Source organism: Notolepis coatsorum, assembly GCF_963971535.1.
Source record: "Notolepis coatsorum genome assembly, chromosome: 8".
Lineage (NCBI taxonomy): Eukaryota > Metazoa > Chordata > Actinopteri > Aulopiformes > Paralepididae > Notolepis > Notolepis coatsorum.
In genome coordinates, this window is record NC_140172.1 from 11521046 (window position 1) to 11593134 (window position 72089).

General features: G+C 41.8%; 1 long non-coding RNA gene across 1 annotated transcript; it reads left to right on the forward strand.

Annotated features, from left to right (window-relative positions):
* The first annotated feature begins 15058 nt into the window (after window positions 1-15058).
* Window positions 15059-22273, forward strand: LOC311232832. Its single transcript, XR_014619982.1, has 3 exons — window positions 15059-15128; window positions 18401-18493; window positions 22179-22273. It is a non-coding gene; the product is annotated as an uncharacterized lncRNA (long non-coding RNA).
* Window positions 22274-72089: the final 49816 nt, after the last annotated feature.

The window sequence follows — 72089 nt, forward strand, 5'->3', positions numbered from 1 at the left end:
TTTAATTCAAAGCTTCAAAAAAAAATTTTTTTTTAATTTTTTTTTTATTTTTTAATTTTTTTTTATCTTATGTTGTGGGACTTGTACAGCACTTTCGTAAACTTTGTTGTTTTTAAATGTGCTCTATAAATAAAGTGGGTTGGATTAATTAATTAAGTAGCCCCTTTCGTGACTGTGACGCATCCAACAAGGTTTCACTCGGCTGTGTGATTTAATTCAAGGTGGATCGCTGTTGTCGTTTGAACAACTTCAGATTTCATGGGAACTACCAATCCCCCAAATCAAGAATGTTTAAGATGAATGAAGTAAGATTTTGATTATTTGAAATATGGCCTGTGTAGACTAAACTATGCACAGAATTATGTCAGTCTACAAGGTCCGGATTCTACATGGTCCGGCAATGTAGACCTTGTAGACTCCACTACAGACCAATTATCAGTGAATGTTCATGCATTTTTAAGAAGGGCAACTTCCACAAAAAACAAAGAACTCACCAAAACATCTCAGTAGCACCTTATCTAAATGTTATATTTCATATATGGAGATTCATATTTATTTATTGCATGCATTTCTACATTTTATTTCCTATTTTGTTTATTCATCCCAGTATCTTTCTTTCTTATGTGTGGAATTCTACAAGGCGCGCGCACACACACACACACTTACATTTAGTCATTTAGCTGACGCTTTTATCCAAAGCGACTTACAAGTTCTGTACGACAAGACAGCAAGAAGGGTACAACTCTATCAGCTGAGTAACAATGTTCATCAAAGTGTTGCGTGTTACAGTGTAGGTTAGTTTATTAGGACAAGTGCATGACAGTAAGGTTAGTCACGGTTAGATTTTTTTAGAAGTAAAAAAAAAAATTGAAATTTCTTTTTTGAAAAAAAAAATTAATATATATATATTTTTTTTTAAACTTCGATTTTTTTTTATGTTCGAAGCTTGTGCCATCGAACGAAGCTTCGAAGCTTCGAAGTATTTAAGACAGCCCTAGTTAGACCTACAGTATAATACTGCCAGCTGCTATAAGAAAACCAAAAGCGATCGGTATCTGCAGTGTATTGGCCGATATGACTCATAGACGATCGGTATCGGTGGCAAAAAACGTGATCGGGGCATCCCTAATTATTTCTGTCAAGTTTAAAGGCTATTTTTGCTGCTGAATGAAAGCTGAAGAAACCAGAAGGCTAATTGTGGTTCGGAATATTCTTTATTGTCAGAACATGACAAACTAGGCCTACTTGCCAAACCACAAATCTGAGGTAGAACTTGAACACGAACTGTATAACAATAACACTTTTATAACTGGCATTAACAATGAAAATAAATTGGTAAAATCTCAAGTCTGATTAGCACACATAGCCTACTGTGTACAGACGGTTTCAAACTCTATTTTAAATTAGAAAGCAAACAAAATAAATGGACAAGAGAAAAAGAAATCTCCATTTGGTTCGTATTGTCATTTGGACAAGCAAAGCCATTACTTTAAGTTGCGGGCAAGAAAGACAAGTCTGTCCACTCTGGTTTTAATGCTGCCCTGTTGCAGGCCACAATAATTTTTTTTTAATTTAAATATATATATTTTTATTATTGACCACGTTTCATATTTATATCGAGGGAAAATATATCGCGATAATTATCTTTTATCGCCCAGACCTAGACTGGGAAGTTCGTTCCACCATTGTGGGGCAAGGTCCGAGAATAGGCGGCTGCTCTTTGATGACTCTCCCGGAGCTCGGATAGGAGTAGGTTTGAGGCGGCCAAAAGATGCAGAGCGTAGGGGTCTTGAGGGTGTGTAGTTAGAGACCATTGACCGGAGGTAGGCGGGAGCGGTTCCCTTCACCGCATTATATGCCAGCTCGAGGGCCATGAAGTGGATTCGTGCGGCAATGGGGAGCCAGTGCAGGTCCCTGAGAAGTGGGGTGACGTGGGCTGACTTCGGTATGTTTGAGATCAGGCGGGCCGCTGCGTTCTGAATGAGTTGAAGAGGCTTTGAAACATGAAACAAATAAACAAGTGCAACTAAGGCTACAAACCCAATTAAAAAAAAAGCGTCTTAGCAGACCCTTTTATCCATAGCAACGTACAGTACACAAGTGCATAGATTTTCAGTATATGTAGTCCCATGGGATCGAACCCACAACCTCAGCCTTGTTAGTGCCATGCTTTACCAAGTGAGCTACAGAGAACTACAGAAGGCAGATGTATCTTAATATTGTATATTAACACCAGTGCAAAAAAAGACACAACCCTCCCAGGTGCGATACCCATGGTCAAACATTTCAGATGCTTGGGTGTGGAAATATTTCCCACCATAAGACAAACGGTGAAGCACAATTACACAAAAATACAGAACAAAATCAAAGACGACCTGGACAGGTGGGCAAAACTTAAAAACTCAGTACAGGCAAGGGTATCAATAGTTAAGATGGATGTATTACCAAGAATCAATTTCTTCAGCTCAATGCTTCCGTTACCTCCTCCAGAGGGCTACTGGAAAAGATTACAAACCTCCACATACAAATTTATTTGGAATAACAAACCACCTCGCATAAAAAGATCCACCGCACAGAGAAATAAAGCAGACGGTGGCATGGCAGTCCCAGATTTTTTACAATATTTTAAGGCCTTCACATTAAGACCATTGAAGATATGGTTTGACCCCCAGGCTTTGGTATCTTGGAGAGAATTAGAAGAAAACATAGTAGCCCCACAGAGACTGAAAGACATAGCACACACTAAACTTTCAATCAAGCATTGTGAGCGAGAATTTGGCCCAATAATTACCCATGCAATCAGAACATGGCGGGAAACACAAAAGAAATATCCTAACCCTCAAGAATGGCATAATCACACTCCCATATTCAATAACAATGCACTCTTAATGGGAAAACGACCTATAAGATTCCCTATATGGGAAGAGAAAGGCATACACTCATTAGGGGATATTTTTAATAACAAGGGCCTCTGTAGTTATGTCGAAATATGCATAAAGTTTAACCTCACCGAGTCCACATGGCTTTTTTACATACAGTTACGACTTTGTATGAGATCTCACGGTGTTCCATTACTCATACCAATTGAACACCACAGATACCACAAATTTTTCTATGAAAGAGATACATTGGGAGGTTTTGTATCAGGTTTTTATTATCAATTACTAACGTCCTCGTATGAAACCCTTCAACTAGACACTGTCTGGAGGAGGGATATACCAGACCTGGAATATGACTTTGATTGGCAAGGAGCCTGGGCAAATGTCCGACTTACATCAAGGAACCCGGATCATCAACAAATCAATCTGAACTATATTCACAGGACATACTTGACTCCTATAAGGCTGTGCAAAATGGGGCTTATACAAGACTCCAAATGCTCCCAATGTACAAATGGGGACGAAGGAACATTTATGCACATGTATTGGGACTGCCCACCAGTTAAGGCATTCTGGAAAGATGTGTCCCAACAATTATCAATACTCGTATTTTGGAATATACCTGTACACCCTGCGGTATTACTATTGAATGATGTTTTTGAGTTTGCAGTGAATCCACAACTAAAAAGATTGGTTTTATCGGGTATCACAGTAGCTAAAAAAACTGATCGCATCACGTTGGTTTCAACCGGAAAAAATGTGCCGAAAAGTGTGGTTTCTTACATATCTCGATGTGATATATCAAGAAATATCTACAGCAAGAATTCTGGGGCTCAATGAATCCAAAATGTCAATGTGGTTAGAAGTGGTGGAGAGAATAAAAGCTAGCTTATAATGGTAGTGTCTGGTTAGGAGTGAGGGATAATGGAGGTACTATCCAAGAGTCAAGTCAAGTCAAGAGTTTTAATTGTCACGGCATACAGGTATACAATGAAATGCGGGTGGTCTTGCCCGCAACGATGTGCAATACAGTGGTACATATAATAGAATCAAAAGAAGAAACAACATTGTGCAGTAACAGGTAGCAGGTAACATGGAGTGACATCTCGGTATCTGTACATAGTTATTTACAGAGCATGTGTGACATGCTAGTTAGCTTTGGTAGTGCAATACACTGTTCCTGTTATTCTAATTTAAAGTGTCCTTTCCTTTGGCCATAAGTGTGCGTGTGTGCGACATGAGTGTGTGCCCGCTCATGTTAAAGTGTTAAGTGGCTGCTCGTGTGTGAGCGTGCACAGTGTGCGTGTCGTGTGTGTGTTCATGTGTGCTTGTGTGTGGACAGTTCAATGTTCTGAGCACTCAATGTTCATTGTTCATGGCTCTGATGGCCTGGGGGAAGAAGCTGAGCCTAAGCCGCTCTGTCCTAGTAGCTGGGGTTCGCAGGCGTCTGCCTGACCTCAGCAGCTGAAACAGGCTGTTATTGGGGTGGTGAGGGTCTTTCATTATCCTGCAGGCTCTGGATTTGCACCTCTTGTTGTATAGAACCTGCAGGGGGGGTAGTGCAATACCCGTGGTACGCTCGGCTGAGCGCACCACTTTCTGTAGGGCCTTCTTGTCCTGTGCCGTGCTGTTTCCATACCAGGCAGTGATGTTTCCGGTCAGGATGCTCTCTACAGCTCCTGAGTAGAAGGACTGGAGTATCTTCCCCGATACTCTGAACTTCCTTAACTGTCTCAGGTGGTAGAGACGCTGTTTCGCCTTCTTTACTACTGTGTCTATGTGTGTTGACCATGTCAGGTCCTCTGAGATGTGGACCCCCAGGTACTTGAAGCCTGTCCACGGTAGCCCCGTTTATCATCAGTGGGGGTCCGGGAGGGGGGGGTTTGAGCTGGAGCATATGTGTGTAGGGTTTTAGAAAATAGGTATTAGGGGTATATTATATACTAACATTTATATAATTGTAATTTCGCTGGATATACACTGTATACGGTTAAAATGTTATTATAGACTATTTTTGTTTTATCCTGTTTCTGTACTTGCATATATTTTAACCACCTTTACTGAAAGTTTCATTATGCATTGTGTGTTGAGTACTGACTTTTAATAATTTTTTGTTTTGCAATAATAAAAAAAATATAAAAAAAAAAGAAGGCAGATGTATCTTGAATTACAGGTATATGTTTAAACTGGTGATGCTCATCATGATTCAAGAATCTAAATTGAACTGTATGAAACAGGGAACAAACTTAACTTTTTGACTTACCAGCCATTTGGCTGGTAGATTTTAAAAACCACCAGCCATCCAGATTTTTTACCAGCTAAAAATTATAAATAGCTTTTTAGTATATCGCCATGTGTTATTATTACTATATAATAAAAACAACACTATACCAAGAGGGAAATGTGGTCAACCTGTCCTGGTCTGAAGTGAACAGGCTCCACAAAGACCTGTGCCCTGATGTGCTCCATATTAAGATACAAATGTACATACATTGGCCTTTATTGAATATTCAAATTATAGTTAATTGTAACATTTTCATATCAAGTTTGAATTACCATTCTAAATTAATTCTCTGATCATTTAATTGAGAAATGTTTTTGTCTTGGTGATCATGCATTGTTATGTAAACAATTCCACTGGGTAGGCTTTACAACCATAATTAGCTGAAAGTGAAAGCCGACACCTATATGAACATGCTGGACTAACGTTATAAAAAAAACACAATAAACTTACTCGCACATCCAGGCGAAGTCCCTGTATGGAACAGGCCGTCATCCCCACCTGTCTGAAGAAGTCCACCATCATCCCTGTACCCAAAAAATCTACGCCCGCTTGCCTCAACGACTACCGCCCTGTAGCCCTCACCTCCATAGCCATGAAGTGCTTTGAGAAGCTAGTGAAGGGCTACATCTGTTCCTCCCTCCCCATCAACCTGGACCCTCTGCAATTTGCATATCGCCCCAACAGGTCCACGGAGGACGCCATAGCCCATGTGCTGCACACAGCAGCATCACATCTGGACAAGAGGAAGGGGAACTATGTGAGAATGCTGTTCATCGACTACAGCTCAGCATTCAATACCATAGTCCCCTCCAAACTCATAGCCAAGCTCAGGGACCTGGGCTTGAACTATGACCTGTGCCAGTGGGTCCTGGACTTCCTGACGGGCAGACCCCAGGTGGTAAGAGCCGGCAACTGCACCTCCTCATCCATCACGCTCAACATAGGGGCCCCCCAGGGCTGTGTTCTGAGCCCCCTCCTCTACTCCCTGTACACACATGACTGCGTAGCACAGCGGAACAACAACACCATCATCAAATTTGCTGATGACACAGTAGTGGTGGGCCTGATCTCTGCCAACGACGAAAGGGCCTACCTGGAAGAGGTAGAGAACCTGTCACAGTGGTGTCAGGAGAACTGCCTCTCCCTGAACGTCAGCAAAACAAAAGAGATGATTGTGGACTTCAGGAGGTCGGGGGTCAAGGACTACAGCCCCCTCAGCATCGACGGGGCACCAGTTGAGAGAGTGAACAGTTTCAAGTACCTCGGAGCCCACATATCCGAGGACTTGACATGGACCACACACATTGACAGTGTTGTGAAGAAGGCACGACAACGCCTCTACTTCCTCAGGCGCCTAAGGAAGTTCCAAGTCAGTCAGAAGATCCTTAGGAACTTCTACTCATGTACAATAGAGAGCATCCTGACCGGCAACATCACCTCCTGGTTTGGGAATAGCACTGCACAAGACCGTAACAGACTACAAAGAGTGACACGTTCAGCCGAACGCACAATTAGAGGGGGGCTTCCCACCCTCCAGAACATTTACAACAAGCGGTGCAAGGGGAAGGCTAAGAGAATTATTAAGGACTCGAGCCACCCGAACAACTGCCTCTTTGAACTGCTGCCGTCAGGCAAGCGATACCGGAGTCTTATGGCGAGCACAGAAAGACTCAGAAGGAGCTTCTATCCCCAGGCCATCAGGCTGCTAAACGAACAATAATCGCTAAACGAACAATAATCACTATGCAACAACCATCAAATGCACACAGCACACACACCCACACGCACACACACACTCACTCAAACAAACAACACACTGCAGCACCCACTCTCCACACTTTAGATCACACAAACACACTTACACTTTATATTTATTGATAAAGGATTTGCACTACAACTCGTACACCTACTGTGAATTGTACCTAAACTGCACCTCGTCCATTTATGCCTTGCACTATATAGTATTGTATATTAGTACACTGCACAGTATTGTATATTGTATGGTAACTACGTCTACGAACATTGTACATATGTCTAAACTGAACACTGTGACCTATTTTTTTTTCTTCTAATTTTTACTATGTTTTTATTTCATACTTATCTTGTCATGCACAGTCTCTGGAGCGCAACAGTAAGAAGCATTTTGTACAAAAGTATTCTGTACTTCTGTATGACAACTATTAAAGAAACTTGAAACTTGAACTTGTATGGTCTTGATTTTTTCGCTATAGCGTGGGCGTTACGGAATAGTATCCGCATTTTAGCCAGAGTCGACTCTGACAGCTTGGTCAACAGTCGTACAGTCGGATCAGCCAGGAGCGGAGTAGACTGTGCTTTGTATCTAACAGAGCAGTCCCTGTGACAGCGTGACGTCTCGTGGCTTTTGATGGCTTCCAGTTTCATCACCGACGTCCCGATGACAAATGAATTTCGTTTTCTTTTATCCGTTGCTTTGGCACGACATGGTATACAAAACATTACCCCCCCTCAAATTTAAGCCATTCTCGTGGTTTCCCGGAATCAGATGTGTACCATTTCTGGCTAAATTTCCTAACTACACCGACGCTAGTAGCAGGTGCAGTGTTATCGGTGGTGCTGGTGGTAGCAACGGACTCGTCAACGTTAATGTTGTCGCCTGTTTTTCTTAATTTTGAGGGGGGACCCGGGGGAGCTACTCCGGGAATATGCCTCCACATATTTGGTCAAATCAAATGCAAAATTAAATATCAGAGCACAATCAAAAACGCGATTGCAGGGTTTTTTTGTAGGCTAAAGAACGGATGAAGACCGACCTCATGTGCGTGCGTCTCATGTTGATCTCGTGAGCAGAGCGCATCTCATTTACATTTAAAGGTTCATTGTTTGTAAACATTAGAACGGACACGTGACACACACACACACACACACACAGTTTCACTTTCGTTTCAACTCACCACGCCCGCATCCAATAGGGTCCAGCTGCAGCCCCGGAGATTGTTCCAGATTGGGCAACTTCCACCCGCTCCCACGACATTTCTCCCGCTCAGCTGGAGGCTACTCCCTGCATCATATTAATGCCGACCCATGCAGTGGATTTTGTTGGCCGCCAGATGGCGCCCAGGCCTTAATTTATGACGGCCAAACATTAAATCTACACGCCTGTGGCGCTGGGCGTGTAACTATTTTGTACCCTGGTATGAAATAAAAAGGCAGCCTTATCTTGAATTACAGGCATATATGCCTTTTAAACAAGTTTAAACTGGTGATGCTCATCAAGTTTCAAGAATCTGAATTGAACTGTAGCAGAGATGACCCGATCAGGGGATACTGAACAGCATTGTATTATGAAGAATTATAAGTGTGTTTTGTTTCTAAATGGCGTTTCATTCTTCATGGCTTCATGCTTTCATGTGCCAACACTTCACTGCACACAACATACTGAGTTTTTTTTTTTTTTTTTTTTTCTTTCAGATAATGGTTGAAGAAGTGCGTCTTTAGTCGACGGCGCAAAAAGATTGGACGGGTTTCGGCTGTCCTAACTCGGGTGGGTAGTAGGGCTGGGCGATATGGCCTAAATATGATATCACGATATTTTCTGACCTTTCGGCGATACACGATACACATCACGATGTTTTTCTTTTTTACCCCAAACAATTCATTATGAGGCTTACCAAGACAGTATTTGATTTTGCAAGCTAACATTAAAGACAAAATAAAATACCCATGCATTTAGCATTTTTATATTATATATTAGATTTAGATTATTAGATTATATATTGCATATATTTAGCAATGAGATATTATATGATTTAGATATGAAATATGATGAATTGAAAATGGGGGACCCTGATGTAAACAAGACTAAAGTCTTTCTCTGGTCTGCATCCCCTTAACAATTGTATGTATTGAGCTGTACTGTACCCATTCTGCAATATGTTAATAAAGTTTTAAATCAATCAATCAATCAATAGCATTTTAGCATTTTTATGAAACTACTGTATATATGTATGTCTCTAAATGTTTTGATGAATTGAAAATGGAGGACCCTTAAAAAAGTCGAAAGTCTTTTTCTGGTCTTCATCCTCCTGTACTGTATTGCAGGGGTTCCCAAACTTTTCAGGCCAGGACCCAGAAAATAAGGCGTCAGAGAGCCGCGGCCCAATGCACATCGTCAGGCTTTTTTTTTCTTTTCTTTTTTTGCCAGGCGACCGATTTTTTAAGCCAAATATCACTTTATTAAGTTAGTTCAAGTTAGTTATTCATTTATATGTGCTATTTATGAGAGGGCTAACTTGTTGCAAAATAATAATGATAATAATAATAATTATCTATATAATAACTAACCTAAAGTTAGTTTAGGTTCGTGTTAACGTTAGATAATGTACAAAATAAACGTTTTCCGCTGCTATAGACGTCGCTCTTTTATTTTGAAACCCCCCAGAAAGGAAGTCATTGCTCTCGTATTCTGCTTGAGTGTCCGGTTGCTGGTTAGCTCCGAGCGTTAGTAGTAATATTATCAATACCAGCCATTGGATTACTGTTTTCTAAATTGGGGAGGCTTTTATTCGTCAAGGTAAGAGGATTTCAAGTCATGGTATCCATAAACTTCAATCGGTTCGGATCTTTTGAATGAATGAGAATGTAAACAAACACGCCGTCACGTTGAAATCACTGGCTGCGCTCATACAGTAGTGGTTGGGCAAGTATATTTGCTTATAAAACGTAATTGTCTAATTCAATTATTTTTTATTTCTCCACGTGGTGAATACACAGGTCACAACATGTTTACATGAACGTTTTGGAGTTGTATTTGGAGTGTATTCTGCAATCTGTTAATAAACTTTTCAATCAATCAATCAAACTATACACTGTGTGGGAACGCCAGGCTCCGGCCCCTACTCACTTCCAGTGATGAAGCTAAGCTATGCTAACGGAGCGACTGTTCCCTAAGCCTAATGCATGCACAGAGACAAAAAAGGTATATATCTTCTTGTCTAACTCCAGGGAAGATGTTAAATAAGCTAATTTCCCAAAATGTTGGAGTTTTCCTTTAACAAAGTCTTCACTCATTCATTCTGACGGAAACATAATAATTTTGATTGACAGTCGAGTCTGCCAATTACGTCACAGCGCTTGCATCCGCCCTGCTGTTCTTAGCACCAATCGGCAAGCGCTACTAGTTTTTGACTTCCTGAATGTCCTGTGTGCTGAACAACGTCAACAAAGCTACTAACGTTAGCTCCCCGCGGCCGTCGAGTAGGAGACCAGTGCTGCACAGGATGACTAAATGAGGCATAATGATTTTACTACAACGAATGTTATAATAAAAGCCTTTCCATACATCTGTCTGATTGAAAACTTTATTAACAGACCGCGGAATGGGCATATCTCAGCACGGGCTGAGATATGAACGAGTAACGCGTGGACAGATTGACGCGACACAATCCTCTTGGGCAAAACATCACGATATCCACGATACGTTGAAAAAGTGTATCGTTAATGAACTGTACCCGATATTTATATAATATCGTCATATCGCCCAGCCCTAGTGGGTAGTTTATTCCACCATTGTGGGGCAACGACTGAGAATAGGCAACTTCTCTTTGATGACCCTCCGGGAGCTTGGATAGGAGTAGGTCTGAGGCGGCCAGAAGATGCAGATCGTAGGGGTCTTGAGGGTGTGTAGTTAGAGACCATTGAGGGAGCGGTTCCCTTTGTCGCACGGTATGCTAGGTCGAGGGCCTTGAAGCGGATACGTGCAGCAATGGGGAGCCAGTGCAGGTCCCTAAGAAGTGGGGTGACATGGGCCGACTTCGGTAGGTTTAAGATCAGGCGGGCCGCTGCGTTCTGAATGAGTTGAAGAGGCTTGGTGGCAGTGGTCGGGAGGCCAGCGAGCAGTGCGTTGCAGTAGTCGAGGCGGGAGATGACTGTTGATTGGAGTTGGGTGGCTTCTTTTGTCAGGAAGGGGCGGATCCTTCTGACGTTGCTCAGGAGGAATCAGCAGGTTCTGGTTGTCGCTGCGATGTGAGCAGATAAGTTCAACTGGTCGTCGAGGACAACACCAAGGTTCTTGGCGATCGGGGACGCGGTCACAGCTGCATTCTCGACTGTGATGGATAGGTCGGTCAGGGGGGAGGATTTGGCCGGCAGGTGGAGTAATTCTGTTTAGCTTAGGTTCAGTTTGAGGTGGTTGGTCATCATCCAGGCGGAGATGTCGGACAGACAGGCCGAGATCCGCTCAGAGACGTGGATATCTGAGGGAGGGAAGGAGAGGAAGAGTTGAGTATCATCGGCATAACAATGATACGAGGTACCCGATGCTACCTCTGATAGCTTTATGTAGCAGCTTTATGTAGCTGTAAAGACATTCATTGTCCATAGACCACCGCAACACTTCCGGTATTCTGAAATCATGGGAGAGAGTGTAGGGGGAGAAAATGAATGAATGTGGATTAGGGGTGGACGGTATGGTCTAAAATGTATATCACGGTATAATTTGAAGCATATACGGTAACGGTATATATCACGGTATCAGTGTTTCTGTTAGAATAATTTGTTTTGCCTGATAGGCAGGCTATGTAAAGAATGACATCCTCAAGGCATGTAGATTTATAATATTTTAACTTAAAACTAGGCTACTTTTGCGTATAAAGTCATTATATTCCAAATAAAATAAGTCCTGAGTCGAGACTCCTGCTCCCATTGCAAACAGCGGGGCTGGATTTTGCTAGAAGCATAGGTAGCTGCAGAGCCGCAGAGCCAGGGGCTCTTTCAGGTCATTCATTTCAGCCATTGGCAATTCAGCCGTTGGGTGGGGGGGCGCTGTTTGGCGGGCCTGTGACCAGACCTGAAAGAGCCCCTGGCTCTGCGGCTCTGCAGCTGCATGCTATTCGCAAATCCACTGCTGCAGCCGTCCTCCCGGCTCCCGCTGCTGCCGTCGTTATCATAACACTACACACATATCGTAATGTTTACAGCAAACTGTAGTTGATCACCAGGTATGTTTTATTAACGTAGAATAATTCATATAGAAAAACGATAGGGAAATATCTTACCTTTCTCCACTGGTTAAAAATGCCAGGAACTGAAATTGAAACTTGCTGTGCGCCGCGGTGATATGTGTTTATTATGAAATGACAATTGCGTGTTGACTGCGCGAAGCCTCCTAAATAACTTTTTCCAGTTTGCACATATCTATTATCTATGACTAATTCTATCTATTTTAGGGGCAAATGCGATTGAAATAGTCGCGCTGTGGTTACATGACGTCATTGCTATTTTAGAGCTGCTCTACCGGTTACACGGTATAGTCAAAATCCATACCGTAGAGCAAATTAATACCGTTTATACCGTATACCGTAGTAGTATTTCCAAAAAAATTTGAATGCCTGAAAAAACTCCTTGGGTCCATAGCCTGAAGTCTTGTGTAGTACATAAACATCTGTTAAGAAATTTGTTATTTAGCTGACTCTTTTATCCAAAGCGACTTACAAGTTTTGTACAACAAGTCAGCAGGAAGGGTACAACTCTATCAGCTGAGTAACAATGTTCAAGTGTTGAGTGCTACAGTGTAGGTTATTATATTAGGACAAGTGCATGACAGTAAGGTTAGAGATGACATCAGGTTGGATGGATGAAAATGAATGGATATCGCTAATAAAAGAAATAACGATTAAAACCCGACTATAGTCGTGATTGGCGCTCAAGCGCCGGCGAGCTAACCCGACTATCATCGTGACTGGCGCTGAATGTGTTAACAATGAAAATAAATAAATAAAATCTCAAGTCTGATTAGCACACATAGCCTACTGTGTACAGACGGTTTCAAACTGTATTTTAAATTAGAAAGCAAACAAAACTAGACAATTCGGCGGGGGAAATTGTGAAAGTGTGGGTGATGCCTGTGCACCGCCGGCCAACGGGAGAGGGTCTCTATTGTCTCTATGACTAACGGTTCGAAAGATACAAAAGAGGTGGTTGCTAGGGTGTTATAGCTGGTTGCTAGGGTGTTATAGCTGGTTGCTAGGGTGTTTTTAGGTGGTTGCTAGGGTCTTATAGGTGGTTGCTAGGGTGTTATAGCTGGTTGCTAGGGTGTTTCTAGGTGGTTGCTAGGGTGTTTCTAGGTGGTTGCCTTATTAATGTTTTGTGTGGTGTCGCCGTCGTGTACAACGATACTTAAGTTTTTAGGTGATTTGACAAAGTTGTTGTAGAGTTGTGATATGACATTTTCTTCGGGCATATCTGGCACTCGGCATTTTGGGCATTGTCTTGTGGGTAACCACACGTCTGACTTCTTCGTCGACATGTCTGCTGCACATGTCCTTGTTGTTTTCAACACAGATCATCTCCACGTGCTTGTTGTAGAGAGGTGGAGTTGAGGCGCCGCTTACTTTCATTTCATTTTAAATTTAAATTAAAAAATTTTAACTTCGATTTTTTTTTGTTTTTGTTCGAAGCTTGTGCCATCGAACGAAGCTTCGAAGTATTTAAGACAGCCCTAGTTGCTAGGGTGTTTAATGTAAGTGGTATAGTTAAAGGGTTAACCCATTGTATAGAGGTCATGGCTAACATCCACCAATGAATGTAGAAGTCGGTACTGAGTTGATTGACACCTCCCTTAAGTGTCATGCACATGCAGGTGTCAATCAACTCAGTACACCTGCAAGCCTTAATTGATTCACATAGACCAATGAAAGAGGATATCCTTACTGAGTACAATGGCACAACCCGCAAGTCTCTACGACAAACGGTTCAAAAGATACAAAAAGGGGGCGCGCCCTAAGGATCAAGGATTAATCCCCTGAAGGGGGAGGAGCCGAACCATGGGTGCGTGGTCAACATAGACCAATGAAAGAGGATATCCCTACTGAGTACAATGGCACAACCCGCAAGTCTCTACGACAAACTGTTCAAAATATATAAAAATGGGGCGTGGCCTAATGATCAATGGTTAATCCCCTGAGAGGTCATGGCTAGGTCATGGCAGTACTGAGTTGATTGACACCTCCCTCTTAGTCTCATGCACACCGGCAAGCCTTAATTGATTCAAAGCCTTAATTTATTCAAATCCTAACTGACAAATCTATCCCCAATGCATTTCAATGAGGCTGCACTTCCTTCACTCTCACAATGATTAAAGCAAAACGATAAGAGATGAAGCTTAGTATTTTTAATATGAGCACTTGAGGAACTTCATGAAGGGTTATGTGCGATATTGTGTAATTCCGTATAGGGATGCACCAATATGAACATTTGCCACCGATACCGATTGTTCAACTAACACAATCGGCCGATACCGATACCGATATTTGTGTTAGTTGAACAGATAGGTAGGGATGGGTACCGACTAGGGATGGGCGTGAGTAATCGATTCCTCGATTACTTGTGTATCTATGAAAAAATAAAATATTATTATTTAAAAAAAATTACATATCTTTTCACATGTATGTGTAAGATTATAACTGTTTGTTGGTTTCCTTAAACATATATACGTGAATGAACAAATAAGTATATAAAAAAAAATCGAATATATATATATATATTTTTTTTATTGATTTCGAGTCATTCGCGATCCCTCGAGTATAGCATGCGATCAATCGATCTGGATTCTTCTTAAAAATGCCCATCCATAGTACCGACCGAATCACGTCTGTACTACCGATTCAAGTGAGAACCGCCGGTGCCAAATAATTTTTTTTAAACTCCGATGACGTTGGACTTTAAAGCTATTGCGCTTTGTAGCACCTTATATCTCGAATCACGCGCCAAATGTCCTGAATCAGTCACATGGTACGACCGGCACGTGAGGTTCACCGTCACCACACACGTCATCAACACGAGCCTCGATACACTCCACATAAATTCCTGGATTATTCAACAAACGCTTTGTGTGTTTACAGTGTGAAGTCTCTCTGTGGCAGAACTCTACTGGACCAAGACTTTCTTCTTGTGGAAACAGACACCAGACTGTGGACACCACAACATCTGTAAGTACAATTATGTTTACTTTGTTTTCCTCTTATTGCTCCTTCCTTGCAGCAGTGGCGCTCAAAAGGAGCCTTGGAGTTGTACAATCTGAGTCTCCTGAACATGGAGAGACCAATCCCAAATTGATCGGAACTTTCTCAGCCGAGCTATAGTAACTTTTTCAGCACCTACTCCCCATGCGCAGATTGCCCACGGAGTTTCGGGATTGTCCAGATGTCTAGGTTTATCAATCTGCGCATGCAGAGTTTTGGGAGTAGGTGCGGAAAGAATTACTATAGCTCGGTCGAGAAAGTGCTGATCGATTTGCGATTTGTCTCCATGTTCAGTGCCCAGTAGTTCAAAATCTTTAATCTCAATCAGATCCGATCCGATTTTAACCTCTTAACCTCTGAAAATCCGCCTAAAAATACACACCTAAAGCAAAGGCGGTCGGGTGGCGTAGCGGAGATTGCGCTCGTCACCAATGCAAGAGGCTGCGGTCTCGACTCCTGGAGTCAGCATTGCCCTGCGGCTTGGGCCGGTCGTCATACTAACTCGTTTGGCTGAGTTAGGGGGAGGGAAGTCGTGGGTGGTAATCTGGCGTTGTGGACAGCTACAGGTCAGGTCTGGGCGCCTGCTCAGCGAAAGGCAGGAAATGGTGAAGGCAGCGTGACCTCCCACGCGTTTCGCTTCACCAATGAGAGTCCTCGCTGCCAGGTGAGAAGAGAGCCACTGGCTGTCTCCACATGTGTCGGAGGAAGCATGTGGTGGACTTCAGGGTTCCCTTGTACCGACCAGTAGGAGGAACATGCGCACAACAACCAGGTAGGGGAGGGGGTATAACGAATTGGCATAACGACTAAATTGGGATGGGGAGAATAATAGAAAAATCTGGCAAAAATTGTTATGAAACACTGCAAATGTTTCTAAGGAAACTGAGGATAGGGCTACATATGGGATGATGACTCCGATGACAGTGGTGAGGATGATTAACATCAGTGTTGCCTGGGAAGTGTGGTGGTGGATGAGGGGTTTGGTGGTGGATGAGGGTGTGGACTGGGGTTTGGATGTATAGGGCGAGGGGATTAGGGTTATACAGTAGGTAGTGTGATTTGTTTGTATTTTTGTACCTGCATTCTATTTAGTTTTTAAATGGAAAATAAAAAGGTTAATGAGTAACTTATTGATTTGTCCATTTTTTGACATTATTCCAAATTAAGGGGATGGTGTAGTGTTTTGATTTAACTATCTTGATATAAAGTGTGTGGGTCTATTCTTTTTCTCATTATACTATCCACTGAACTGTTTTATGTGTACAACCTCAATCTTTAGAATATCTACATCCTGATCTGCACTGCACACCTTTTTAGAACTGTATGGTATTCTTTATTCTAGCCATCTTATTTTATTCTAAGCTAAAATTATCGTATTGCACTCCACACTTTTTAGAACTCTATATAGTCATCTTTATTTTAGTAATCTTGTTACAAAGGGTCAGATTAAACCGAATATATATATTTATTACTTGAGATATATTGTATAATATTTGTATATCGTCTGATATCCCTTGTATATTCTTTGTATATATACACGGAATATCCCTTTACCTAGGTACAGGCCAGACCATAATATTTGTTCTCCTATTGGACAGCGACCCCTAGGCGCCAACGGCCATACCCCCAATGGCAAGTTCAAAGCCACCGTCAAGACATGTCTCAACATGTCCAGGTTTGCGCAGTAATACGAGACAGAACTGAGGTTGGCACTAGATTATTCACCTTACGTATAAATACGTCGCAGGTGGATACAGAAGCACTTAGACCAAAACGTTGAAGCCTTCACCACGATACAACGTGCCGTGAAGTGGGCCTCTTTGCCCCTAAATAGAGCCTTGAGAACCGCGTGCGAATAGATAGCTAAAGTGTCAGAGTTTAACGCTGTATCGTCGAGTTCGACTTATTCTATTGTAAAGTAATAGTCTATTATTTATAGTGTATCGTGCGGCTACCGTTCTACAGTGACCAGCATTACCACCGGTTCGTCGTACTCTAGCTAGTGCACTTATCCAGGCTGGGCGGCCTAAACTCGTGCCGCCATCCGAGGAGTCCTAGACGAGAACCGTTGGATATGTACACCGGAGAACCTACACCGACGAATGCAGAGCCTTTTCCGGCTGGATTATATTGCTTTGGTACTGTGGCTGCTGGAGCAGAGAACCGTCTACCCCACTGCTGTGTGGGATCTACCCTGTGAGGAGCACCATCGAGCCCGCCTCTAGGACCCACAGAGGCTGGCTAGCTTTCATCCATGCTGACGTGCATACTGGAGTATAGCTGTTGCTTTGTCTACGGACCAAGGGATTATTGCACTGGCTCCTGTATCTGGAGCCTCTTTATTCCGCGTTGATCCAGACTTTGCTCCCGAACATTCCTCTCCCCTGCTGGCTTACAACCGGAGGGAACCCCTTAGTATCTCCAGCTGACTACGAGTGTGCCTTATGTAATTCTTATGCTACAGGTGGCGTCAGTTATACCCATCTTATTATGCTCATGGACTTACGCTCTTGACCTACTTAAGTGTTCTTCGCCTTACAAGCGCGACCAATAATTCTCATTCTGTAACCTATCGTTGCTGCTCTAATAATAAATACCTCTAAATAGAACTTTCTTTGTCGAGCCGTATTCTTGTGTGGGTGTTCACCAGATATACCGTGTACTGTATGGCCAGTAATTAAAGTACATAACTAAGTAGTGGTTTAATGATACCATACTCTCAATACAGTCAGGGAATTGTACCCCTCAGTTACACATCTTATTTTTTTTCTATACTAAATTTATTGTATTTTATTATTGGAAGCTGCTATGGTCGAGGGACCACGATAAATAGATTTTCACTCTACTTGCTGTAAAGCACTGTGATCAATACATAGAACTATACTACCTGTCTGTGATCAGTACATACTTTATGTTGCATGGTTTAGCGAGCTAGGAGGCTACCTTACGCTCTAGCCTAAAGCTAACATTTCCTTTTTCCGTTTCAAACCTTTATTTCAACTTGTTAGGAAGTGGAGGTTCCCCTCATTTAGATTAGATTAGCTGTCATTATACAGCACAAGTACAGTACAAGAAGAAAGTTTGGCAGATGTAGGCCATTGTCGGTACATTATGAACCATGACACGACGGTATCTTTTTCTCTTAACCTGCTGTAAATTAGCCTTTCGTTTTTTTGGCAAATAATCCACTGTGCCCACCATGATGAATTTGTTTTGGGCATCTTTGTGTCAACGTCTAGAGAAACCCCTAATGGATTGTCCAGACGTCCACACGCTTTCCATCACCCGTGGCAACAAGGATGGTCTGCTGGACATAGACGAGCTTGCCAGAGGTGATCATTTTACCACTTAATTTACATTCCTTACATTCTTTAAAGTAATTTTGTTCTTAATTTCTATCATTCCTAAACACCTCGTGGATATCAATCAATCTACATTTTATTACGGACTCAGGGTCCATATAAAAGACGATACATAGAATAAATTACATATAAAAGCACCATAAAAAACATAGTTTAAAAGATAAGAAAAGAAAATGCAGAGTCTTACATAAAGACAACTGTCTCAGTGTTTCCTGGGATTGAAGGACAAAACCAAGATGATCTCATTTACAGTAATTTACCCGGCAAATACATTTCTACATAAGATTTCTTAAGACAGTTTGGGATGGAAGTCCTGCAGCCACAAACATCTTACTTGCACTACACCATCTAGCCCTCTTAAGTAATATTATCATGACATCATTATAAGATACTTGTTTCTGTAAGCTTGCTTTTTTGTAGTTTGAGTGCAGTATAGAGTGGTGTACAATATTCTCTGAACAGATATATCTTCACTACATATGTACACATAGTAAACTAACTGAGAGAACAGAGACATCTTCACTACATCTGTACACATAGTAAACTAACTGAGAGAACAGATATATCTTCACTACATCTGTACACATTCTGTACTAATCTTACTGAAGGAACATAGAATCAGTATTTTCCTCAACATGGATATAGTATTTTCCCCAACATATAGTATTTTCCTCAACATAGATTTGTCCTCAACATAGATTTCCAAGATGTTAGAAGACAAAGTGTATTACAATGGCAGCATGTCTAACTGCAAAGGGCTAGATTGTGGCTTGCCACAGGCCAGCTGTCTTGGACCACTCCTGTATTATATATTCACAAATGACTTACCATCTACTTTGTGTAAAGCAAGTATACAAATGTACGTGGACGATTCCACACTGTATTATGTTGCAACACTAGTGGTGATCTACACAAAGTTTTATCTTCAGAGTTATATGCAGTAACTAATTGGATACAACTAAATAAGCTGGTATTAAACATCTCAAAGCCCAAATCAATTATCATAGTAACCAGTCACAAACTATTAGCCAATCCTACACTGAGTCTGCACTTGTCTGGTGAACCCATACAACAGGTTGATAAGGTTAAATGACTGGGAGTCATAATAGATAGTCGACTGACATGGGTAGAGCAAATTGACACAGTGGCTAAGAAAATGCGTAATGGCATTTATATGGCAAGAAAATGCCGTCCTTATGTTCCAGCACATATTCTGGGACAGGTCGTTAAGTCCTTAGTTTTAAGCCACCTGGACTACTGCTCACCTGTTTGGTCCTCTGCATCTGACAGTGCACAGAGGAAACTACTAATGATCCAGAACAGAGCTGCCAGACTAGTCTTACATTGCCCCATAACAACGGACATAAACAGTATGCATAGGGAACTCTTATGGTTAGGGCTGGGCGATACGGCCTCTAAATGATATCACGATATTTTTTGGCTATGTCACGATACACGATGTACATCACGATATTTTGACATTTCCTCTAAAGCCCTTAAAAATGCTTGATTTAACCGTTTGAAGCCTACAGTCATGCCAACATGACAATTAAAATAGTCCCTGCAACATATGTCTGCATTAAACCATGAAGATGCTTTCAAAAATAATTTTATTAAACATTTCTAAAAATCTAAAAGAGTAGTCTACTGACACACTAATACAGAAAAATGTTTAAAGACCATTTATATAAATACTTTCTTGGGTGCCTAAGACTTTTGCACAGTACTGTTTTCTATCCACTTCAGCCAAAAATACACGCACACTACTGTGAGAAAATAATAATCTTGTAACCAAGGAATGGTCCGCCTATACTTTTAATATATAGTAATATAAAATCATGGGAGACTTGATGGCTTAGACTTATGATTTTTATTATCAGCAATGTTATAACATCCTACTGGTAAACAAAACACTGTAAACGTGTGTGCATCATCATCATATATATATATATATATATATTTTTTTTAATTGCATGAAACATTATGAAGTATTCTCTAAGGCTATGTGTCCACTCAAAGCCTTTTTTTCAAGGCGGACTGCTTTGAAAAAAGAAAAAAAAAACTCTGAGTTTTTTTCTGAGGCTCGCGCCAGCCGCGGCTCCGCCCCTTCCTCGATGAGTTACATTGATGAGCGCGCTCCTTTTCCAAAAGTTGAACTAGTTTCAACTTTATGAGCTGGGAACGCTCCGCCAAAAACGCTGCCGCCCAGAGCTCATAAAACGCGAGGCGCGTCGCTGGGAAGAGGAGCGCGTCTGTCGCTTCTCCAGCATAGAAATGAATGACAGAAAGGAGCTGACAACTCATAAAACGTCGGCTATGGACACAAGCCCTTATGCCGCTTTTCCACGGTCTGCATGGTGCCCTACTACCTACTCGACTCGGTAGTACCCCCATAGATTAGATGGATATAAAGACGGTACCCCCCCCCCGTCAGTGTAGCTGGGGCGCCGTGACGTCATCGTCAACGCGACACACGGATTTAGACGCTAGCTAACGAGCTACTGTATGAATTCAGTGCCTTATTAGCTCATTTGAGCTAGCCGCAATGCTAACGGTTAGAACACGAGGCTACTACCAGTTCATCCACCTCGGCGCCTCCATATTCCATTGCCGTTTCTGAATAAAACACGCATGGCTAACGGTTAAACTCGCGAAGCTCTGTCCACTTCTCTCACACTGTCGTTTCCCTGTTCCCTCGAGTAGAGTCCTCCAAACAAACCTGTAGCACCGCCGCTCTGGGTGTGCGCGTGTGTGTATGGGCGTGTACATGACGTAGGTTGGGGCGAGTCTGTGTGTATTTTTTTCTTTGAGAGGGAGAGACGAGAGAGTAGAGCGCTGCGCCAAAGTAAGTCATCTCAACCGCGGCGGCTTATAAACTGATGTGAGGGATTGTGAGGAACATCACGATGTCCACGATACGTTTAAAAAGTGTATAGTTTATGAACTGTACCCGATATTTATATAATATCGTCATATCGCCCAGCCCTACTTATGGTTATCAGTAGATAAAAGTCTTAAATACAGTCACATTCTACAATAACAGCATCCACGCCTCTAAGCCTGAGTTTTTATATAGTAAAATGATCAGATGTAGTCACTTACACAATCATTTAACTAGAATGGCAGGAGAAGGTAAAATCATGTTACCTCGCCCAAAATTTAATGCCATAAGAAAATCTGTAATTTATCTAGCCATTGGAATAGCTGCCCAGAACACATACGTCAATTAAATAGCAAATCATCATTTAAACATAAATTCTGAATGTATTACTTAGCTAGTGAGTCCAGTGGTTATTTATTTTAGTTTTTAATTATTTGTTCTTATAATTTTCTTAGCTGTGACAAGCTGAAGATGGTAATGCTGCCCTTTACAGGCAAGCATTACCTCTTCATCTTTCATGTGCAATATTGTTTTTTTTGTACGTCTTTTTTTGTATGATTGTAATAAGTTAGGTTGTTGTTTTGTTTATATACTGAATATGTGTGTGTATATGTATGTATGTATGTATATATGTGTGTGCGTATGTATGTATATTTGTATGTGTATATATTGATATGTGGGACTTCGGACCCCAGGAAGACTAGCTGGTGCCATTGGCATCAGCTAATGGGGATCCTTTTTAATAAACAAATACAAATATGATGGTTCTCTCAGTTTCAGAAAAGGACACAGCCTGGTTTGTAATCCAAGGTTATGAGGAGCTTGGAGAGAAGAGTGGAGCTAAACTACAGACAAGACTCTTGGAAATCCCGCTCAAGAGATTGCCAGCGGTAAGATGGGGAAGAAAATTACATTAAGAGTTGTTTTGCATAATCCATGCTTAACTAGGCTTGCCATGTCTTGTTCTCTGCTGGGTCTGGCTTAACTAGGCTTGCCATGTCTTGTTCCTGGCTGAGTTGGGCTTGGCTGGGTGTCTGTCTGTAGCCTACTGTCTCTTGGTGAGAGAGAGGTGTGGAGAGAGAGACACTCTAACCAAACACACTCAGTTTAGTTTGTGCAGCAGACTTTGATAGTGGGATGTACAATGTACCCCTGTTGTGTACCCTTTTTAACAAATCTCAGACCAAAAACCATGCTCAAAGAGATTGGTGTTGGATTATTCCTGATTCTTGGGACGATTAGTCAGTTAGCTAAGATACATCCAAATAAATCAAGCAAATCAATACAAAATGTAGATTGTGGTTGAGGCATCATCTAGCCATAATCAAGTCAAGTCAAGAGATTTATTTGTCACGGCATACAAGTATACAATGAAAAGCGGGTGGTCTTGCCCACAACGATGTGCAAATAACATATAATAGAATCAACATTGTGCAATAAACAAGTAACATTGAGCAATAAACAAGTAACATGTTAGGGCATATCGGTATATGTACATAAGTTATTTACAGAGCATGGAGGACATACTAGGTCCTTTGGTAGTGTCTTTCTGTACATGGTAATTTATACAATCCGGTTATACTATACTATTTTTAAAGTGGCCCTTCCTTAGTGGCCATAAGTGTGGGCGTGTGCAGCATGAGTGTGTGCCTGCTCATGTTAAAGTGGCTGCTAGTGTGTGAGCGTGTACAGTGAGTGTGTTGTGCGTGTGCTCATGTGTGCTTGTGTGTGGAGAGTTCAGTGTTCAGGGCTCTGATGGCCTGGGGGAAGAAGCTGAGCCGAAGTCTCTCTGTCCTAGCAGCTGGTGTTGGCAGGCATCTGCCTGACCTGAGCAGCATGAAGAGGCTGTTGTTGGGGTGGTGTGGGTCTTTCATTATTCTGCAGGCTCTGTATTTGCACCTCTTGTTGTATAGAACCTGCAGGGGTGGTAGTGCAATACCTGTGATACGCTCGGCTGAGCGCACCACTCTCTGTAGGGCCTTCTTGTCCTGTGCCGTGCTGTTTCCATACCAGGCAGTGATGTTTCCAGTCAAGATGCTCTCTACAGCTCCGGAGTAGAAGGACTTGAGTATCTTCCCAGATACTCTGAACTTCCTTAACTGTCTCAGGTGGTAGAGGCGTTGCTTCGCCTTTTTTACGACTGAGTCTATGTGTGTTGTCCATGTCAGACCCTCTGCGATGTGGACCCCCAGGTACTTAAAGCTGCTCACCCTGTCCACGGTAGCCCCGTTAATCCTTAGTGGTGTGTGTGTCTCCTGCTGTCCTCTCCTATAATCCACGATCAGCTCCTTGGTTTTACCAATGTTCAGGAGCAGGCTGTTGTCCTGGCACCAGCGTTCCAGTACCTCAACCTCCTCCCGGTAGGCCTTCTCGTCGTTGTCCGAGATCAGCCCCACCACCACTGTGTCGTCCGCAAACTTCACTATGGAGTTGGAGCTGAACTTGGCCACACAGTCATGTGTGTATAGTGAGTACAGCAGGGGGCTCAGAACATAGCCCTGGGGGGACCCGATGCTCAGGGTGATGGTGTTGGAGGTCTGACCCCCCACCCTGACCGCCTGGGGCCTTTCACTCAGAAAGTCCAGTATCCAGGCGCTCAGAGCGGAGCTCAGACCTAGCTCGATCAGCTTGTCCACCAGTCTGGTGGGGACTATGGTGTTGAACGCTGAGCTGTAGTCAATGAACAACAGTCTCACATAGCCCCCCTTCTGACGGTCCAGGTGAGAGAGGGTGCTGTGCAGTACTTGGGAGACCGCATCGTCCGTGGACCTGTTTAGCCTGTATGCAAATTGCATAGGGTCCATATCACTGGGGAGGGAGGCACAAATGTGATCCTTGACCAGCCTCTCGAAACATTTCATGGCCACAGAGGTGAGTGCCACCGGTCTGTAGTCATTGAGACCTGCTGGGGAGGGTTACTTTGGTACCGGGATAATGGTAGACATCTTGAAGCAGGCAGGGACCACTGACTCCTTCAGGGATCGATTAAATATGGTGGTGAACACAGGGGCTAGCTGGTTAGCACAGGACTTAAGTATGCGTCCTGTTATTCCATCTGGGCCAGCCGCCTTTCTGGTGTTCACCTGCATAAATGCTCTTCTCACACTGTGTATCGTCAATGAGAGAGCGTCCCCGCCCCCCCGCGGATGCCCTCCCCCCTCCACAACAGCCGGCGCGCCAGTGACGTCACTAGCCGTTGAGCTAGCAGCGCCACTGTTTGCACCAAACCGCGCGTAGAAGGTGTTGATGTGGTCCGCGAGGGAGGCGTCGTCGCTCCCCATTGAGGGGGTGCTGACTTTGTAGTCAGTTATCGTCCTCAGTCCCTGCCATAAGCCTCTTCATTCTGTGCCATTTGTGCCTCCATCTTGTCAGCATACGTCCTCTTAGCAAGTTTAACAGCCTTGCGCAGAGTGTAGACTGTTGTCTTGTACTCTTCCATGTTTCCTGACTCTCTGCCAAGGTTATAAGCAGTGGTGCGAGAGTTCAGAGCTGCTCTGATAGTACTGTCCACCCATGGTTTCTGGTTCGGGAACACCCTCGCCTTCTTTGTGGGGACAATACTGTCAGTGAGTGTTGTTATGAAGCTCACAACGGTGTCTGTGAACTCGCTGACGTCACTGGTGCTTCCCTCGAACATTCCCCAGTCAACGTCATCGAGTGCGTCCTGAAGCGTGGCCTCTGATTGGTCGGTCCATCTTTTTACCTCACGTGACACGACGGCATCACGTGATCTTTGTTTGTAAGCAGGGACCAACAAGATGGCGGCATGATCCGACATGTTCGTCGCTCCCGCTAATGGTGGAGCCGGTACAGCCTTGTATCCGGCTCTGAACGGGGTGTAGCAGTGATCGAGTGTATTTCCTCCCCTTGTGGAGCAGACGATGTGTTGAAAGAGATATATCTATAATATCTGTTCTAGTGAGTGTAAACACTTCTACTTTTAACAATACAAGTCAGGGTTCTGAAGTGGTGTTTTGACTTTTGTGTCGGAGAGAATTAGAACATCAGAGCGGTTTTATCTTTAAAGCCCAACGGTCAAATCTGGGTCGGATAAGAGTGCATGTTAAATGTGTTGTGTTATGTGTGTGTGTTAAATGGTAAATGGTGCATTTATATAGCTCTTTTATCCAAAGTGCTTTACGATTTTGTTCCTCACATTCACCCATTCATTCACACACCGACGGTGCAAGGTGCCAACCTGCTCATTGGGAGCAATTAGGGGTTACGTTTTCTTGCTCAAGGACACTTCGACATGCTGCCAGGAGTGGGAATCGAACCGGGAACCTTCCGATTACCAGACGACCGCTCTACCTCCTGAGCCACTGTCTCCTCATGTTAGGAGTTGAGTTGGAATTCAGAATCAATACATGCATGTAATTCACGGTCATGACCTGAAACTATGAATGAATTATCATTGTATTTATATAGTGCTTTTCTAGACACTCCTAGCACTTTACAGTGTAGACCAGTGGTCACCAACCCGTCGATCGCGATCGACTGGTCGATCTTTGAGACCTTCCCTGTAGATCTTTCCCTGAAAAAATGTGTTTTTTGGTCTTTCCCTGAGAGTCCACATTACAGTTCTACTTTTGTTTTGATGTGAAAAGTGATGCTCCATAAGATTACTGCACTTGGCACTGACTGAGAAAGTACATATTACAGTTCTACTTTGACAAACATATTTATAATTAGCATTTTCTAATGTTAATAATATGAGAGTCCACATTACAGTTCTACTTTTGTTTTGATGTGAAAAGTGATGCTGCATAAGAGGACTGCACTTAGCACTGACTGAGAAAGTACATATTACAGTTCTACTTTATAAAATGCTAATTGTAAATATGTTTGTCAATGTTAATAGGAGAAGGTCCACATTACAGTTCTACTTTTGTTTTGATGTGAAAAGTGATGCTGCATAAGATGACTGCACTTAGCACTGACTGAGAAAGTACACATTACAGTTCTACCTTATAAAATGCTAATTGTAAATATGTTTGGCAATTTTAATAATACGAGAGTCCACATTACAGTTCTACTTTTGTTTTGATGTGAAAAATGATGCTGCATACGATGACTGCACTTAGCACTGACTGAGAAAGTACATATTACAGTTCTACCTTATTACCTCAAGCCTCCTGAAAATCTTTGAAAAATTCAGTTAAATTTCAAGTTATAAAATAAACTAGACCAAATCAGCACTAATGTACCTAAGAACCACTCCTAACTCTGTGCTTGACCATGAGATCCCGGTTGTAACACAATTTAAATATCTTGGTATTGATATATTTCCTTCAATTGAAAAAATTGTGTCCGTAAACTACAATAGAACCATTAGGTCAATCATAAATGATCTCAATCGATGGTGTAATATACCTGTCTCCCTTTCCGGAAGAGTCTCTATTATCAAAATGAACATATTACCTCGAGTAAACTTCTGTAGTTCCATGATTCCTATTGCCCCACCTGTTGCTCATTGGGAAAATTTACATAGAGCAGTCTCAAAATGTATATGGCGACGCAAGCGAGCTCGGGTTAAACTTACTACCTTACAAAATGAGCGGCAATCTGGTGGTTTAACTGTGCCAAATTTTAAGTTATATTTTCAAGCGTTATCATTTCGTCCTCTGTTGAGTTGGTTTAATTTAAATTCTGAGGCCCCCTGGCTTAATATTGAAAAACATATTGTGGCGCCGATTCGTTTACAAGACATTGTCTTTACAGATATTTCACTAAAGCAATGTAGATTACGTTATGGTCCGATAATAGCGCATGCCATATCTTTATGGCGCAAATATGAAAAGTTACTTAATTGGGATACTAAGTGGCATGAACAGACTCCCTTATTTCATAACCCGTTTTTGCTTAGCGGAGGCCGCAGTTTTGTAGCTCAATCATGGTCCAACTGTGGCATTCATGTACTTGGCGATGTTATGGAGGACAATGGTCTAAGAACATTCTCAGATCTGAAAGAGTCATATAACTTACCTGGCACCTCCTTTTTTTTATATTTACAGCTCCGCTCGGCTATGCGAGCCTATGGAGTTCCATGGACCAAACCAACTACTCACCCGTTAATTACTTTCTCCAAAGGACAAGTCTCTATAATTTATAAAGATCTATCACAAAGATGTACTTCGTTAATACCTGTTATCCAATCGTGGAGCACAGAATTGGGATTAGAACACCATCACTCTATCAATTGGACCAGAGTTTGGGGAAATGTTACTATGGCATCACGAAACCCAAATCATCAGCAGATTCATTTCAATTTTGTCCATAAAACATATTTAACCCCCCAGAAAGCTTATAGAATGAGACGTGCTATGTCACCAAACTGTACACTTTGTTCTCTAAATACTACTGGTACTTTTACACATGATGTGGGAATGCCCCACAGTTAAAAGTTTCTGGGAACAGATAACTAATTATCTATCTAAAGTATTACAAAAACATATTCCCTGTTGTCCCAAATTACTTCTCCTTAATGATGATGATTCTTTAGCTTTAAGTATTGTTCAGAGACGATTTTGGCTGGCAGGAAGTACTGCTGCAAAAAAAAATTTGGCGCTGCGATGGCAAGCTCCACACTCTCTGCCCTTTAATCACTGGAAACAGTTAGTAGCTGATGTTGTAACAATGGAGCTTTCTACAGCTAGATTAAATGGGGCAAGATATCAAACAATAGATAGCTGGAACCATATTCTCTATCAAGTTAGGACCTTCAATATATAGCTAGCAGGACATAACTAATTATATCTGTATAATTCCTTTTATTAATTTTTTTTTAATTTTTTTCGGTCTTTGTTGAAATTTTTGTTCAATTAATTTTCTTCTCAGGCCTATGACAGGGTGGGTTGGGGGGGGGGGTTACTATTATTATTATTATTTTATTTATTTTTTGTCAACGGTGGTTGGTGCAGGGGTTAGGGGGTAGGAGTTTTTTATTTTAAATGAGGCAAGGGGCAAGCCAATGCAAGTAATTGGCAAAACATTTAAATGTATGTTTTTATGTGCATTGTATGTGCATTGTATGTGCATTATATATCCTGCCTTTTCTTCCAAAAAATGAAATAAAAATATATTTAAAGAAAGTACATATTACAGTTCTACTTTGACGTTTTAATGTTGGACCAAAGCATTGCATGTAATTAGAATACAGGCAAATGCAAGTAATTTAGTTTAAAGTACAATCTTGGCTGTCTTTTTCTTTCAACGCTTCAATAGGTAGATCTTGCCTTCACCAAAAAAAAAAAGTGATCTTGGGCTTAAAAAGGTTGGTGACCACTGGTGTAGACTAAATGGCCTCCTTCACCACTGGGTAGCACCCAACCACACTGGCACCAGGCACACATCACACTACACTCAAAAAATGTTGTGGTCTTGGTTGACCAGGTGGAGAATGTCAGTCTGTTTGACACTGTTGTCTTGGTTGACCAGGTGGAGAATGTCAGTCTGTTTGACACTGTTGTCTTGGTTGACCAGGTTGAGAGAGTTGGTCTGTTTGACACTGTGGTCTTGGTTTATCAGGTGGAGAGCATTAGAGAGTCTGTTTGACACTGGTCTTGGTTGATCAGGTGGAGAGCATTAGAGAGTCTGTTTGACACTGTTGTCTTGGTTGATCAGGTGGAGTAAATGTAAGCTTAAGATTAACTTGTATTGATAAATCAATCAATATATTAAATTAATTTGCTCAAAATGTTACTCTGGCCTCTTATTTAAGTGTGTATTATTTATCTACTTGAACGTAATACCTCATCTACTTGAAATGTACTGAAAAAATGTATGTGACACAAAAATGCGTTTTTGAATTCTTGGCTGGTAAAAAATCTGCCTGGCTGGTTGTTTTTTAAATCGACCAGCCACCTTGGCTGTTAAGCCAAAAAGTTAATTTTGTTCCCTGAGTCCACGGCAATCCAGCGAGCCAGTGAGTTAGTTCATTTGTTACACTTGGTCTGACAAATGTTTGCTCTGAATCCCGTCATCTGGTCTAGTGTGGTTAGGCGACCCTGCTTGCTTGTACTCTGGGTAATGTTAGCGTGACCGGCGTTAGATTTAGTTTGCATGGTAGCTCCAACATGCTTGGCATTTAGGTGATAGTGTAGAAACGCTCTGGTGATGGGCAAAGTCTTTGCTGCACAAAGTGCACGCTACCATTCTCGTATCGACACTTCCATCTGTTTTTTTATATCAAAACAAAACATCCCATTCAACGGGACAAGCAACGCAGTCTCAACAGATTTTTCCATGTTGGCTATAACTCTCTGACGTCACTCCATGCACGCTGTGCAACTGGATAAACGGTATGCCTGGAACTGGTCCACTGAGAAACATTCTGCAGGGTCTGGAGTGCAAAAAGATTAAAGTGTGATAAAATGCCTAATCTTTCTTTACTTTTAAATTATTTCTAGTTAATTAACCTCTTTAGCCCGAGCGGTCCGACGGAGGTAAAAGGGTACAAAGTATGAAGAAGGTGAACATGTGATTTTACTATAATAATGGTCGGCTAACTGCTAGCATCTGCAGTGACGTAATTCTCTTCACAATTAAATATTACATTCATTCTCTTCACAATATTACAACCTCTGATGGGTCTAGAAAACAGACAAAAAGTGATCTTAATTCATGATCTTGATCTGATAGACATATCTCTTTGGCTAATCAATACATGGATTAATTGACATGTAATTGATATTGCTAATATAATATCCATTCCATTGAATATATAATTTTGGACTGAATTATCTGTACTAGTGGTCTGTGTACTCTTAATTGCTCCCAAAAGCAACACAAACTAGGAACAACAATGATATTGTTACAAGGACAGATACAACCACAATGTCATATTGCAGACAAATTCCTGTTGGGATTTATCTCAGTATTTTATTAATGATCGCCAGGTTTCAATAACCGCCCTTGGAGCAGATTCACAGGTTTCAATAACCGCCCTTGGAGCAGATTCACTTTTAAATCACATCAACAACTAAATTTTGAGCATAAAACATTTTGAGAACTTGAGAAATACAAACTGAACGAATGCTAAATCTGAACTCTTCATTGGTGTACTTCTCTCTTCTCCAGGTACAATTGCTGCATTGCTCCCCAACAACAAGCAGAGATATGAATGAGTCAAGGCCTCACTGCTGTGACAAGTGTGGAAAGCGCTTCATCAAAAAGTCTGCTTTTCTAATACACCAGCGCATTCATACAGGAGAGAAGCCTTACTACTGTGACCAATGTGGATCGCTCTTCAGTCGGTCTGCAAACTTAAAGATACACCAGCGCATTCATACAGGAGAGAAGCCCTATAACTGTGACCAGTGCAAGAAGAGCTTCAGTCAATCTGGAGATTTAAAGAAACACCAGCGCATTCATACAGGGGAGAAGCCGTACTACTGTGACCAGTGTGGATCGCGCTTCAATCTGTCTGCAAACTTAAAGATACACCAGCGCATTCATACAGGAGAGAAGCCCTATAACTGTGACCAGTGCAAGAAGAGCTTCAGTCAATCTGGAGATTTAAAGATACACCAGCGCATTCATACAGGAGAGAAGCCTTACCACTGTGACGAATGTAAGAAGGGCTTCAGTACCTCTGGAGATTTAAAGAAACACCAGCGCATTCATACAGGGGAGAAGCCGTACTACTGTGACCAGTGTGGATCGCGCTTCAATCGGTCTGAACACTTAAAGATACACCAGCGCATTCATACAGGAGAGAAGCCCTACCACTGTGACCAGTGTGAGAAGAGCTTCAGTCAATCTGTAGATTTAAAGAGTCACCAGCGCATTCATACAGGAGAGAAGCCCTACCACTGTGACCAGTGTGGATCGCGCTTCAGTCAGTCTGGCAGCTTAAAGAGACACCAGCGCATTCATACAGGAGAGAAACCGTACTACTGTGACCAGTGTGAGAAGAGCTTCAAGACCTCTGGAAAATTAAAGAATCACCGGCGCATTCATACAGGAGAGAAGCCTTACTACTGTGACCAGTGTGGATCGCGCTTCAGTGAGGCTGGAAACTTAACGACACACCAGCGCATTCATACAGGAGAGAAGCCCTATAACTGTGACCAGTGTGAGAAGAGCTTCAAGACCTCTGGAGAGTTAAAGAAACACCAGCGCATTCATACAGGAGAGAAGCCCTACAACTGTGACCAGTGTGAGAAGAGCTTCAGTCAATATGGCAACTTGAAGAAACACCAGCGCATTCATACAGGAGAGAAGTGACCAGTGTGAGAGGAGCTTCCAGTAGAGCCTGTTGGCCCCTGAGAGCCTGTTGGCCCCTGACAGACAGCTTAAAGACACACCAGCACATTCATACAGAAGAGGAACCTTATGGGTAACACATAGGGCCCAAAGGGTGCCTGATTATGTGCTAAATATAGATGCAAAACAATGCATTTTTAAGTTTTGAAAGATTGCTTCCCTCCCAATTATTCGTTGACATCTGTAAGCTTTGCAATAGGACTCAGGAAATGCTGCATGTGGTTTAGAGGGGTGGCTCCTAGGTAGAGCAGGGCAGGATGCAGAAAGAAACAATATCCATCTTCCCTAATTTCCCAAAATGTTAGCGTGTTCCTTTAAACGCAGTGGTGGGAAGTAATTAAGTATGTTTACTCAAGTATTTGTTGCCATTTTTGTTCGGATTTAGTCAGCATATACCTTTTGCTTTCTAAAAAATACTGGATGGACAGTAGCCTATTGATTGTAAAATAAGTTATTTTTACAAACAAGTGATTTTGTTTAAAGATGATTCTGTTGTAAAATGTAACAGTGTTTGGAAAGATTGTTAAGGGTTAGGGTTATAATCACATTGCTTCTTCCTATTCCTTTTTGGACAAAAGACTGTTTTGTTTATTATTTTATTTAAATACTTACAGTAACATAAATACTTTACTAACGTAAGAAAAAGAAAAGCTACTTTTAACTTTTCATATTTTGTCATAACGAGTTGGCTACAGAGCTCTTCCTTATTATGGTTGAAAGAATTTACATTTCTGAGAAAAAAAGGGGTGGGTGTCAAACATATCTTTTTATTATTACAATTGAGATAAGTGCCTTTTTTTCTTTTTCTTTTTAAGGTCTTTCAATATATATATATGTATAAGCTAACCCATTAAGTGCCACACCTCTCTGTGACCGAGTCATTCCATGTTGTTTTGTACAGTATTTTCAGTATTTTCTCGATCCCCCTGCCGCTCCTTTTGTGATGTTTGTAATCTTGTTTTTAGTGCCTTTGAGGTGCTTTGGTACCATGAGGTGCACGCATAGTCGTACCCTTGAATGAGTGCTCCTGCTAGAGTCTTCAGGGTATTCTTTTTTACCAGAGAGGAGATCCGGTACAAGAATCTTGTTCGGGGGCGGCTAGGTGGTGTAGTGGGCAAGGCGATCGCCACCAATGCAGGAGACGCTGGGTTCGAGCACAGCTCTCGGCATTGCTATCAGCTTGGCTGGTCGTTCATACTAACACAATTGGCAGTGTTAGGGGTGGGAAAGCTGGTGGGTGGGTCCTGGTCGTTGTAAACAGCGACTCCTACAGTTCGGTCGGGGCGCCTGCTCAGCGAGGATAGGATCTAAGGGGGGTAGTGTGATCCTTCCACACGTTACACCCTCTCAGTGAGAGTCCGCGCTGCCAGGTGAAAAGAAGCGGTTGATTGGCTACACGTGTGTCGGATTAAGCACGTGATAGCCTCCACTCTCCCAGACCGACTGTGGGGGGTAGGTGCGCAGCGACCAGGAAGGGGATTGGGAATTGGCATAACGATGATATGATGTATATGTATGCCTGCCTATACAGTGCTTGTCCATGTAGGGGCTTTGATTTGTCCCTATACACTATGTTTTTTTTTTATAGATGCATGAATGCCTAGTGAATGAATGTAGTATAGATTATGTTTAAATAGTTTTTATATTCGCTTTAATGTCCTATTTTTCTGTTTCTTTCTGGCTTAAACATCTAGCTCACGGACTACAACTGAAAACTAGCAACCCTGCTAATGTTGGCATATTTACAGTTTTTAATTTGTATTCATTTATAAAAGTATAACTGTTGATTGATATGCACTGTCCCTGGGGTGAGCCACCGTTTCATTTGAGTATTGTTTTTCCCCTTTTTTGTTAGCTTAATGGTTTAGGTTAATTAATGTATTTTTCTTTACAGATAGTGGTGTTGTTTTGCCCTTGGCTCACCCTTGAGTTACCATTGTGCCTCCTTAATGTTAATAAATATCATTTTTGTTTACAAACCTGGTCATCATTTCTGTCTACCAATATTTATGTTACAGCCCTTACCCTCAGGGGTCGTAACAGGCTCATTGAAGAAATAGATGTTGCATGTTTTCTGTATGAATGATACATTTACTATATTACTGTATAGATGTTGCATGTTTTCTGTATGAAAGATATATGTACTATATTATAGATGTTGCATTAAGTTTAAGTAGAATTAACTTAATCCCCCCCCCCAAATCTATATTCTTTCTCTAAATATCTCTCAAGAGGCTCTATTGTTATTCCTTATTGCCCAACATTACAAAATGTATTATTCTTATTTATACTAACAATGACTCAATTCACACCATTCAAAAGTGTTATTATCGCTGTTTTGTTTAGCTAGCTGCACCACAATATAATTTGTGAATGATTAGCCCACTCACCCCCCACAGAGAGGTGTTAAGAGACATTGAGTTTCAAAAACACAAATTATTCAAGAACAAGCTTGTCATAGAGGATGCTTTATTAATCCAGAAATTGCAAAGAATTTCTAGTACACTTGATATATAATACGATGAACTGCAGGCACTTACTTTTATAACATTGACTTCTAACAATCTGAATCTTACAGGATTAATAAATGAAATAATTATTCAAGTTAATTAACGTTCACTTTCAACAAGTGTCTAGTTTCAAGTTTCTTTATTAGTTGTCATACAGAAGTACAGAATACTTTTTTCTTTTTTTAAACTTAAATTTTTATTTAACACTTATGGACATACAACATAACATTTATATTGACATCCATAACTTAACGACATACATTTATGGGTACTTTCATGAAATTAAAATTAAACATATCATAAAACAACACTGTTCAACAGACCTAAATAATACAGTACAAGAATCATAAAATAATTGTCATACCCAACATAAATAATAATAGAAAAAACTAACTAAAGCAAAGGTGTGTGACACGGGTTCAGAGACCCCCCTTGAGCTTCTTTCCTCCTTTATCCTTCGCCCTCTTGTGTTGTATTTGGTTCCTCCTCTGTGATGTCGTTTTCGTTCCCCTTGTAATCCTCCCACTTTCCCCATCTTTCTCCAAATTTCTCTTCCTGTAACCTCAGCATGTGTGTTATCCTCTCCATATCCTGTATCTCCTCTACTATTCCTACCCATTGTGCTATTGTCGTGGGTCTTCTTTGTACCACAGTCTTGTTATTGCTTTTCTGGCCGCTATCAACATTATCTTTATTAAATATTTGTCCCCCCCTTGTATTCCCTCGTGTGTCAGGTCCCCTAAGTAAAGCACCAGTCCCGTTTGTGGTAACCCGTATCCTAATATTCTGATCATTGCCTCCCCTATCTCCTCCCAATACCCCTTCAGCTTCTGACATCCCCAGAATATTCGCGTGTGATTTGCCCCCTCTTTCCCACACATCCTCCAGCATGCTCTTTGTGTTGGTGCATATTTTCCCTTCAGCTCTGGGGTTATAAAGAATCTGAGTATGTTTTTCCATCCAAACTCTTTCCATATCCTCGATCCTGTTGTTGAATGTTGCACCTCGCATATGTTCCCCCATTCCTTCCCTGTTATTCCTATCTCTAGTTCTCTCTCCCATTTCTCCCTTATATAATCGGTCGTGTGTCCCTTGCTGGTCATTATAGCCCGGTACAGTGCTGATATTACCCTTCCTTTCCCTCCTTCGTATGACCTTACTATCATCCTAATTATTCCATTCTGTTCTTCTTGTACAGAATACTTTTATACAAAATGCTTCTTTCTGTTACGCTCCAGAGACTGGTCTAGACAAGAATAGATAAGTATAAAATAAGTATAGCAAGTATAAAATAGAAGTCAAGTGGGCGGCTAAGTGGCGCAGTGGGCAAGGCGCTCGCCACTAACGCAGGATATGCTGGGTTTCGAGCCCAGCTCTCGACGTTGCTTCCAGCTTGGCTGGTCGTTCATACTAATACAATTGGCAGTATTAGGGGGTGGGAAAGCCGGTGGGTGGGGATCGGACGTTGTGGACAGCGACTCCTACAGGTCGGTTGGTGCGCCTGTACAGCAGAATCGGGAAGTATCGGGGGCAGCGTGAGCCTCCCACACGTTACTCCTCGCCACTGAGAGATTGCGCTGTGCAGGTGAGAAGATGCGACGGCTGCCTCCTCGTGTACCGGAGGGGACACGTGATGCAAGGCTTCGTCCACATTGCAGCCGACCAGTGGGAGGCATGGTCTAGCAACGTTCGAGACAGGGGAGGGAAGAATTGAATAATACGAAATTGAGATGGGAGAAAAAATAGAAAAAATGGGGGAGAAAAAGTAGATAAAAAAAATAAAAAATAGAAGTCAAGTACGTAGACAGAAGTGTTCAGTATGTACATATAATGTTCAATGCAGAGTAGAAGTAACTGAGTTGCCATACAATATACTATACAATATAGTAATATACAATATACTATACAGTGCAAAATGGTCTAAATGGACAGTCTCCTAAATCTCCCAGCCTTTTGTACATGTAGTATCGTGAGGCTGGACGAGGCGGCGATAATGAGCTTGTTTCTGGGGGGAATGCATTTTCATGAACACCGTGTCGTGATTGGTCCGTTCGGAAACAGCTTCCAGGGGAGGGACATTCTACCCGATTCACACTTTCGGCCGTAGTGCTTTACCAGGCTTTATCTCATGAGATAAAGCTGGGAACGAGGTTAACTGCTTGCTGGCTATTACGTAACCATTGACTACAGGAAGGCTCGTTAACTTGTCAATGTTACACAATAAGGAGACGGCAGCCAAAGTATCTAAATAAAGAATATTTTAATTAATAGTTACCATGGTTTTCGTAACTGAAATGAACCTAAAATAATAGACAGACAAACACAGGGCTATACAGACAGGATCAGCACCAGACGGAAGGGATGACAGACTACTTATACACAAGGGAATGACGAGACAACACACACCTGGGGTAATGGTAATTGGGTACACCTGGGGGGAAAACAATAGGGACTACACACCATGACAAAGGACTACATCTAGACATGACACATCACACTAGGAACGCCTGATCAGGGCACATGACACACATAACACCCCCCCCTTAAATTTATGGCCATAACCCCAGAATAAAAATGGGGAAATGGACATAAACAACAAAAGAGAAAAAATACCACACAATAAATAACGAGAAAAATAGTGGCCACTTCTAAACACGTTTTAGATCTTTAAGTTTGACGATGTAATAAACCCTTTCGCACAAACACTGCAGCTGTATGGTCTCTCTCCAGTGTGAGTCCTCATGTGTTTCTGTAGGTTTGAGGCTTGAATAAATCCTTTCCCACAAACACTGCAGCTGTATGGTCTCTCTCCAGTATGTGTTTTCATGTGCATCTGTACACCATCTTGTCGACTAAACTCTTTCCCACAAACACTGCAATAACGTTCTCAATCGATCCGGCAATCAGTCAGGACGAATGGGCAACCCCAGCCCCACTCCTCACCAGCCCGACCCGCCCCTGGAAAACAGAACAAAATTAACAAAGAGAAACACAATAGGCCAAAGTGCACTCCCGCAGAGTATATTTAATACCTCAGAACAAAATCTCTGATGTATTTCTGAAGAATCACCTCACTCTTAGGGTTCATTCTATTGTGTGCAATACGTCTTTAAGAGGAGCCGTGGAGACTCAAGACGGGCTGGAGCTGGGCTCCGCGATGCCATTAGCGAGCATACATTCCACTTCTTTTGCAACCGTGCACGTTTGTGTGGATTCACGCGATACGCGTGCTGTTTAATGGGCACTGCCTCCCCCACATCAATGTCATGGTACAAGACACTCGTGCGCGAAGGGATATCCGAGAAAAGTTCGCCGTGAGTCCTAACCAGGCCCATGATAACAGCTTGCTGTAGCTCTGACAGATGGCCCAGCCGACAGCCAAGAGTGACCACAGACTCCGTGTTTGTACGACGGCCCTCCACTACCACTTTAGACGGGATAATCACGTCATCCTCCAGCCCACCAACGCCATCTGAAAGAAAGAGACTGTCATTACTCATATCGACACTAGATGGGGCCAACACACAAGCCGACACCGGCGTAGCGGCCGCCACAGTACTGGCCACAGGCCCCCTTGTATGAAACGGCCTAATCATATTAATACAACCCAAAGATTCCAATGATTCCAGTACCACTTCCCTTGCGGGAACAACATCAAATGAGCCCCCTCATCCCAATCCTCCTCTGTATCACGACAGAACGCCCGAAGCATAGCCTTTAACGTGGAGTGGAATCTTTCTAACGCCCCCTGTGACTCCGGGTGGTATGGACTAGAGAAGCTATGTGATATCTCCAGCTGTTTCAAAACCTGCGAGACGATACGAGACAAGAATTTCGTCCCTTGAGCAGATTGGACCACGCGAGGTAAACCGACCACAGAGAAGAACCTCACCAAAGCCTGTGACACCGTCTTGGCCGTTATCCGTTTCAACGGAATCGCTTCAGGGAAACGTGTGTTGGCACACATAATGGTCAAAAGAAAACTATTACCTGCCTTCGTTCTAGGGAGCGGTCCCACACAGTCAATAATAACCCTCTCAAAGGGTTCCCCCACTGCCGGGATAGGATAGAGCAGCGCCCGTGGAATGACGTCACTGGGTTTCCCCACTATTTGACACGTAGAACACCCCCTGCAGTGCTGCGCCACATCCCGTTTTAACCCTGGCCAAAAAAAATTACGCAGCACCCTGTCGAATGTCCTGTTGACCCCCAAATGCCCTGCGAGCCTATGATCGTGAGCCAAACAAAGGATATCATGACGGTACTTGAACGGAACCACAACCTGCGTCACCACATTCCAATCATTCCCCAATGACGCATCCGGATCAGGGGACCATTTACGCAGCAACACCCCGTCTCCCAGGACATAACAGCTTTTAAGACCCTTACTCTCTCCTTCCCCCACAGCGGACACAAAAAGCCCTGACAGACTTGAATCCCTACCCTGTTCTGCGATAAGTTCCTCACGAGCGAAAGAGAACTCAGCCGTGCTACTGGCAACTTCAGCCGAGGAAGTAGTGTTCAGCAACGAACCGGCTGACACAGAAGAAACAGCGTCATCCGACTCAAGTTGGTCAACTGTAGGGGCAAGCTGCGACAATAACAACGAGCCAGGCTGCCCCTGGAGCGCCCCCTCCCTCTCAGGCTCGTCGCCGTCAGCCGCTACTACTGTATCGAACAAGTCCACCTCGCCCTCTTCCTCGGCCCGAGCTCTAACAACCATGGCTCGCGTCACCGCACATGAAGAGAACACCCTCGGATACGCCTCTGCCAGGATGTCTACCGCCCCAGACTGGGCTGGCACACAGGTCACGTCTGCCTTCACGAGGACCTTACCCCCTGCCAAATCGTTCCCAAGGATTAGTGACACCCCCGCAACGGGGAAGCAACTTTCTACCCCAATGACAACCGGGCCCGACACCAATTCAGATGTCAAGTGGACAATATGAAGCGGGACCTTCATCACATGCATCCCAAAAGACCTAACTGTTACCCCAGCATCCACTTCTGAACTACTGTCGAAAGGCAACACATCCCCCCGAATAAATGACTGGGATGCAGCCGTGTCCCTTAATATGGTCACAGGAACCCTCACCCCATCACTAGCCAAGGATACAAAACCCCCGCTGATAAACGGTAGGTAAGCTTTAATATCCTCACCCTTTTTGTCATACTCAACCGATGTGCGTGTGGGTGCCATCACCAACGAAATCTGCCTACTGGGACTAGTAAGGGCAACACAATTTTATTTTATATGACCCCGTTTTCCACAGTTAAAGCAATCGCGTGTCTCAGACCTCGCGCCCCGCTCAATCGCCTCGCCCCCACTGCTACCACCCGTGCCCACCGTCTTGCCGCCGAAACCCCACCTCGGCTTACTCTCCATATTGCGTACAGGGTAACTTGGCGTAAAGAGTGTCTTGTGCGTCAGCACAAACTCGTCCGCCAGGCTCGCAGCCACCGAACACGCAGTCACCTTACGCTCGTTCATGTACATAGCAACATTTTCGGGCAGACAATACGACTTGAATTCCTCAAGGAGCACAAGCTCTCGCATCTTAACCAGGGTGTCCACCTTCTCCGATGCACACCACCGGTCAAACAACAGCTCTTTCTCATAAGCAAACTCCACATACGTCTGCGAGCTGCCCTTCCTCAGAGCCCTGAACCGCTGCCTGTACGCCTCAGGCACCAGCTCATACGCCCTGAGAATCGCAGCTTTGACCGCCTCGTAGTCTTGGGTATTCGGGCACAGGGACGCATACACATGCTGGGCTTTTCCCGTAAGGACACTCTGGAGCAGCAAGGTCCAGTGTTCGGCCGGCCATCTCAGTGTCGTGGCCACAGTTTCAAACATGGAAAAATATTTATCCACATCTTTTTCCAGAAACTGTGGCACGAGACGGAGATATCTGGCCACATCAAACCTATCTTCGACGTGTGGGCGCACCTCTGCCCCAAGCCTCCTGAGTTCAAGCGTGCGCGCGTGAGTGCACTCCGCCTCGGCTTGGTCACGGTCAACCCGCTCCAACTCGCGCGCATGCACCCGTTCCGCCTCCGCGCGCACACGGTCCCCCTCCTCACGCTTGAACCTGAGCTCTTCAAACCTAAGCTCTAACTCCAACTTGCGCAGCCCCAGAGAGCCATCGGAGCCTTGGTCTAACTCCTCATCGGTGTCATCATGCACCACCTCTCGGGTGGTCAGAGCCTCTACCAATGTGCCCCGCTGCTGTGCTTTCCTACCCGGGGCCAGTTTAACCCCATAATGGTCCGCTATTCCCGCCAGCTCATCCTTCGTGCACACGCCTAACAACCCCACTGTCGGCCTGCGCACAAAGTCTGCCACTGTCACTGGCATTTCTGAACCGGGCAGAAACAGGGAAGGAGAAAACGAGGGATACCCACCAACACAACCACCATATAACAAAACAAACGAAAACAATCAACCCCTAACTAACCACAACAAACAAAAGAAAAACGGCTTCACCCTAGCGTCTGTATAGCCCTGGTCCCTACCTACTTCGGCCACCGCTCCACTACCAACCCTGGTACTGTATGTATGATATCTAAACAAGCGCTGGCACGACCGCCTAATGCCTCCACACCTAGAGGTATTCGCAAATCAACCACTGTCATGTGTCAAAAAAAAAAACCAAACCCATCCCCAAACGCTCTCAACCCTCACTATAGTACCCCTATATAAGTAACTACTACACACACGCCGGCCTAGGAGGAGCCTGACAGGGTCCTTCTAATACCCCGACCGCATGTGGTGTGTCCCCAGGCGATGGAAGGTACCATATATAAAATGGTCCAACTGCCCTAGCTGGTTGAGAACGCTCCCTATTGGAGAAGTATTTGCCAAGGGGGTCTAAAACATGGGTCACACACACAACAATGCCAACCATACCTCACAGTGTGGATCCAGCCCAGCGGCCATCACCAATGCTTGCTCCTAGTCGTTTGGCCGAGCCCCCATATTACGTAACCATTGACTACAGGAAGGCTTGTTAACTTGTCAATGTTACACAATAAGGAGACGGCAGCCAAAGTATCTAAATAAAGAATATTTTAATTAATAGTTACCATGGTTTTCGTAACTGAAATGAACCTAAAATAATAGACAGACAAACACAGGGCTATACAGACAGGATCAGCACCAGACGGAAGGGATGACAGACTACTTATACACAAGGGAATGACGAGACAACACACACCTGGGGTAATGGTAATTGGGTACACCTGGGGGGAAAACAATAGGGACTACACACCATGACAAAGGACTACATCTAGACATGACACATCACACTAGGAACGCCTGATCAGGGCACATGACACACATAACACTGGCCTTCCGACCACTGCCACCAAGTCTCTTCAACTCATTCAGAAAGCAGCGGCCCGCCTGATCCCAAACCTACCGAAGGCAGCCCATGTCACCCCACTTCTTAGAGACCTGCACTGGCTCCCCATTGCAAAGGGAACGGCTCCCGCCTACCTCCAGTCAATGGTCTCTAACTACACACCCTCAAGACCCCTACGCTCTGCATCTTCTGGCCACGTCAGCCCCACTCCTGTCACCCCCCCGGTCCTAATGGACCGGTCATTGGACTTGCAGCACCACTCATGAACATTACACCACTGCATTTGTGTTTATCTATGTTTATTAATTTGTTATCTGTGGTGCTCACTTGTTTGTTGTCTGTGTATCTGTTGTGCCCCATTGTCTAGTCTAGTGTATTCTCCCCCTGTTTCTGTATCTATGTGTTATTTAGTCTCATGTTTCAGTATGTTACCCCAGGCTGTTTCAGTCTTTTCCACACAGCTGGGTCTTGTTTCCAATCACTCGTGTCAATTATTCTGTGTATATTAGTGTTGTTTGCCCTGCCCTCCTGTGCTCGATAATTGTTCATGTTACCCTCGTCCTGTGTGCTGTCAACCTTTTGTTTCTCCGTTTTCATCAGTGAGTCAGTTTTGTATTGTTTGCCACGTTAAAGTAAAGTGCTTATTACTTTCATCCACGACTCGTGCTTCATCTATTTTCATCCTGCACTACCTCTCCTCGTGTTAAATCTGCATACCGGGTTCTACTCCTCTCTACCATCGACATGCCAGCGAAACGCTCCAGGAATCGTAACACACTCCTATCCGAGCTCCGGGAGGGTCATCAAGGAGAAGCCGCCTATTCTCGGTCCTTGCCCCACAATGGTGGATCGAACCTCCCACCCCAGTTAGGACAGCCGAAACCCGACCAATCTTTTGCCATCGACTAAAGACACACTTCCTCAATCAAAATCTGAAAAAGTTAAATAAAATTACCTTACTGTCATGCACTCAACACTTTTGATGAACATTGTTACTCAGCTGATAAAGTTGTACCCTTCGTGATGACTTGTCGTACAAAGTGTCAGCTAAATTACTAAATGTAAATGTGCATAAACAATATTTTATCATCTTTAAATGGATCCTGTCAAGCCCATTTATATGCTGATGACATGGTTATATGGGTATATGTTTGGGTAGTTAGTGTATAGGTAGTCAGGATTAGGTTTTTATTTGAATTTTGTGTTATTGTACAGTTAGATAAAGTCTATTCCCTACTGAGTTAGTTTTGTTTAGTTTTACTAAACCAGTGAACTGTGGTGTTCCACAAGGAAGCATACTAGGACCGTTACTGTTCCTAATTTATGCGCCACCCCCTGTCTCCCTGTCTCCGACTGTCTCGGAGTGATGACCGGAGTGTTGGACGTCCCGTGATGAAGACCGGGAGGACGCAACCCTCTTTGCGCCGCCCCTTGCCTCAAATAGATCCGCTATCAGCTCTATCTTTAATCTTTCAAAATGTTCAGTTGCTATCGCTATCAGCTCTATCTTTACATGAGTGCATGCTTACCAACTGTTTGCCTGTTTTTACTGCAACACTACTATCACCGACATCTAAGAAGGGAGATCCCCCCTTGAATGGCCCTTCTAAGGTTTCTCTCCTCCACATTGCCTGTGGTGCATTTTTTCCTATTGCTAGGTTTTAGTGAGTTTTTCCTTACCTTCGTGCGTGGGGTATGTCTGGGAGTGTTGCATTTATTTTAAATTTTTTTGGACCTTATGGTGTTCTTGTTTTGTTCTTCATTTATTGTGATGTTTCTTCTTGACTTGTTTAAAGAAGACGTGTACGGCCCATGGGGACATTAACGTGTGTTGTGGGGTCTTACAAATAAATTTGATTTGATTTGATGCAAATGACATGTCATCAGCTTGTGACTGCAACTTGTTCCTGTTTGTGGACGACTCAGCCCTGCTGGTCTCTGACAAGAACAAGTTACAGGTTGAACAAACCCTCAGCTCAGAACTCAGCAGAATCTGCACCTGGCTCGCTGATAACAAACTATCATTACACCTGGATAAAACAGAGTCCATTCTCTTTGGATCAAATAACAAACTCAGCAAGACCAACTGTTACAGTGGGTGACAATATTATTTATACAAAAGCGACTTACAAGGTCTGTACGACAAGTCATCAGGAAGGGCACAACTCTATCAGCTGAGTAACAATGTTCATCAAAGTGTTAAGTGCTAAAGTGTAGGTTAGTTTATTAGGACAAGTGCATGACAGTAAGGTTAGTTAGGGTTAGATTTTTTTTTATTTAATTTATTTTTCTATTATTATTCTTTTTTTCATTTCAGATAATGGTTGAAGAAGTGCGTCTTTAGTCGATGGCGAAAGATTGGACGGGTTTCGGCTGTCCTAATGTACAGTTCTCTCAACCCTCGTATGTATATATTTACTGTTAGGATCTGTTTAACAGTACTGTATATTTGCATATCTCGTATGTCACAAATACTGTAACAGTACTGTAGGGCTGTCCCCGACTAAGGATTTGTATAGTCGACTTGTAGTCGCCAAAATGAGCCGATAGTCGACTATAAAAAAAATGATAAAATGAAAAGAAATAAGTATATATATATATCTTTTTTTATTATTATTTTTGTATCATTCCATTTGGGCTGTGGGGGTGCATAATGTCTGAAGGAGTCGACTGAAGGCTTCTTGTCCTCTGCGAAAGCATGCAATTGGTTCACTGATGGATACATCTTGATATTTGTCTAGTCTAGTGTGTTCATTAGATGGGTGAAATCCTCTTTCAGTGCCTCTGTGCCTGTTTTCTTAGGCAGTTAGCCTCGCTGGTATGTGCGCCATTCGCGTTAGCCACGCTTCTAGGGCTCTTTTCTTTTGGAAAGAATGAAAACAAAAATTATAATATATATATATATATTTTTTTCTTTTTTTTGCATTCGACTAAGAGGTTGACTAAGGCTCCTTTCGATTGATTAGTCGACTATTCGACTAATGGGGGTCAGGCCTACAGTACTGTATCTGTATGTCATGTATGTCATAAATGTCATGATTAGATTAATGATTAGATTAGATTATTATATCTGTATGTTGTGTATGTCATAAATGTCATTATGAATTGAAAATGGGGGACCCTGATGTAAACAAGATGAAAGTCTTTCTCTGGTCTGCATCCCCTTAACAATTGTGTGTATTGAGCCGTACTGTATTGTACCCTTTCTGCAATCTGTTAATTAAAGTTTTCAATCAATCAATCAATCAATCAATCAATACTCTGTTCATTCCTTTGGCATCATTCAAGCCCCCCCCCCCCCCTGGTCATGTGCCTCCAGAACCCACCATTTCCATTGTTGTGCATTTAGGCAGTCTTTGGTTTATTGTAAACACTGTAAATATCAACTGCACAATATCACTTTGTTTCACCTCATTTGTTGTTGGCATTGGTTTATTTTTCCTTTGGTTAATGTATCCCAGCCAGGTTACAACACAATCATCTTTTATGCTAGAGTAGTTACCCCTTCCCCTTGACTTACTGGGGTTGTAACACAGACTAAAGAGAATGTTAAAATGATTGTTGATCCATGAAAGACAGTAGCAGTATGCCGTAACGGAAACATACACTACAGCAAAATGCTGACAAAACTCATCCATTACTTCAGTCATACAACGGGGCCATCTTGTGGCCTATTGATGTAACTGCGTAGTTCAATTATGAGATAATAATTTAGGGCAATATTGCACCATATCCACCGGCATTACACCTGAACAATGTGGTGGCCGAATTACTCTGTTGTGTATTACAAGCCTTATCTCTATTACTTATCTCTAGTACAGAATAATGGTGTCTAAGGCATTTTAAGCTGCCTGCACGTGATCTGAAACCTGTCTGCTCTGCACAAGGCAGGTCATCTCGTCGATACGGCATGGTGGAGGTGTGCCAGCTAGCAGGGAGAGGCTACCATGTGACACGATGACCTCTGACCTCCTCTCACCACCCAGCACATCACCTGTTTGACCTGCTGCCCTCTGCCAGGCGCTTACAGGTCCATCACAGATCAACTACTAGGAATGTGTGTCTGACTCTTAACCGCTTAACATGCGCCCCCAAAAGTGGCCTTTTTAGTTTTCATTTTTGAGGACTGCATACTTTTTTTGCAAACCAAAACAACATACTTTATACCTATAGCACACGCATGAGCCTGGTCTCTTTTGAAAGATGACATTCTGAAGTTTCTGATTCCAGAAAGAAAATTCAATTTTAGTGCTAACGTAATAGAATAGAATAGAATAGATCTTTATTGTCATTGTTACAGTTGTTAGAACGAAATTAAAAAATGCAACCCTAGGTGCTAGTAAAAATATAAAAACAGTCCTAAACACAGTATTAAATATAAAAACAGGGGTGGGGCATAAATAACATTAATATAAACAGGGGGGTGTAAGCTGAGTTTAGTGCACATATGGCCCTGGGATAAAAACTAAACTTCAGTCTGTTAGTCCGGGTGGGCATGACGCTGAAACGCCTGCCCGAGCGCAGCCGCACGAGGTGCTTGTTGCCCGGGTGGTGTGGGTCCTTCAGTATTTTTACTGCTTTTTTAAGGCAGCAGGAGTTGTATAGTCCCTCCAGTGAGGGGAGGGGGCAGCCGATAATCTTCTGGGCCGAGTTGACAACCCTCTGGAGCGCCCTATGTAATAGACTCTTGACAGAAGTTATAAACGTGGTAAATTTCATCAAAACCCGACCCCTGAAAGCGCGCCTGTTCTCTGCGCTGTGTGAGGAGATGGGAGCTGACCATTCTGCAGTGCTGTTTCACAGCGAGGCAAGGTGGCTCTCGCGATGGAAGGTGTTGTCAATTTGAAAGGTCACGATATTGGTGTTATTTCAATACATTTAAACATGGCCTATATCATGACTATTTTGTTGGGGCGAGGGGGGGGGGGCCCAAAATATTTTGGTCCGCCAAAGGGGGGCCTGACAGAAAAAGTTTGAGAAGCACTGTAATAGAGTAACATAGGTCTGAACTTGAGTTGTAGAAAAGCTTGTTACTCAAGTTTTTCTGTAGTAGTTAGTAGTCCAGAGGTAGTATTTCCCCAGAAGGTGGTATGGCTTACAAATCCAGACGGACCCATAGCCTGAAGCCTTATCTAGTACATGTCCACATTTCATAAAGATCCATTCAGAAATGAGTGATTAGCCTGTACAGCATTAAGTGGGGACCCATTGATATGCGTCCCGGCGCATCATGTGGGCATTTTGGGGAATGAGAGGGTGGATAAGGTAGCTAAACAAGCTTTTAAGAAAGGAGAAATAGACACGGTAATTCAATGATCAAAGGCAGAGGGAAAGAGTATAGTGTGGAGGGAAGCTAATAATGAGTGGCAGCGGCAGTGGGATCAGGAGACTAGGGGAAGACAGTTATACATATAGTGCAAAACAGAGTGGGTGGTGTGAGAATCAGGGGAGGAAATAGGAAAGAGGCGGTTAAGGTTAAGGATAGGGCACAGTAAGTTGAAAGGGACTCTTAAAACGATGGGGAAGCATCCAACAGGGTTATGTGACTGTTGTCAGGTAGATGAAACAGTGGAACATGTAGTGGTTAAGTGCAGGAAATATTCATCAGAAAGGGGGGACATGATGGAGGGAATGGAAAGAGCAGGGTTGACAGGAGCAGGTTTGAAGGGCATATTGGAGTGTGGAGGAAGTGGACAAGGCAGGAAGTGTTTGATTAGCTTTCTTAAGCGAACAGGACTGATGGGACAAATATGATAAAAGGACATTGTAGGAGGTAAATGATACCAGTTTGGGGGGTAGGATTTTAATTGTATTTCTTTTCATTTAGTTTGTGTTTAGGTTTTAATTTAATTTTATTAGGTGGTGATGTTAGGGTTGGGTACTTTGTTTTGTTTGTTCTGGGTTTGTTGTTTTCTTTTCTTTGCTGGGTTCTTGCCTTATCTGCTCCACTTGCTGGGTTGTACAGTAGGTGGCGGTATGCGCCTTTCTGTGGTTGCGACCCGCCATTAACCCCATAGAAGAAGAAGAATCAATGTACTCTTGGGTCCAATAGCATATATCTGCAGTGCCGCAACCAGTGTACTGTGTGTGAGGGCTTGTACTGTGTGTGACTGTGCGTCGGGGCTTGTACTGTGTGTTGTTGGGCGGGGCTTCCCGTAAAACCCGGAAGTAGTCTGTTTGTGCTGTTTATTTTTACAAGCAGTGAGGACTCGACAGCAGCACATTTTTGTAAATGTCCTAACCCAACCCCCTCCAATGTACAGTAAATGTTACTCCTAACCCAATAATACACAAGACCCTCTTCTTGGAACCAAGTATGGTTTTGTCGATATTCCAATGTACAGTTTTGCTTGTACAGTTGTACAGTTTCCCCCACCCGCCTACCCAACCCCCCCCACCCTACCCACCCAACCACCTCCAATGTACATCCCCCCCCACCCAAGCCCCCCCCCCCCCACCCCACCTACCCAACCTCCTCCAATGTACAGTTTCTACGTCAAATGTATATACTTTCTTTTTTAGACTCTTTTTGTATCACAAACAGTACTGTATTTGTAAATCTGGTATGTCATAAATGTATAGATGTAGCAGTACTGTCTACCTGTATGTCGTGTATGTCATATTATGATGAATTTAAAATGGGGGACCCTGATGTAAACAAGACGAAAGTCTTTCTCTGGTCTGCATCCCCTTAACAATTGTGTGTGCTGTACTGTATTGTACCCATTCTGCAATCTGTTAATAAAGTTTTCAATCAATCAATCAATCAATCAATCAATCAATCAATCAACGCACAGTCCAGGCTCCTCCTATGTATGAAGCTGCGGCACTGCAGATTTATGCTATTGGTCTGAACACTCCCACCGTGACGTCATTACGTGCTCTTGGGTTTGGTGTGTCTGAACCAGAGCCCTTTAATAAGAGTTGCGACACACTTTGATCTCACCGACAGGATATCACGTGGCTCACGTAGCCATAGATATATATAGTATGCACGTAGCTACCTGTAGTTCCAATTTGGCTTCCTGTCAACTTGATTTCAACGGTACAGAACGGCAGAACTAATTATACGGCTCTGCTACTACTGTTACAGCAATTTTTGGTACTTATTAATACAATGTGCATTGATCACTGTTGCGATATATCATTTACATATCTGCTACTTAATATTTACATTATATCACTAGGCGATGATGGCAATTTCGAACGTTACTATAGCTACTGTCATGATGACTATTCTTTTACATTAGCCATATCACTGCAGTTGTTAAACACTCAAGCATAATTGTATTAATCAGCCCACATTACAGTTATATGTTGACAACACTTTATATTCAATATATATAATAGCATTTCAGGGGAGTGGCAGAGAGACAGCATTAGTCAGTTTTTCTGTGGACTGTCCCATAACCTAGGATAAGTTACAAAGAATATTATTTGCATAGGCTAACGTTACATACTGTAACATTTACAGTATGTATGCATTCATATTTTTCTTGTGCTTCTATGGTCATAAATACACACATCTTAATGCTATCTATAAGACATTCATACATGCACAAAGTGAATATGGAAATGCAGTGAATATCATTACTCTGCATTTCTTAGCATTTACATTTTTCATACTGTAACCATTGATACTACTCAATTAAGCCAAGAAAGAAGTTTGGTCAACAGTACAAAATATACAAAGCAACCAATTGCATTCCACATTTTTTTTTATTATTATAGGCCTATAATATGTCCATGTAGAGGTCCAGTCTTCCAATCCTGTTGTTTGTAGTGCTAGGGCCTTTCTGTCACGACTGCTGCTCACCTCAGACTGGACACATGCACGTCATTATAGTGGTAATTTATCCTAGAAAACAAAACAGGGAGATAGAGTTATGGAGTTGCTCATGCACTCTACAACAACACACATCTTGTGCATAATCTTTCTATGGCCATAAAAACAGATAATAAACTATTCTATTTTTGATACAATTTGACTCATCTGAATTTCTACAGTTTCACTGTTTGACTAATTTAAAATATTCCACAACAGGTTCAATGTGTCCGGGTTCTTTGCAACAAGTGCTGGCCTGAAATTCATGGTGGAGCAGGAACAACGACCTCCATCTTACCAGACAACAGCATGGCTCCTGGAATTAATGAAAACTTTATTTAACAGGTTGCAGAATGGGTACAATACAGTACGGCTCAATACACACAATTGTTAAGGGGATGCAGACCAGAGAAAGACGTTTGTCTTGTTTACATTTTTATTTTTAAAATTGAGCTCACCACCTACAAGGCTTTAAAGGGTGAAGCCCCAAGCTACATTGCTGAGCTTATAACCCCTTACTTCCCTAATAGGGCTCTCCGCTCCTCCGACCAAGGAGAGCTCGTCGTCCCCCGGACCAAACTGAAAACCAAGGGTGACCGGGCTTCGTAGCACCCAAGCTATGGAATCAGCTACCTTATGAAATCAGGTCTGCTGTTAGTGTGCAGTCTTTTAAACAAGGTCTAAAAACCTTTTTATACAGTGAGGCTTTTAATTGATCATGTATGTGGTATAACGTGTGTATGTGTGATTGTATTTTACTTCATTTATTTTTTTAAGTATTCTACAATCTTTTTTTTTGATCCACTTTTTCTCCATTTTCTATATTTTTCTCCCATCCCAATTTCGTATCATCCAATTCAACCCTCCCCTGTCACGAACGCTGTTTCTTGCCTCCCACAAGCCGGCTGCAGTGAGGACTAAGTCATACATAGCACAAGTCCCCTCCGGTACTTGAGGTAACAGCAGTCGCATCTTTTCACCTGCGCAGCTCGACCTCTCAGTGTCGAGGAGTAACGCGTGGGAGGCTCACGCTGCCCCCGACACTTCCTGATTCTACTGCGCAGGCGCACCAACCGACTTGTAGGAGTCGCTTGTTCACAACGTTCGATCCCCACCCTTCAGTTTTTCCCTCCCCGTAATACGGCCAATGTGTATTACTGCGGACGACCAGCCAAACTGAAAAACAATGTGGAGAGCTGGATTCGAACACGCGAATCCTAGCGTCTCCACACTGGTGGCGAGTGCCTTAGACCACTACGCCACCTAGCCGCCCCAAGTATTCTACAATCTTGTATGTGATGTAACATGTGTGGTTATTCTATTCTGATTAACCTTTTACTGCCTGTAAAGCACTTTGTTATTTTAATCTGGAAAAGCACTATATAAATAAAATGTACCTTACATCAGGGTCCCCCATTTTCAATTCATATTGACATTTATGACATACACAACATACATGACATTTATGGCATAGGGACATACAGGTATTTAGTACTGATACATTTGTGACATAAACGGTATTCAAATATACAGTACTGTTACCCATAGATCCTGACAGAGTATATACATATGATGGGGAGGGGACTGTACATTAGGAGGGGGTGGGTGGGAGAGAAATATACATACGGTGGGGAGGAGACTGTACATTTCTACTAATAATATACAACCTACATATCTACTAATAATATACAAACTACATTACTACTAATAATAATCAACCTCACAACTCCAAATGACTGGGACACGTCTCTCATTAGAGTCAAGACCACGAGAGGAGAGCCAGACAGGTCTGTATCCACTGTGTTATTGTCTATATATTATATTATGTAACCTTACTGTACCTTATATGAAGACCAGTCTATCTAGTGTCATGTGTTATTGTCTATATATTATAACCTTACTGTACCTTATATGAAGACCAGTCTATCTAGTGTCATGTGTTATTGTCTATATATTATAACCTTACTGTACCTTATATGAAGACCAGTCTATCTAGTGTCATGTGTTATTGTCTATATTATAACCTTACTGTACCTTATATGAAGACCAGTCTATCTCGTGTTGCTCACTTTAACAATAAATCTAATAAACAATGATAAACTAATGAACACCAATATAATAACTGCAAATAATTTGGTAAATATAACGTTAGGCCAACGTCACGTCAGTATGGTAACGTTCTTAACTGCATTTAGAATCTAACAAGCTATTAACTTACGATCAACATTAACTAAAGCTTGCTACATAAAATACCAATATTGACTAAATCCATGAGTGGTCTGCTAATGCGTTAAAATGTACAAAGTAGTAAAAGTAAAGTAAACTTACCAGCGAGTGCCGCTCGGCAACAATGAAAATGCATGGCGTTGAGCTGAGACTTGAACTACGGACCACCCCTGAGGCGCTTTACTTCCGCATTCCACGATAACAACGAAGGTGGGTCGGAGTGGCGGAACTCTTAATTATACGGCTCTGGTCTATAGGGAGGTGTAGTGGTTACTTCCTGGTCTATAGGGAGGTGTAGTGGTTACTTCCTGGTCTATAGGGAGGTGTAGTGGTTACTTCCTGGTCTATAGGCAGGTGTAGTGGTTACTTCCTGGTCTATAGGGAGGTGTAGTGGTTACTTCCTGGTCTATAGGGAGGTGTAGTGGTTACTTCCTGGTCTATAGGGAGGTGTAGTGGTTACTTCCTTGTCTATAGGGAGGTGTAGTGGTTACATGATTGCTGTTTCCCGGCCGGTCCATCATCTTGAAAACATAATGTATTTGCCCATTGCCCATTTCTAAATCGTCTCGTTTAAAGCAAATAAAGCATCAACATTTGCATGGTGTTGTACCATTCTGTGCGTATTCATCCACAATCTATAGCTCAACATGAAAATATTCGCAATTAATTGTAAAAAAAAAAAACGCTGAATTTTATTTCAACCAAAAATGCTTAACAAATAATGTTAGTGATAGAAGGGAACTCATTTTGTGCAAAAATGGAAAGCGTTCCAAATGTTCATGAGGTAGAATTGTTACAATAGCCGATAATCCATTTTCCCAAAGATAAATCCCTATATGGTTGAACCTCGCAGGCGGTCCAAAGTGACGTCAGACTACACCTCCCTATTTAGGAGCAAATTGTTTGCATGATTAACAACGATGGTTCGAACATTCGTTCGAAAAACCCTGGCGAATGTTCGAATCCCAAAAACTGGAGCTGAGCTGAATGTGTTAAAATAGAAGGATTGGACTTTGCGAGCTAACTGTAATACAATGTTATTTTTTACAATAATTTACATAACATCTTACGAAATTACTAATGTGTATGGAAACTGACAAAAAAGGTAATGGTAAAGGTAATGCTTAAAATTTATTATTTCAGCGGCAAAAGGCGCAGTGGACATTTTTGGGTGCACCTAAATTATGAGCTGGTGCACCTAAATGAGAAAGTTAGGCGCACTGGTGCAACCAATGTAAAAAGTTAGTCTGGAGCCCTGATTATTCAACAAATGCTTTGTGTGTTTACAGTGTGAAGTCTCTGTGACGGAACTCTACTGGACCAAGGCTTTCTACTCAAAACATCTGGATCAAAACCTTCTTCTTGTGGAAACAGACAGCAGACTGGACACCACAACATCTGTAAGTACAATTATGTTTACTTTGTTTTCCTCTTATTGCTCCTTCCTTGCAGCAGTGGCGCTCGAAAGGAGCCTTGAAGTTGTACAATCCCACCTTAATTGTAAAAAATGCCAAATGTTTTACATTTATAATACTTTACCATCTCCATGGTCAACTGCAGCAACGTAATTTTCTTCACAATAAAATATTACATTTCTCCAGATACATTTACATTTAGTCATTTAGCTGACGCTTTTATCCAAAGGACTTACAAGTTCTGTACGACAAGTCATCAGGAAGGGCACAACTCTATCAGCTGAGTAACAATGTTCATCAAAGTGTTGCGTGTTACCGTGTAGGTTAGTTTATTAGTAAAAATAATAATATTTAAATTAGTAAAAAAAATTAAAATAATTAAGAACATAATCGCCATTGCTTTATTATTCTTTTATATAACTATATTAGATATTACTGCACATGGCTACTTTTTGATCAATTAATACAAGCAGTCAGATAAATTAACTATTTTGGGACTTTCTATTTTATTTAGAAAGTACTAGAATCAGAATGTCCGACTCCCACCCAATACCCAGCTGTTAAAAACGGTTCAATTTTATTAGTAGAGGCTGTGACACTATTTCACCCTATCCTCTGTCATCCTTCCTCTAGCTGCTAGGGTGAAGGGACTTTGGGCTTCGCTGAGACCGGTGGTGGTAGAGGGAGGAGGGGTGGGCTGGGACATGGTGGCTGCAGCCTCAGCCTGACGATCTATAAAAAGTTGTCATCTTTCAAATATATTTGTAGCTAAACAATTAGCTAAGCAATTATATTTTAATTTATTAGCCTATTCGTAATAATTCGTTATTAGCCTAGCTAACTCCATATCTTGGACGTGGATGCAGATGGAACACTGCGAGCAAAGCAGTCAAAAACGGTGCATTTCTGCACACTAATATTATGTTTTGCCAACAGATGTTTTGATAAATTGCTCGTATTGCCACCCTTACTGGCAAATGTTTTGTTGCACTTGTGGCAACGTGCGCTGTCGGCTTCTACTCTCGTAAAGTATACCCATTCTTTCGAGCGCTTTGCTCTCTCTGCCATGACGAGCGCATGCAGAGCTGTCTGTGTGCAGCGCGCTTCAGCATCTCTGTTCTCTGTTCTCCTACATCTCTGTTCTCTGTTCTCCTCTATCTCTGTTCTCTGTTGTGTTAGTATGACGGCCGGCCAAGCCGGTAGCAACGCCGAGAGCTGGGCTCGATACCAGCATCTCCTGCATTAGTCTGTAATCAACTGGACAACCTTTTAGACTGTTCCAACTTCAGTGTGTGAATTATGTTAATCCCACAATTACTCAACTGCACTCAATATTTAAATACCAATGCTAGTCTAAATAAATGTAGACAGACAATGTACGCATTAAAAATATAATAATAATAATAATAATAATAATAATAATAATAATAATAATAATAATAATAATAATAATAATAATAATAATAATAATAATAATAATAATAATAATAATAATAATAATAATAATAATAATAATAATAATAATAATAATAATGCAATAAAAGTCTTAAAATGAAGGGATTATGTCCATGAGTGTCAGTTTTAGAAATTAAGGGCTGCCTCTTATATAACAAGTCTCTCTAATAAAGGCCTGGTGCTCTTTGCAGCTGAGGTAAATAGAAGACCTATATTTGAGGATTTACGGTAAATCAAGATTTTCAATTATCTTAAGGTACAATACCTGAAATGAAAATGTGTGTGTGTGTGTCCAGCCAACCAGGTACCATGGCAGAAAAAAGAAAGAATACAGACATCAGAGCATTTTTCAGTACACCAAAACGCAAAGTAAGAACCCTAGTAGCCTAATAGCTCAAAGACTTAAAGGGCGGGCTCCACAAATAATGGATTGCACGGTGTTAATTGCACCCTTACTTACAATTCATTATGAATTGTAAGTGGGGGACCCTGATGTAAACAAGACAAAAGTCTTTCTCTGGTCTGCATCCCCTTAACAATTGTGTGTATTGAGCCGTACTATATTGTACCCATTATGCAATATGTTAATAACATTTTTAATCAATCAATAACAGATTGCAGAATGGGTACAGTACAGTACGGCTCAATACACACAATTGTTAAGGGGATGCAGACCAGAGAAAGACTTTCGTCTTGTTTACATCAGGGTCCCCCATTTTCAATTCATAATGAATTGTAAGTAAGGGTGCAATAGAAATGTTTCATAATGATGTTCAGTGTATTCATAAGTGTATTGCTCTCCTTAATGTAGAATGATATGGTGACTGTGCAGACTCAGGAAGGAGAGAAAGAGACCCAAGAGTTACAGGTAATGGAAATATCAGACAGTTTAAAGTGTAGGATAACATAACAAATTAAGACACAAATACTTGGATTATATATCCCCCCCCCTCTCTCCCTTTCTTTACAGATTAGCATAAAGATTGTGTATTCAAACCGGTTCAGTGTATTCATAAGTGTATTGCTCTCCTTAATGTAGAATGATATGGTGACTGTGCAGACCCGGGATGGAGGCAGAGAAGGAGAGAAAGAGACACAAGAGTTACAGGTAATGGAAATATCAGACAGCTTAAAGTGTAGGATAACATAACAAATTAAGACACAAAATAGGCTATATTTACAGCAGACCCTGTTATTGTTCCTTGTTGGTATTTTTTCTCTCTTTCTTATTAAAAACTTGGCCTATTTGAAAGGAGATTGATTTAATAAAAATAAAAGAGCGAAAAATCAATATACAGTATATATACAGTATATATATATATTAATATATTATTATTATTATTATAGTAATTGGCTATCATACTGCAATATAAACTGAGTTTTATAGTGAAAAGAGCAGCTTTATTGGTCAAGATTGAAGGCTCTATATTGCAGGAAATTGCACGTACAGGTTCATTAAATGAAAAAAAAATCTGCCATGCACCCCTTGCCTGTAAAAAAAAAAAATTAAAAAAAAATTAAAAATTAAAAAATTAAAATAAAAAATTCACCCCCACTTTCAACTATAACTACGCGGCCATGGTTGTACCTACTTAAATATTCGCCAATGCGTGGTACATGTTTGCAAAATGTTTGGTATAGCGCCCCTCATGGAGAAGAATGCACCGGCCGCCACTGCGAAGGAGCAATCATAGTCCGATTAGCGTTTCATAGGAAGAGAGTGCTTAGAGATCGCCAAGATCCGTTAGCTCATACTAATGAGTTCCTGTATGAGCGCTATAGATTCGGCCGACGAGGAATCATTTACCTCCAAGACCTTCTCGGGCCATACCTTGTTAATCAAACACGCCGCAGCAGAGCATTGAGTGTCTCCCAGACTGTCTGCATTGCCTTGCGCTTCTTTGCCAGTGGTACTTTTCTGTACACTGTAGGCGATGCGGAGAACATCAGCAGAGCCGCTGCATGCCGTGCTGTTCACAAAGTATATTTGGCCTTGAAGAAGCTCATGGATGTCTTCATTACATTCCCTGGCCGTGTCCAAGTAAAGAGTAGTCAAAGAGGGCTTCTATGTAATTGCAGGTAATTAAGTTATTCAATATTTCACCATTTAATGAAAATGCATTCCTATCACTATTCATTACGGAGCTTATTATTATTATGCAGAGTTTCCCAATGTCATTGATGCAGTTGACTGTGTTGTGTAAACCTTGTACCTTACAGGACAGACTGCACGCAGATCCAACTCAAATCACCCTCTGGCCCAAACCAGGGTGCTTTTGTGAATGGAAAAGGCTTTCACAGCATTAATGTGCAGGTAGCCTATATGCACAGAGAAGACATGATATTAATGTGCAGGTCGGCCTATATGCACCGAGAAGACATGATATTAATGTGCAGGTAGCCTATATGCACCGAGAAGACATGATATTAATGTGCAGGTAGCCTATATGCACCGAGAAGACATGATATTAATGTGCAGGTCGGCCTATATGCACCGAGAAGACATGATATTAATGTGCAGGTAGCCTATATGCACCGAGAAGACATGATATTAATGTGCAGGTAGCCTATATGCACCGAGAAGACATGATATTAATGTGCAGGTCGGCCTATATGCACCGAGAAGACACGATATTAATGTGCAGGTAGCCTATATGCACCGAGAAGACATGATATTAATGTGCAGGTCGGCCTATATGCACAGAGAAGACATGATATTAATGTGCAGGTAGGCCTATATGCACAGAGAAGACATGATATTAATGTGCAGGTAGCCTATATGCACCGAGAAGACATGATATTAATGTGCAGGTCGGCCTATATGCACCGAGAAGACATGATATTAATGTGCAGGTCGGCCTATATGCACCGAGAAGACATGATATTAATGTGCAGGTCGGCCTATATGCACCGAGAAGACATGATATTAATGTGCAGGTCGGCCTATATGCACCGAGAAGACATGATATTAATGTGCAGGTCGGCCTATATGCACCGAGAAGACATGATATTAATGTGCAGGTCGGCCTATATGCACCGAGAAGACATGATATTAATGTGCAGGTAGCCTATATGCACCGAGAAGACATGATATTAATGTGCAGGTAGCCTATATGCACCGAGAAGACATGATATTAATGTGCAGGTCGGCCTATATGCACCGAGAAGACATGATATTAATGTGCAGGTCGGCCTATATGCACAGAGAAGACATGATATTAATGTGCAGGTCGGCCTATATGCACCGAGAAGACATGATATTAATGTGCAGGTAGCCTATATGCACCGAGAAGACATGATATTAATGTGCAGGTAGCCTATATGCACCGAGAAGACATGATATTAATGTGCAGGTAGCCTATATGCACAGAGAAGACATGATATTAATGTGCAGGTAGCCTATATGCACCGAGAAGACATGATATTAATGTGCAGGTCGGCCTATATGCACCGAGAAGACATGATATTAATGTGCAGGTAGCCTATATGCACCGAGAAGACATGATATTAATGTGCAGGTCGGCCTATATGCACCGAGAAGACATGATATTAATGTGCAGGTCGGCCTATATGCACCGAGAAGACATGATATTAATGTGCAGGTAGCCTATATGCACCGAGAAGACATGATATTAATGTGCAGGTCGGCCTATATGCACCGAGAAGACATGATATTAATGTGCAGGTAGCCTATATGCACCGAGAAGACATGATATTAATGTGCAGGTAGCCTATATGCACCAAGAAGACATGATATTAATGTGCAGGTAGCCTATATGCACCGAGAAGACATGATATTAATGTGCAGGTAGCCTATATGCACCGAGAAGACATGATATTAATGTGCAGGTCGGCCTATATGCACCGAGAAGACATGATATTAATGTGCAGGTCGGCCTATATGCACCGAGAAGACATGATATTAATGTGCAGGTCGGCCTATATGCACAGAGAAGACATGATATTAATGTGCAGGTCGGCCTATATGCACCGAGAAGACATGATATTAATGTGCAGGTCGGCCTATATGCACAGAGAAGACATGATATTAATGTGCAGGTCGGCCTATATGCACCGAGAAGACATGATATTAATGTGCAGGTCGGCCTATATGCACCGAGAAGACATGATATTAATGTGCAGGTAGCCTATATGCACCGAGAAGACATGATATTAATGTGCAGGTAGCCTATATGCACCGAGAAGACATGATATTAATGTGCAGGTAGCCTATATGCACCGAGAAGACATGATATTAATGTGCAGGTAGCCTATATGCACCGAGAAGACATGATATTAATGTGCAGGTCGGCCTATATGCACTGAGAAGACATGATATTAATGTGCAGGTCGGCCTATATGCACAGAGAAGACATGATATTAATGTGCAGGTCGGCCTATATGCACCGAGAAGACATGATATTAATGTGCAGGTCGGCCTATATGCACAGAGAAGACATGATATTAATGTGCAGGTCGGCCTATATGCACCGAGAAGACATGATATTAATGTGCAGGTAGCCTATATGCACCGAGAAGACATGATATTAATGTGCAGGTCGGCCTATATGCACCGAGAAGACATGATATTAATGTGCAGGTCGGCCTATATGCACCGAGAAGACATGGTATTAATGTGCAGGTCGGCCTATATGCACCGAGAAGACATGATATTAATGTGCAGGTAGCCTATATGCACAGAGAAGACATGATATTAATGTGCAGGTAGCCTATATGCACCGAGAAGACATGGTATTAATGTGCAGGTCGGCCTATATGCACCGAGAAGACATGATATTAATGTGCAGGTAGCCTATATGCACCGAGAAGACATGATATTAATGTGCAGGTAGCCTATATGCACCGAGAAGACATGATATTAATGTGCAGGTCGGCCTATATGCACCGAGAAGACATGATATTAATGTGCAGGTAGCCTATATGCACAGAGAAGACATGATATTAATGTGCAGGTAGCCTATATGCACAGAGAAGACATGATATTAATGTGCAGGTCGGCCTATATGCACCGAGAATACATGATATTAATGTGCAGGTCGGCCTATATGCACCGAGAAGACATGATATTAATGTGCAGGTAGCCTATATATGCACCGAGAAGACATGATATTAATGTGCAGGTAGCCTATATGCACCGAGAAGACATGATATTAATGTGCAGGTAGCCTATATGCACCGAGAAGACATGATATTAATGTGCAGGTCGGCCTATATGCACCGAGAAGACATGATATTAATGTGCAGGTAGCCTATATGCACCGAGAAGACATGATATTAATGTGCAGGTCGGCCTATATGCACCGAGAAGACATGATATTAATGTGCAGGTCGGCCTATATGCACCGAGAAGACATGATATTAATGTGCAGGTCGGCCTATATGCACAGAGAAGACATGATATTAATGTGCAGGTCGGCCTATATGCACCGAGAAGACATGATATTAATGTGCAGGTCGGCCTATATGCACAGAGAAGACATGATATTAATGTGCAGGTCGGCCTATATGCACCGAGAAGACATGATATTAATGTGCAGGTAGCCTATATGCACCGAGAAGACATGATACAACATTAATGTGCAGGTCGGCCTATATGCACCGAGAAGACATGATATTAATGTGCAGGTAGCCTATATGCACCGAGAAGACATGATACAGCATTAATCTGCAGGTAGCCTATATGCACCGAGAAGACATGATATTAATGTGCAGGTCGGCCTATATGCACAGAGAAGACATGATATTAAGGGGAGACACTGCAGGTGAATAGGGTAAAAAAATTAACTAATAGATATCACAATGAAACTTCCCCAATTGATTACTTATATTAAGACAAGACTTTTTTGTATTACAAGTTTTCTGAAATTGTATGTTTAAATATGCAAATGAGGCATGATCTACTTAAATATGCACAAATTTGCATATAATTCCAGGACAGAAATCTGAACATTGGATAAAGCCATTTTCAAAATTATAGTTTCATTTTGTTGACATATTAGAGCCAAAGGTTATTACAGAGCGGATTTTGGATATCTCTTTTTATCACTCCATAAATCAGAAAATACTCCATTCAGTCCATTTTTATGGTAAAATTCCATATTTCGCCATGTTTTTAGGAATAACATGTGATATAAATCAGGGTATGAATGCGATATCAACAAACCCTTCTGTAAATACCTTCAGAACATAGATATGAATATAACTGGAAGGTTTGGTGTATGTGTGTGCTACTGAAGTGGAGATTTCTGGCTCAGAGTATGAGGAAAAACTCTTAAAACTAATTTTTGGGAAAACGCCTTCAAAGTTCTGTATTGTAAAATGCCATACTTTTTTTTTAAACAGATATTTACAAACACAATACCTAATCAAACCATTAGTAATAGACAACCTAAACACATGCCTGATAACTGAATAATAATAATAATGATGTTATTGAACTGAACAGAACTACACACAGGCTACAAACAGTGTAATACAGTGTAGTACCCCTAATAGGCAAAACATATTTGAATAGATATCACTATGAAACTTTCCCAATTTGTTATGTACATATAAACTAAGAAAAAATATATTGCAAGTTTTCTGAAAGTTATGTTTATATATGGAAATGAGGCACTTCCCCATTAAATATGTGCACATTTATGGATGCAATAAGGCAAAATGATGTAAAATAAACAACTAAATGTGTGTTATTGACGTTTTATTGTCACTAGTTTCATAGAAGACATGTTTAGGAAGCAAAATATAACAAAATCTCAAAATCAACAAAAAAAGTATATTTGACTATTCACCTGCAGTGTCTCGCCTTAATGTGCAGGTCGGCCTATATGCACCGAGAAGACATGATATTGGGTACATTAGACATGAAGAAATGATGGGAACAGTGACATTCAGTGTTATTGAATAGATGTAAAGTCCTATAATGCCAATTAAAACCTACATTTGCATAATTCATTTAGATACAGGTAAATAAGAATTGCCATGTGTTGAATTAGGCAACAAAACTAAATAATGTGACTAGTGTTTACTTAAAGAAATTAAGGTAACTAAGGGAAACTTCATATAATTGAATAGATTTTAATCACAAATCATGATATAGCCCACATTTTTTTGCAAGTACAACTAAATTCCACAAGGGAAAAATGTTACTTAAAATGTTTTGGCTATATTAACTCATGATTTGGCATGCTATTACTAAATCCAACACATTTTAACTGTTATTATTATTAACATACACTTAAGTTTTTGCTTTAAATTTTGTTCAATTATTCAATCATTTTAATCAAACTCATGTGATTAAAATCTATTCAATTATATGACGTTTCCCTTAATTACCTTAATTCGTTTTAAAGTAAACACTGTAGTCACATTATTTACCGTGTACTCATGACATAATTTCCCTCAAATTACATTGCTATAAAAACAATCATATTGAATTGAAAATAGGGGTCATCATGGACCTTGCAATTGCCTGCTGTACTGTACAATACACATGACTTGACCGCAATTCATCTTAGATGATCTGTGACTCCACCTGCCTCATCACCAATGTTGAGGCCAAGTGGCCGGGCTCCGTCCACGACTCAGAGTATTCACAGAGTCTGCACTGTAGAGGTGATCTAACATTGTATATTATATACTAGGTCATTACGATGGACTCCTAATTGGAGACGGGGGTTATGCCTGCGAGCCCTACCTCATGACCCCCTATCCAGAGCCAGCACCAGGGCCTCAAGGCCTACCTCATGACCCCCTATCCAGAGCCAGCACCAGGGTCTCAAGCCCTACCTCATGACCCCCTATCCAGAGCCAGCACCAGGGCCTCAAGCCCTACCTCATGAACCCCTATCCAGAGCCAGCACCAGGGCCTCAAGCCCTACCTCATGAACCCCTATCCAGAGCCAGCACCAGGGCCTCAAGCCCTACCTCATGACCCCCTATCCAGAGCCAGCACCAACTGAAGGCCAGATTCACGTGTGTGCGGGGGCTGCGGGCGGGTGGCACCAGACAGGCCATGTGACATCACTGTGGCTGTGCAGTGCTCCACTATGTGGCAACACTGAGGAAGGAGAGGGTCCCAGTCATCCTGGACCATCCTGAGGACGACCTACAGCCAGTCCACTTGGACGAGCAGACCGGACGGGCTGCAAGGGACAGAATTGCCCACCATTGCCCACGGCAGACGGCTACGGCTGCCCAAGACATTAAAGTCCCGCCATAGACTCAGCTTCTTCCCCTCAGCAGCTCGCCTGGTAAACGAGTCAGGTGTCCCCCTGCTCCCCCCCCCCCCCCCCTCTATGGCGAGCTGCTAGGGCTGGACCTCCGGACTTGAACTATGCTGCACTGTTTCCATGTCCCCTACCACTGCACTTTACTGTCTCATTGTTGTCTCACTGTTCTGTCCTGCCTTGCACTTTACCTATAATTATTTATTATTTATTACTGTTGTATTGTTCTAAATTGTGAAACGCATGCACTGGAATCATCAAATCACGTTCCATTTGTACTGCAATATTGTGAATAAAGTAATCTGAATCTGAATCTGAATCATTTTGGTTAGGTGTTGAGTTAATTTAGGTTAATGTTGGACTCATTTTATGTGTTTCTCTTTTTATGTTTGCATGTTTAATTTCTATGCTTAATGGGTATATGCTTTGCCACCCTCTTTGCTTTTAAGTTACTTATTCATAGAGGAACAATGTACAAGAATAATAAGAAGAGATCCATGTTGTAGAATAAAGCCTTTATTTTCACTCTATTGGTCCGCCTGTAAATTAAGGTGCACACAAAAAATTATTTCAGTTCAGTTACAATTCATGCCAAAGCTCACAAATACTTTTGGCCAGTGGTTCTCAACCTGTGGTACGCGTACCACCGGTGGTACTTGGGCCCCCTGCTGGTGGTACTTGAAAAGAATTTAAATAAAATATTATAATAAAAAAAAAAAATTGCAGTCAGGCCACTGAACTTAGAAGCAGGCCAGGCCAGTGTTTCTAGTTGCGGTGGGGCGATAGTTAGATTTTAAGTGGGGAACAACCAGGAGATCACTGTGACAGAGAGTAATGCAGTCTAAACAGTCATACATCTTTTATTCAACTTCAGCCCTGATCATAACCATTTTTATTTTTAGATGTTTTTTTGTAATGTCAGATACAAAATTAAATACTTCCACTTTTCTGAAAAGATTTATTGATAAATCTGACATTACAAAAAACTAAAAATCCATCAAAATCTGTGAGAATGGGTTTAGGTGGAGCCCAATCGCTGAACACAGGAGAAGAGAGAATGGAGCGTTTTAGGGTATTTTAATATTGTTCCCCAAGCAGACAAGTTTGACATCAGGAATGTGCAACAGACAGGGTTAGAATGTTCTTGGGGGAATGAGGACAGGTGCACTCCAGTGCAGCTGTGGGCAGAAGACACGGGTATGTGTCGAGAGAGAGAGCAGGGGCACACTTTGTGCAGCAGGAGGTGTCCAGGCAGGAAGGTTCACTGGAGCGGGGGGGTCCTAGGTAACTAGAATAACACCACAACGAGGTCTGGTCAGAATCTGCTGGTAGATGTAGTGTCTTGCTGATCAGGGGATGCGATACGGCTGTGTTGAGTGAGGTGCCTGGCAGCGTGTGAATCAGGAGATGAGGTGCAGCCGTGTTGAGTGAGGAGCTTGACAGGGGGTGAAGGGGTGCTGCCCATATATGGATGTGAGGCTTCCGTTGTGAATGTGGGAGAGGATGAGGAGGAGTGAAGAAGGTGTGTGGTGAATGTGGAGGGAGGATGAGGAGGAGTGAAGAAGGTGTGTGGTGAATGTGGAGGGAGGATGAGGAGGAGTGAAGAAGGTGTGTGGTGAATGTGGAGGGAGGATGAGGAGGAGTGAAGGAGGAGTGAAGAAGGTGTGTGGTGAATGTGGAGGGAGGATGAGGAGGAGTGAAGAAGGCTGTCGCTGTGATTATGACAAAATCATCATTGACACATGCCTAGCCTGTAATAACCCCCCCAGAAAAATCTTTGTAACTACATAATTATTGGTGGGGGACCCCCAGACCCCCCGCTTAAAAAGTGGCCTGACTGGGGCTATATTTCACACTATATTTCCGAGCCTGAATTATTTCCCTTGTCCGGCCCTGCTTATGTGAGTTGTCAATGGACAACAACAAGTTCAAGTTTCAAGTTCAAGTTTCTTTAATAGTTGTCATACAGAAGTACAGAATACTTTTATACAAAATGCTTCTTTCTGTTACGCTTCAGAGACTGTGCTAGACAAAAGATAAGTATGTAATAAAATAAAATAAAATAGTATAGCATGTAAAAATAGAAGTAAAAAGAAGTCACGTACGTAGACACAGTGTTCAGTATATACATATGTACAATGTTCGATGCAGAATAGAGTGACTGAGTTACCATACAATATACAATATACTATGCAATATACTAATATACAATACTATATAGTGCAAAGCAGAATGGGATGAGGTACAATTTAGGTACAATTACAGTAGGGTGTACTGAGGTATGGGTTGTAGTGCAAGGTGCTCTAAAGTGTGGAGAGTGGGTGCTGCAGTGTGTTGTTTGTTTAAAGTGAGTGTGTGCGTGTGGATGTGTGTGTTGTGAGTGCATTTGATGGTTGTTGCATAGTGTTATTGTTCGTTGAGCAACCTGATGGCCTGGTGATAGAAGCTTCTTCTGAGTCTTTCTGTGCTTGCCATGAGACTCCGGTATCGCTTGCCTGACCGCAGCAGTTCAAAGAGGCAGTTGTTTGTGTGGCTCGAGTCCTTAATAATTCTCTTAGCCTTACCCCTGCACCGCTTGTTGTAAATGTTCTGGAGAGTGGGAAGCCCCCCTCCAATTGTGCGTTCGGCTGAACGTGCCACTCTCTGTAGTCTGCTTCGGTCTTGTGCGGTGCTATTCCCAAACCAGGAGGTGATATTGCCAGTCAGGATGCTCTCTATTGTACATGAGTAGAAGTTCTTAAGGATCTTCTGACTGACTTGGAACTTCCTTAGGCGCCTGAGGAAGTAGAGGCGTTGTCGTGCCTTCTTCACAACACTGTCAATGTGTGTGGTCCATGTCAAGTCCTCGGATATGTGGGCTCCGAGGTACTTAAAACTGTTCACTCTCTCAACCGGTGCCCCGTTGAGATGCTGTGTGTGTGTGAGTGAGAGAGAGAGAGAATGAAGTACAATTGCTTGCTGAGAGAGAGAGATTACATTATTTACCAAAATTGAGTAGATAATATTGTAATGGTTTGGGATATTTTTCTTTTTACGTTTTTTATATGTGATTTCCAGCTTCATTGGTACACCTTAATTTATAAAGCAATTATTGGTCAGCTCCCTTTTTACCTCGGTTCATACCTCACCATCACATCAAACCCATTTTCCAGCTTACGATCCCAGGACTATTTATATGCCTCAGTACCCAGAACCCGCACAGAGTTTGGGAAAAGGGCCTTCATGTTTTCTGCTCCCTCTGCCTGGAATGGACTTCAAAAAACGTTGAAACTGCACGTCCTCACTACCATATCGAATTTTAAAGTTCAAATTAAGGGCATTTTAAAGAATGAGATGGGAGAATGTCGATGCTTCACTGCATAATGTGGTGTTATATTTTATATTTTAACTTGACCATCCGCCCCAGCAACCTCCTGCAAAGCCTCACCTTCCATCCTCTTTATACCTTTTTACCCTACGCTCCAATCTCCCCCAATCCCATTCAATCTAGTTTGCTGCAGCTCAAATGTATGTATATTTTGTTTTGCTGCTATTTTGGCCAGGGCCCCGTTCCCCGTACCTGGATAACTGAGTTAGCCGGATAACTTTCGGTCAAGTCTGACTTAAGCCGGACTTTCCCATTCCCCGAAGCTGGATTGTCTAAATCACCATGACAACAGATCAAAAAGTTTGAGCCTGGGCCCCGTTCCCCGTACCTGGATAACTGAGTTAGCCGGATAACTTTCGGTCAAGTCTGACTTAAGCCGGACTTTCCCATTCCCCGAAGCTGGATTGTCTAAATCACCATGACAACAGATCAAAAAGTTTGAGCCTGGGCCCCGTTCCCCGTACCTGGATAACTGAGTTAGCCGGATAACTTTCGGTCAAGTCTGACTTAAGCCGGACTTTCCCATTCCCCGAAGCTGGATTGTCTACTCTAAATCACCATGACAACAGATCAAAAAGTTTGAGCCTGGTCGAGAGCAGGGTTTAAGTTCAAGTTAGCCGGATGAACCATAGCCACGCCCCCGCAAAGAAGTGACAGCCCGTTTCCTGAAATTATTCCCACAGTCTACGATCTGCATTATACCATTCTGAATTACGTTTTTGTGCTCCATTCTTCCAGGGGGGGCTTTTGAAATGTAAAATAGACCCAAAATGCTGATACTAAATTCACTTTGTCCTAAATAATGCACGTTATATTATATCGTGGCGCTCGCTCGGTGCGATGTACACATTATGTGGTTATTTTAACAACGCGCAGTATTGCAAATGTGAATCCCGCGGGGATATCCTTAATGATTGAAACCTATCGCTCGTTTGGCTCTGATTCCTTTCATATTCTCCGCTGTGGATGAGGAGCGAGGAAGGAGAGGAGCGCCTGGATTTTGTTTCATTCAAGCATAAAATTGAAGTGTCTATGCGTGGATTGTGGATTTTGTGTGATATTGTAACTGGGATTAAAATGTCTGATGAGATGCGCTGTTTGACGGATTTGAGAAATTGAATGAGCCGTTGACGTCACATTAATGAATGAGAATAAAGAGATAAAACTTCATTCAAAATAAAGAATATTCTAAACACAGGTCTCTCGTTCATTAATGTATAAACAATGAATTTATCCCATCTGGCACAGTGGCGCAGCGGTAGTGCACAATCCTGGCAACCCGGTGACCGGTGTTCGAAACCCTGTGTTTCCAATATGATTTTTTGGAATATAATATTAATGATTATACGCAGAAGTAGCCTAGTTTTAAGTTAAAATATTATAAATCTACATGCATTGAGGATGTCATTCTTTATATAGCTCTCAACGTGCACCAAATTGAATTATTCCTACATTGCAAAAAGAAGGAAAAGACTAGGAGAAGTGGGGAACAGAAAGGTCCGGCTTAAGTCAGGCTTGACCGAAAGTTATCCGGCTAACTCAGTTATCCAGGTACGGGGAACGGGGCCCAGGACCAAATCATCAGTTTCTTATTTATTTATTTATTTAGCCAGATAAAACATTGATCTGGTCCAAGAAGCCCCAACAGGAGTACAAATATACATATATACACATATATATACATATATATATATATAATATATATAGATATACTGTACATACATACACATATACACCAATAACAAAATAAAAACACAGTTAAGAATCATACACATAAGCAAATAAACAAACAAACAAACATATGCACAGCCTATGTTCAAAATAAATAAACAGTTCATCTCTAGTCTTTACAGTTTTCTTCAATTGCATAAACACTCAAATCAAAAGTATTACACAATTATCAAAACCTTACACTCAAGGAGCAAAATATAGGCCCAGATTTGCACCCCTACAATGTCAGCCTCACTTTTTGCAAAACAATACACACAGTGATTTGCAAAACACTAAACACACTTGCATTACATTAGACACAGAATGTCAAATTACCACACATATGAGCCAATTGTTAAACACAGCCATCAGATGCACAAACACACCATTGCTTAATTGTAGATACACAATCAGGTTTAAGCACTATAAAAATGCAGCAGGAGAGTGAAGTACTGTACACAGAGAACGTGAAAATATACAATACATTCACCAAACACTACACAAGACAACCAATGATGCAGACTGATGAAAATATACATTTTCTCCCATTTTCCCAAATCAGTCAACATGTCAACATGGAGAATCACAACAAAAAATTATCTTGCCAGATCCAGCTAGGCAAAGAGATAATGATTTGATTTGATTTGATTTGATATTTTTTATTTTCGTGTCTTACATACAGATGTATGCCCAGCCCATATGGGCTTACAAGACACATAACAATAAGTATATAATAATATACTTTACCAATTACTTAACAAATGACATAGACCAAGATGGCCATAAAACAAAGAAAAATACAAGAAAATACAATAAAACGTAATATAACACAAGCTGTACTCAATGTAAATAAACAGAAAAACAAGGTGAATTCAAATACAATTATATAGGATACAGTGTGTTTTGTCTCAGGTGCCATGCCTTCTCCAAAAATCCTGCAAAACCGAAGATGTCCTCCACAAAAAAGCAACTCAACATACAGCTCTCAGACTGCCAAAACAAATCTGGGTTTACAATTTGAATTTTTTCAAATAAAGCCCTCCTCAAAGTGGTGTACAAAGGGCAATAAAAAACAAAATGATATTCATCCTCCACCACTCCCAGATCACACAGAACACACAACCGCTCCTCCTCAGGTTTTAATTAAGCATTACATCACACGCAGGAGTGGTTTGTGACCAATAAACCATGCCTAGGGGTGGTTGTTAGGCCCGAGGCGCAGCCGAGGGTCGTTAGACCCCCCTAGGCATGGTTTATTGGTCACAAATCACGACTGCACGTGGTGTAAAGCTTTTATACAACTGCCAGATTCATCCAACCTTATTTCTATACAATAAACACACATTAATCGAAGATTTATTGAAAAAACCATCCGCCAGAAAAAGTAGTTCCCACAACTCCATGTGGAAGCAGCTTGAAGTGCATCCAACCAAACTAACACATCCAACTGTGTATTATTGGAATGATTGAGAGAAGTTGCCTCATGTGGAAGCAGCTTGAAGTGCATCCAACCAACTAACACATCCAACTGTGTATTATTGGAATGATTGATTGAAAATTTATTAAAACGTTTTCTTTGCCCTATAGGAAAAAAACGTTTTCTTCGCCCTATTTTTTTATTTATTTCTTTTAGCCTAAACTTAACCAGTTGGAAACCAGGGGTACAGTAATAAAATTAGCAATCAACCAATCAATCAATTCAATAGACCATGCTCACTTAAAACAGCGCTGCTTCTCTCTCAGTCTGACTCCCCCGCTGTTGCAGACAGGAGTGTGTGTGTGTGTGTGTGTGCGTGTGTGTGTGTGTGTGTGTGTGTGTCACAGTGTGTGTGTGCGTGTGTGTATGTGTGTGTGTGTGTGTGTGTGTGTGTGTGTGTGTGTGTGTGTGTATGTGTGTGTGTGTGTTTGTGGGTACGCCAGCGTCGGACAGTGTGAGAGAGAACGCTGCAAGAAAGTAGGAAGGAAGAAATTTAAATCAATCAATTAATCTATCAATCAATCCGCGATTTTTCTTTTGTTCTAGATTGAGTCAAGACCCATCAATTACATCATCCAACATTGTTTAAAATACTAACACATTCCCCTTGACAGAATCGCTTCATATTTAGTCGTTATGGTGCTTTCAACATAACCATTTGATCTCCGCGATCCTGTTTTCTCCCGGAGTGAGCCGGGGAGGGTTATGTGATTTGGTTGTGGGCGGGTCCTGAGCCCAGGACCGTGGATTGTTACCAATAAAGACGTGTGAATGGCCAATCAGAATCGAGAAATTTGCATGCCGTTGTATAATGTCTAGTATTTTCTGTTTAAATCTTTTCAAAAAAAAATTGTGTTACTGTAATTTTAACCTGTACTGGATACAGTATTTTATGTTTGTCTGATATTTGCTGAGCTTACAGTGTTATGCACATAGTAGCATGAAAACTGGGACATGTATTGTTGTGATTCTCCATGTTGAAATGTTGACTGATTTGGTTATATGGAGAGAACATTTATATTTTCATCAGTCTGCATCATTGATTTGGGTATATGGAGAGAAAATTTAATTTTTTTCATCAGTCTGCATCATTGATTTGGGTATATGTAGATAAATAAATTATATTTTCATCAGTCTACAGCATTGGTCTTGTGTAGTGTTTGGTGAATTTATTGTATATTTGCACATTCTCTGCGTACTTCACTTACAGTACTCTAATCACTGAGAAGTAGAATTGCTAAATGTGTTTTAGGTTAAGCACAGCAGTGTGTGTAACTGGTTCAAACAGAATTAAGTCATATGAAACGTGTGTCTCATAAATATTATGGTAACAAAATTAGTGTATGGTTTTGACAAGTGTTTAATTTAGCAAAGGATCTGAGGTGTTCTGATAATTGTGTGTGTGGTTGTGCTAATTGTGTGTTTTGAAACACCGGGCCCCGTTTTCAAAATCATGCTTAGGCAATCGAAAAAAAACTGTATTGTGTGTTTCATTATATACATATGTTTCAGTCTTCTCATAAAAAAATATTAGATTTTTGGGTCTTTTCCTGCCTTTGGTCCGCTTTGCATTCACATCTCAAATGAACCGCAGCAGGGTTCACTTGCAAGAGTGAATGAGCTTTCACACCACCCCAAACCAACCGGACTATCCGAGGTTCGATTAAAGCTTATTATAGGACACTGGACATGGGTATGGATGGCTCCAGGTGCTGCTGCGTTAAAGTGCACATCTTCAATATCTGTACTATTTAAAAGCACAGTGCAGGACACACTCAAAGGTTATCGCACCTCAGAGATGGCAGTGGACATGTATGACAGGACAAAGGCCATATGTAATGGCCTTTGGATTGAGGAACATACTACCAGCCAAAGGAGGAAGCAGAAAAGGATGGACGAGTATGTAGTTGAGTCATCTTGTGGCACAAGCTCAGACCTCAGCTCAGGAGATCAGCTGAGACAGAGACTGTTCTATCCAGTCGTCGACAGAATGCTGCAAGAGCTTGAGAGCAGGTTCTCATGAGTTGGATAACAACTTATGAGAGGCATACAGGCATGTTATCCAGCCTCAGACCAGTTTCTCTCAGTGGAATTGCTGCAACCCCTCGCCACACATTACAATATCCAACTATTGCCAGAGGAGATCACAGTTGCAAAGTGTTTCCTCATGGTCAGGACAGGCAGAGATGCAGTCCCTACTATCCAAAGTGTCTTTTCCCTCCTGGATGATAATAATAATAATAATAATAATAATAATAATAATAATAATAATAATAATAATAATAATAATAATAATAATAATAATAATAATAATAATAATAATAATAATAATAATAATAATAATAATAATAATAATAATAATAATAATAATAATAATAATAATAATAATAATAATAATAATAATAATAATAATAATAATAATAATAATAGTAATAATGCATTTGATTTATAAGGCACCTTTCAGGACACTAAAAAGAAAAGTCCACAAATCGGTGAATGAAAAAATTATAGGATCAAATGAAAACTACTTACTAAAAATGTTTAAAAGTACTAAAAACCAAAAATACCAAACACTAACAAACATTCAGCACAGACAATGGGGATGCTGACATCTAAAAAAAAAAAAAAAAGATGTAAACAATTTTTTTTTTTTTTGATCCGGGGCTAGGAGAAAAACATCCGGGGCTGAAGCCCCGGAAGCCCAGGGCTAACGACGCCACTGATGTACAGTATATACACATATATAGTACATGATACCTAAGCGCATACAGTACATATATCCTCATACGTATCTATTCATTCGTATATCAATTAGATAGGC